Genomic DNA, 72,089 nt, shown 5'->3' on the forward strand with positions numbered 1-72,089 from the left:
AGGGAAACAAACACAAAAGCAAACTATTGGGACTTCAATAAGATAAAAACCTTCTGCACTGCAAAGGAAACAACAAAACTAAAAGGCAACCTTCACAATGGGAGAAGATATTTATAAATGATGTATCTGATAAAGGGTTAGTATTCAAAATATATAGAGAACTTATGAAGCTCAACACCCAAAAAACAAATAATCCAGTTTTTTTTAAAAAATGGGCGGAGGATATGAGTAGCCTTTTTTTTTTTTACAAAGAAGGCATACAAATGGCTGACAGACCCATGAAAACATGCTTGACATCATTGATCATCAGGGAAATACAAATCAAAACTTCAATGAGATATCACCTGACACCTGTCAGAATGGCTAAAATTAACAACACAGGTAACAACAGACATTGGCGAGGATGTGGAGGAGGGGAAACCTCTTACACTGTTGGTGGGAATGCAAACTGGTGCACTCTGGAAAACATAGAAGTTCCTTGAAAAGTTAAAAATAGAACTACCCTATGATCTAGCAATTGCACTATTAGGTATTCACCAAAAGGATACAAAAATACGAATTTGAAGGGATATGTGCACCCTGATGTTTATAGGTGCATTGTCAACAATACCACGTTATGGAAAGAGCCAAAATGTCCATCAAGTGTTGAATGGATAAAGAAAGGTGAGACACACACACACACACACACACACACACACACACACAATGGAATATTACTCAGCCATCAAAAAGAATGAACTCTCGCTATTTGCAACAACATGGATGGAACTAGAATGTGTTATTCTAAGTGAAATAAGTCAGTCAGAGAAAGATAAATACCATATGATTTCAGTTATATGTGGAATTTAAGAAACAAAGCAGATAAACATAGGGGTAAAAAAAGAGAGGCAAACCAGAAAACAGACTCTTAACTATGAAGAACAAACTGAGAGTTGCAGGAATGGAGGGTGGAGGGGTGGGTTAAATGGGTGTTATTAAATGGGGGTATTAACGAGGGCACTTGCTGAGTGAGATGAGCACTGAGTGTTGTACATAAGTGATGAGTTACTAAATTCTACATCTGAAACTAAAATAATATTAATATTAACAATAATAATGATTCCAAGTTTTTAATGTGTATTGTTATCTTTTAAGCTTAGAGAAATCTTTTAGACTATAATACCCCAGCAATTTCTCTTCTTTTAAACTCAAATTTAAATTTGATATTTTTTTGGACTATAATGTCATTAAAAATTACTTCCACAAAAAAATTTTAAAAATTGCTGAGAGTGGACATCCTTGTCTTGTTTCTGACCTTGGGGGAAAAGCTCTCAGTTTTTCCCTATTGAGAATGATGCTACCCGTGGGTTTTTCATATATGGCTTTTATTACATGGAGGTAGTTCCCTGTGACCATACCTTGTTGTGGGCTTTTATCTCATATGGATGTTGCACTTTGTGGAATGCTTTTACTGCATCTATTGAAATGATCATTTTTATCCATTATCTTCTTGATACAATCTATCATATGATTGATTTGCAAGTATTAAAACACTATTCCATCCCAGGAAAAAATCCCATTAATTGTGGTGAATAATTTTTTTAATATATTGTTGGATTCAGCTTGCTGATATTTTGTTGAGGATTTTTGCATCTGTGTTCATCAGAGATATTGGTCTGTAGTCTCTTTTTTTGTAGTGTCTTTATCTGTTTTTGTATCAGGGTAATGCAGGCCTCATAGAATCAACTTGGAAGTTTTCCTTCCCCCTCTATTTTTTTGGGATAATTTGAGGAGAATAAGTATTAACTCTTCTTTAAATATTTGGTAGAAATCACCTGTGGAGCCATCCAGTCCAGGACTTTTGTTTGTTGGGATTTTGTTCATTAGTGATTCAGTATTATTACTGGTAATTGTTCTGTTCAAATTTTCTATTTCTTTCTGATTCAGTTTTGGGAAGTTATATGTTCCTAGGAATTTATCCATTTCTTCTAGATTGTCCAAATTATGGCATATAGTTTGTCTTAATATTCTCTTACAATCCTTTTTATTCCTGCGGTGTTGGTTGTTATTTCTCCTCTTTCATTTTTGAATTTGTTTATTTGAATTCTCTATCTCTTTATGTCTCTGGCTAGAGGTTTATTGATTTTGTTAATCTTTTCAAGGAACCAGTCCCTGATTTCATTAATTTGTTGTTTTTGTTTGTTTGTTTTCTTGGTTTTTCTAAATATTTCTATATCATTTATTTCTACTCTAATCTTGATTAATTTCTTCCTTCTACTGGTTTGGGGTTTTGTTTGTTCTTCTTTTTCTAGCTCAGTTAGGTGTAGGTTAGGTAATTTATTTGAGATTTTTCTTGTCTTGAGGTAGGCCCATATTGCTATAAGCTTCCCTCTCAGGACCATTTTTTTCTGCATTCCAATGTTTTTTGGACCGCTGTGTTTTCATTTTCATTTGTCTCCATGTATTTTTTTTAAAGATTTTACTTTTAAGTAATGTCTACACCCAACATGGGGCTCAAGCCCACAACCCTGAGATCCAGAATCACATGCTCTACTGAATGACCCAGCCAGGTGACCCATGTCTCCACATATTTTTTTATTTCCTTTCTTACTTCTTGGTTGACCCATTTATTGTTTAGTAGCATGATATTTAACATCCATATATGTGGTCTTCCCAGATTTTTTTCCTTGGTTGATTTCTAATTTCATACTATCATGGTCAGAAAAGATGCCTGGTATGACTTCAATCTTTTTTAATTTGTTGAGACTAGTTTGTGGCTTAATATGTGATCTATTCTGGAGAATGTTCCATATACACTTGAAAAGGATGTGTATTCTGCTGTTTGAGGATAGAATGTTCTGAATATGTCTGTTAAGTCCATTTAGTCTAATTCAAAGCCACATTTCCACATTGATTTTCTGTTTAGATGATCTGTCCATTGAGTTAAGTGGGGTGCTAATGTCCCCTACTATTATTGTATTACTATGGATTTGTTCCTTTATGTGGTTTATTAACTGTTTTATGTATTTGGTTACTCCCACGTTGGGAGCATAAATATTTTCAATTGTTATATCTTCATGTAGGGTTGTTCATTTTATGATTCTTGTGTCCTTCTTTGTCTCTAGTTACAGTATTTGTTTAAAGTTTCTTTTGTCTGATATAAGTATCACGGCCCTGGTTTTCTTTCCACATCCACTTGCTTGATAAATGTTTTATAGCCTATTTTGTCTGATATAATTATTTTTATAATTATATTTATAAATAAATATATTTATTTATCATTTTTCACATCCATTTGCATGATAAATGCTTCTCCATCCCATCACTTTCAATCTGTCTGTGTCTTTCAGTCTAAAATGAGTCTGTTATAGACAGCATATAGATGGGTCTTGCTTTTTTATCTGTTCTGTCAAACTATGTCTTTTGATCAGAGCATTTAGTCCATTTACGTTCAAAGTAATTTTTGATAGAGATGTATTTATTGCTATTTTGTTACTTATTTTATGTTTGTTTAGTTCTTCTCTATTCCTTTCTTCCTTTGCTCCTTTCTCTTGTGATTAGTTGGCTTTCTTTAGTGATAAACTTGAATTCTTTTATCTTTTTTTTTGCATATCTATTACAGGTATTTGATTTTTGTTTGCTGTTAGCTTAGTATATAACATCTTGTGTATATAGCAGTGAATGTTAAGTTGATGCTTGCTTAAATTTGAACACATTCTTTACTCCTCTCCCCCACATATTTTAGGTATATGGTATCATATTTACATTCTTTTATTTTGTGAGTCCCTGGGCTGATTTTTATAGATACACTTATTTTTCTGCTTTTGTGCTTCCTACTATTCATACTCTTACATTTGGTCTTTCCTTTCCACTCATAGAGTCCTCTTTAGCATTTCTTGTAGGGTTGGATTAGTGGTCATGAATTCCTTTAACCTTTGTTTGTCTAGGAAACTCTCTTTCCTTCTACTTTGAATCATAGCCTTACTAGATAGAGTATTCTTGGATGCAGATTTTTCCCTTTCATCACTTTGAGTATATCATGCCACTCCCTTGTGGCCTACAGAGTTTCTCCTTAAAAAAATGTGCTGCTAGTCTTATTGGGTTTCCCTTGTGTATAAGTATTTTCTTTTCTCTTGTTGCTTTTAAACTTTTGTCTTCCTTACTACTTTTTTCCATTTTAATTCCTGTGTGTCTTGGTGTGGACCTACTTTGTTTGATTTTGTGGGGGATCTCTATGCCTCCTGGATGTGGGTTTCTTTTTCCTTTCCCAGGTTCAAGAAGTTTTCAGGCTATTATTTCTTCAAATAAGTTTTTTTTAGTTTCTTTTTTTAATAATTTTTATTTTGTTATATTAGTCACCATACAGTACATCCCCAGTTTTTGATGCAATGTTCCATGATTCATTAGTTGCGTATAACACCCAGTCCACCATGCAACATTTGCCCTCCTTACTACCCATCACCAGCCTATCCCAGTCCCCCACCCCCCTCCCCTCTGAAGCCCTCAGTTTGTTTCCCAGAGTCTTCAAATAAATTTTCTCCCCTCCCCCTTTCTCTCTCTTGTCCTTCTGCAATCCCTATAAGGTAAGTTATATTATGCTCAATGGTGTTGCTGGGCTTCCTAAATCTATTCTTATTTTGCATTATTTTTTTCTTTCATGTGCTCAGCTGGTTTACTTATCATTACTCTGTTTTTCAGGTTACTGTCTCATTTTCCTGCTTTTCTGCTTACTCTAGTCTACTATTTATTCCAGCTAGTGTATTTTTAATTTCAATTATTGTGTTTTTTATCTCTGATTGGTTCTTTTTGTCTCTTTGTAAAGGGTCTCACTGATGTCCTGCATACTTTTTTCAAGTCTAGTGAGTATCTTTATGATCATTACTTTAAATTCTCTATCAGACATATTACTTTTCTCCATTCTGCTTAGATCTTTGGCTGTAATTTTGTCCTGTTCTTTCATTTGAGACATATTCCTCTGGCTACCCATTTTGTCTAACTCTCTGTGTCTCTTTCTTGTGTTAGGAAAGTCAGCTACCTGTCCTGCTCTTGTAAGTAGTGGCCTTATGAAGAGGTCCTGTACTGCCCTGCAGTACAGTGCTCATCTGGTGCTTCAGGGGTGTCTACTATGTGTTTTGCATGTGCCCTGCTATTGTGGCTGAGCTACTTTTTCCTCAGTCCAAGTGTTTGCAATGACTCTCTTTGCCTGTTGTGGGCTGTGTTTGGTCCCTGTGTTGTTAGTGGACCAGTTTGGGGCTGCCTTGGACTTGATTTGAGTTTGACCAAGGATTTTTCAGAGATGCAGTAGCACCAAACTGCAGGGCCCTTTCCCTGTGTTGCCCCCTGGGAAGCTTTTTTTGCCGGGCAGAGCCTGAAGTCAGACCATCTGTTTACCCCCAGCCCACTGTTGGAGCCACAGTCTTCCTGGCGTGTGTGGTTGTCTTTCCTTCTCCCTGGGGCAGGAGTCACTTTGGAGTAGTATTTGTCCCTGTCAGGGCTGCTTGCACATTTCCAGACTTGTGGCATTGCTTTGGATGTGCCCTGATCACAAGTTTATTGGAGGGGGCAAAATTCCAATGTTTGCAAGGTTGGAAGTTGCAGCATTAGCAAGGATTGGGTGTCAGTCCTCTGTGAGGGGGACCTGCCACCGTTGCAACCAAGGCTGGTTGAGTTAGAGGGGTTGGATCCACAAAGCTCATGAAGGTAGGAGGTGTGATGTTAACAAGGTTTGCCCAGTCTTCTGGGGGGGGGGAGGACCTGCAGTGCCAGTACTGAGTCAGGTCTGCCTGGAGAGGGTGGATTCGCTGAAAGGGGAGCAGGATGTGTGGTGCTAGCAAGTTAGTGAGTATTGGTACCATGCTGGTTCCTGTAGGTGGCCATGTGTTTATGCTAGAGGTTGGGTGAGAGAAATAGCACCTGCCAGGTCCTTTGTTCCTGGAAGTCTCTCAAAGATCTCTGTCCCTCCAGGACATGATCTGAGATTAGTAAACAACTCTCTCTCCTGTATGACCTAGGTGTTTTTCAAATTGCTGCTTCTGTGCTGTATCTCTGGGGGGGCTCTTGGCTGTGCTGTCTTTTTAAGTGTGGGGACTCAGTTTCCTCCTGCATTACCAGCTCTCCCAGAACCAAGTTGGCTGATTTTTTTAAATTCCAGGTTTAAAGAACTGCTCATTGTAGGAACAATTCAGCCCCTCTGGTTTTCAAAGCCAAATGTTATGGGGATTCTTTTTCCCCATGTGGGCTCCCCAGTGTGATAGTCTATTTCTCTTCCATTTCTGCCCCTGTAGGTTCCTGCCTCTCACAGACAATCCAGTAAGTCTGTTTAGCTCCACATCCCATGTGCACCCTTCCTACCTTCTTCAATGTGACCTCTTTACTACATTAGGTTGTGGAGTTTGTTCTGCCAATCTTCAGGTTATTTTCTGGGCTATTTATACTTATGTGAATGTTATCTAGTCATGTCCATGGGATAAGGTGAGGGTAGGGTCCTCCTACTCTGTCTTCTTCCCGGCAATCTTCCCCAACATATAATTTTAATTTTAAAAAATTTTAGCTTTTTCCCACCAACATGTGCTGTGTGACTGGTGAGGGGGTGGCCCCACTTCCTGAGCTACATTCATTCAGGGGAGAGCAGCTTTCTGCACCAGATCCTGTCCTGGTGCACTGTGAGGTACACTGAGCAACATTGGAGGTGGAGCGTCTAGCTATCTGAGGCCAACCTAAGCTGTTAACACTGCCATATAATGCCTCCTGGGTGGTATTCTAACTTAGAAGCATTCAGTCATAATCCCACAAATGGTAGTTTTGCCCCACTGGCTCCTCGATCAAGCACATACAACATGAAAATTTTTTAATTATTTGTTTTTATGTTTTCATTTTTTAAGAAACCTTTGTATGGAGAGGGGTGACTTTCAATAGATCACAGCAAGAAAAATGCTCTGTAGGTGACCTAGAAAACACCAAAAAAAAATTAATGAAAAGAAACTCAAATAGAGAGAAAAGAGAGAGGTTGTATTTGGTGTCATAGGAAAAAAATAATTGTTAAATAAAAATAACAGGTTGAAGGAGTCCATTGTTAGACAAACAGATAAGGAAGATATGGTATACATACACAATGTAATGTTCTGTAGCCATAAAAAAGATGATATCATGACATTTGCAAAAACATGGAAGGACCTAGAAGGTATTACGCTAAGTGAAATGTCAGAGAAAGACAAATATCATATGATTTCACTCATATGTGGAACCTAAAAAACAAAACAAATAAATAAGCAAACAAACAAAAAGCAGAATCAGACATGTAAATACAGAGAACAATGTTGACAGTTGCCAGAGAAGAGGAGGTTAGGGCAAAATAGGTGAAAGTGAGTGGGAGATACAGGTTTCCAGTTATGGAATGAGTAAGTCATGGGAATAAAAGGCATACCATAGGGAATATAGTCAATGATACTGTAATAGCATTGTATGACGACCCATGGTAGCTACACCTGGGGAGCATAGCATAATGTATAGAGAAGATGAATTACTATGCTGTACACCTGAAACTAATGCAACATTGCGTGTCAACTATACTCAAATAAAAAAATTTAAAGAAATCAGTAACTGAAAGAAACAGGTTGATAAACAATATGTATAATGTAATCCTATTTTGATTAATGTATCTGTGTGTATACATAAAGAAAAAAGCATAAAAGGGTATAACACGTAAATATTAAGAGTGGGTTAATTTGGAAGGGTGAGATCATGGATGATTTCCTTAATTGGCTTTTTATTTTTGTTTAGTGATATTTGTAATTTCATATAACTAAAATAAAATAGTCACTTCAGAAAAAAAGAACAATTTCTATTTCTTTACACTGAAATGTTAGCAGCAATTTCTCCGATCCACTTTCCTTCAAACCTTTGGAACTCAGCATAAGAAGAGAAGCACTGTATGCCTAGAAAGCTAAAGAGATAAAAAAGGGAAAGGGGGGAGAGTATTAAAAGGTACAAACTTTCAGTTATAAAATAAAAAATTCACAGGGAAGAAAAATACAACATATGGAATACAGTTAATCATATTGTAATAACCTTACATGATGACAGATAGTAACCACATTTGTGGTGAACATTTAAGAATGTAGAAGACTGTTAAATCAATATGTTGTATACCTGAAACTAATAGAATACTGTATGTCAACTATACTTCAGTAAAAATTTAAAATCTAAAAAGAGAAAAGTGATCTTTAAATAAAAAAAGAAGTCAAGAAGTGCTCACTTCATTTATTTCCTAATTTTCCTCAGGGCTAATCCTTTTGGACTAAAAACTTCTGGGTCAATTTCATATGTGTGATAGACAAACCATGCCCCCAAGAAAAATGCAGTGTGAAGAGATTTTTAGGTTTCTAGCCCCTTTCTCCTTTGTTTAAAATGTTCTTCTGACTTGCTGTTCTAAGTACCCAATAAGTACAGCAAAACTATCTGATACACTCTTAAAAGTCTGAAAGGAGGCAACAGTTACGCAACATGGAGTGCTTATTTATATATAATGCTATCAGCACTTCCTGCTTAAAACAGGAAGGAAGAGAAGGACTGACAGTTATAAAACCAAAATGAGCAAAATGATGAGTCTTCTTTATCTCAGGAACAAAAACACAGAGCCTTACAGGTACCATTTTTACTACTTCTGATTACTGCTTGTTTGTTTGTTTGTTTGTTTAAACGATATTGTATTCAAGACAGCCTGGAGACTGAATAGTCATCAGATACAAAAACAAAAAACAGAATCAGACATGTAAATACAGAGAACCAAATGATGGTTACCAGAGGGAAGGGCTACCAGAGGGGATGGGCAAAATGGGTAAAGAAGAGTAGAATAAACAGGTTTTCAGTTAGGAATGAATAAGCCACAAGAATAAAAGGCACATCACAGGGAATATGGTCAGTGATATTATAATAGCATTATGTGCTGACAGATGGTAGCTACACTTGTGGTGAGCATAGCATAACATAGAAAATTCAAATCACTATATTCTACACTTGAAACTAAAGCAACATTGTGTGTCAACCATACTCAAATTTTAAAAATTAAGGTTTTATTTAGTTAACACAGAAAGAGAGCACAAGCAAAGGGAGCAGCAGGCCGACCGAGAAGCACACTCCATGCTGAGCAGGGAGCCCAACACGGGGCTCAATCCCAGGACCCTGGACCCTGGGATCATGACTTGAGCTGAAGGCAGACACTTAAATGACTGAGCCACCCAGGCACCACAAATAATTTTCTTTTTAATTTTAAAAAGAAGTCAATAATTCTTTAATCTATTTGCAAATTGAATTTGACCTCAATATAGTTATCATCTGATTGTGTTGTGCATGTAGAAATTTTATTGACAATAAGAATAAGCAAACAATATTCATGAAAAGTCCAAAGAGAAAAAAAAAGTGCTTCATTTAGAAATCAAGGGGGCACGAGAACCATTTCAGAGGAGGGAAGACACTGATAATATCTTTATGCAAATGAGAAAGTTCAACATTCTCTAACAAGAGCATTTCTCCTCCAACACTAAGCTAATAACAAAAAAAGGATCTCAGAATTTGACGATGAATTCCTATTTTTAAAGTGCTTTCACAAACTTCATTTGATCAACAGTAAGAAACTGAAAAACAACAGTTCAAACACTATGTTAAGAGATGTAACAAAAGTAATCAGTTTATGTCCCTGAGCACCAGATAAACATTTACTCCTCATCCTATTAAGTGTATTTTCCTTCTGTACAAAAAATGTTCAACCAACAAGAAACCACACATTTGTCCCCTTTCCTTTCCCACAATTTTTCTTTATGGGTGAAAAATTAATTGTTATGTACAGTTTCATGGAACCAAAGGCAACCTGTAAACTGACAAAGTAAATTTGAGGTTGATCCATAAAAGTATGTTCCAAATCAAAAATCATGAAATTAAACAAACTAATCCTTTTGTTCCATAGCCATATCTATTATACTTCCAGGGATTCAGCTTAACCCCATGAGACAAATACTATCTTTTGTGTTCTTTTAAGAACAGGAAAAAAAATATTCATTTTTGTTATTTTGTTTTAGTCAAGGTCAAAGCTTTGACTAGCCAATCTAGGTACCAACTATTCAGTAGTGAGGAGCCTTCTGGACTAAACTGGGATGTACATATTTATTAGGATATAATCAATATCAAGTAAAGCACTTTTGATCACCTGAAAGCAACAGAAAAAAAAAAAATTACAGGGGCACCTGGGTGGCTCGGTCAGTTAAGCATCTGCCTTCAGGTCAGGTCATGATCCTGAGGTCCTGGAATCGAGCCCCACGTTGGGCTCCCTGCTCAGTGGGGAGCCTACTTCTCCCTCTTCCTTTTCCCCTCCCCCCTGCTCATGCACTCTCTCTCCCTCACTCACTCTCTCTCTCAAATAAATAAATAAAATCCTAAAAAAAAAATTACAAAAAATTGTAAATTGGAAAAGCTGTGGAAATATCACTGAAAAAAAATCAAGATTTTATTTTGTATTCAAATTTGTTCCTAGTATTTACTTAGGTTTGGCTCACTTGTACAAACCACCAAAACACCAAACCAGCAAGCTAAGATGTGGGAAAGTTCTTAACATTCCAAACCAGAAGTCATTCTTTAGGACAGTGTCTACTTCCTGGTGGGTAAGTTTAAAATATAATAACTCGAGTGAGCAAAAAACCCATACTTTGAATAAAAATAAAGCTATATTTATTGGAAACATTATTTGTGTCAGGCACGTTTGCACTTAAGCCTTGTAACAACCCCATGAGGTAGTGTAATTATTGGCCCCATTTTACAGACCAGGAATCTAAGGAGCATAGAGGTTGGATAATTTATCCAAGATCACAAAAAATAAATGATGGGACCAACACTCAGCCCAGATCTGTCTCCAAAGTCTACACTATTAACTACTAGTGCACGCAACCTCTCAGAATATAGTTACTTCTGCTACCCACCACATCCTCCAAAGGAGGGGTTCTGAAAGGGATAAGAGGAATCACTAAAAATATGATTTACCTGCTTCAAAATTTTCCCTGGTCTAGTTCTGTTTGAATTTTTTGAAAGTGAAGGTGTCCTAGTAACAGAGGTGAAGCTAGGTTAAGGCCTAGACCCTCAAGTCAAATGTTTAAGTCACTTGCTTTTCTTGGCTAGAGAATTGATTGGTCCCTGCTGAAATAAAGGAAATATACCAAAGGCAGCTTCTAAGCATGTCCCTGGAGGATTTCCCCTGAAACTTGGAAATAACAATGAGGTTGTGTGTATGGCTATTTATTCACAAGTGCTTTCACATGCATTAGCTCTCTCTGATTCCCAGTGAAGTGACATAGTGGCAATTATTAATCCTTTATTGTTGTTAGTTATGAACGGGAAGACTGAGGCTCAGAAAATTCAAATGACTTGCTCTCTTCCAGGTCACACCACAAGTGATGTAGCTACAATAAGCCCAGGGCTTGGGACTCCATTTTCAAGTCAAATGACTGTTTTCACTTCACCTTCAGAGATCTCCAGTAACTTAGTTTTACAAATAATACTTCATTGGCCCATACACACAGCAAACACACACAAATATGACTGGCAGATAGTGTCATTGTGGCAAACTTACCTCCAGATATAAAAGTGGGCTTTTGCAACTTGATCCTCAATGGCACTAATTCCCTGCCCTTGGATTATAACACCCTACAGTGGTCCAAAATAATGCCAAAGTTACCCAAATTTCTCAAAAAATTTTTCATTTATGAGAACTCATGCAATATTTCAGGTGAGAAATAGCACTGTGCAGAAGATGAAGGAGAAATAGTTAATGGAATAATTTTATCTGCATATTACCTTATAGTTTATAAAGCCTTTATATGGCCTTCATTTTAAATTTTGTCTTCCAAATTATTTAAATTCTTATTAGTTAACATATAGTGTAATACTGGTTTCAGAAATAGAATTAAGTGATTCATCACTTACATATAATACCCAGTGGTCACCATAACAAGTGCCCTCTTTAATACCCAACGCCCATTTAGCCCATCCCCCACCCACCTCCCCTCCATCAACCCTCACTTTGTTCTCTACCATTGAGTCTCTTATGGTTTGCTTCCCTCCCTCTCTCTCTCTTTTCCCCTTCACATATGCTCATCTGTTTTGTTTCCTAAATTCTACATATGAGTAAAATTATATGGCATCTGTCTTTCTCTGAATGATTAATTTTGCTTAACATAATACACTCTAGCTCCATTCATGTCTTGAAAATGGCAAGATTTCATTCTTTTTGATGACAGTGTAATATTACATTATATATATATAATATAAATGGCATCAATTCATATATATATATATATATATATATATATATATATATATATATATATATATATAATCACCTCTCCTTTATCTGTTCATCAGTCGATGGACACAGACTCTTTCCATAGTTTGGCTATTGTTGATAATGCTGTTATAAACATCAGGGTGCATGTACCCCTTTGAATCAGTATTTTTGTATCCTTTGGGTAAATACCTAGTTGTGCAATTGCTGGATCATAAGGTGCTTCTATTATCAACTTTTTGAGGAACATCCATATTCTTTTCAAGAGTGGCTGCACCAGGTTGCATTCTCACCAACAGCGTAAGAGAGTTCCCCTTTCTCTGTATCACCCCAACATCTATTGTTTCCTTGTTATTAATTTTAGCCATGTCAGGGCGCCTGGGTGGCACAGCGGTTAGGCGTCTGCCTTCGGCTCAGGGCGTGATCCCAGCGTTCTGGGATCGAGCCCCACATCAGGCTCCTCTGCTAGGAGCCTGCTTCTTCCTTTCCCACTCCCCCTGCTTGTGTTCCCTCTCTCGCTGGCTGTCTCTATCTCTGTCGAATAAAATAAAAAAAAATAAAATCTTTAATTTTAGCCATGTCAACAGGTGTGAGGTGGTATCTTATCATGGTTTTGATTTGTGTTTCCCTGATGATGAGTGATGTTGAGCATCTTTTCATATGTCTGTTAGCCATCTGTATATCTTCTTCGGAAAAATGTCTATTCATATCTCCTGCCCATTTTTAAATGGATTATTCAGTTTGGGGACATAGAGTTTGATAAATTCTTCATAGATTTTGGACCCTTTATCATCAGATGTGTCATTTGCAAATATCTTCTCCTATTCCATAGGCTGTCTTTTAGTTTTGTTGATGGTTTCCATCATTGTGCAGAAGCTTTTATTTTGATGAAATTCCAATAGTTTGTTTTTGCATTTGTTTCCCTTGCCTCGGGAGACCTACCTACTAAGATGTTCCTACAACCAATGTCAAAGAGGTTGCTGCCTTTGTTCTCTATGATTTTAATGGTTTCCTGTCTCATAGTTGGGTCTCTTATCCATTTTGAATTTATTTTTGTGCATGGTGTAAGAAAGTGGTCCAGTTTCATTCTTCTGCATGGTGCTTTCCAGTTTCTCCAATACCATATGTTGAAGAGACTGTCTTTTTTCCATTGGATATTCTTTGCTGCTTTGTCAAAGATTAGTTGACAATATAGTTGTGGATCCATTTCTGGGTTTTCTGTTCTGTTCCATTGACCTGTGTGTCTGTTTTTGTGCCAGTACCATACTGTCTTGATCACTACAGCTTTGTAAAATAACTTAAAGTCCAGAATCATGATGCTTCCAGCTTTGCTTTTCTTTTTCAGGATTGTTTTGGCTATTTGGGGTCTTTCGTGGTTCCATACAAACTTAAGGATTGTTTGTTTGTTCTAGCTCTGTGAAAAATGCTAATGGTATTTTGATGGGGATTGCATTAAATGTGTAGATTGCTTTGGGTAGTATGGACACTTTAACAATATTTGTTCTTCCAATCCATGAGCATGAAATGTTTTTCCACTTCTTTGTGTCTTCCTCAATTTCTCTCATAACTGTTCTATAGTTTTCAGAGTACAAATATTTTACCTCCTCGGTTAGATTTATTCCTAGGTATCTCATAGGTTTTGGTGCAATAGTAAATGGGATCGATTCCTTGATTTCTTTTTCTGCTGTTTCATTAATTGTGTATAGAAATGCAACAGATTTTTGTACATTGATTTTATATCCTCTAACTTTACTGAATTCATTTATTAGTTCCAGCAATTTTTTGTTGGAGTCTTTCAGGTTTTCTACATAGAGTATCATGTCATCTGCAAATAGTCCAAGTGTGACTTCTTCCTTGCTGATTTGGATACATTTTATTGTTTTTGTTGTCTGATTACTGTGGCTAGGACTTCCAGTACATCTTAAATAGTAATGGTGAAAGTGGATGTCCCTGTCCTGTTTCTGATCTTAGGGGGAAAGCTCTCAGTTTTTCCCCATTAAGGATGATATTAGCTGTGGGTCTTTCATATATGGCTTTTATGATGTTGAGCTGTGTTCCATCTATACTGCTTTGTTGAGGACTTTTATCAAGAATGGATGCTGTATTTTGCCAAATACTTTTTCTGCATCCATTGAGAGGATCATGATTCTTACCCTTTCTTTTATTAATGTGGTGTATCACATTGACTGATTTGAGAATATTGAACCATCCTTGCAGCCCAGTAATAAATCCCACTTGATCACAGTGAATGACTTTTTAAAAATACTGCTGAATTTGATTTGCCAGTATCTTATTGAGAATGTTTGCATCCACGTTCATCAGGGATATTGGCCTGTAATTCTCCTTTTTAGTGTGGTCTTTGTCAGGTTTGGGGATCAAGGTAATGCTGGCCTCATAGGAGATTGGAAATCTTCCTTCCATTTCTGTTTTTTTTTGAAACAGTTTGAGAAGTATAGGCATTAACTCTTCTTCAAATGTCTGGTAGAATTCCCCTGGGAAACCATCAGGTCCTGGACTTTTGTTTCTTTGGAGATTCTTGATTCTTGATTCAATTTCTTTCCTGGTTATGCAGCTGTTCAAATTTTCTATTTCTTCCTGTTTCAGTTTTGGTAGTTTGTATGTTTCTAGTAGTAATTTGTTCATTTCTCCCAGACTGTCTGGTTTGTTGGCATATAATTTTTATAATATTATTTTCTGATTATTTGTATTTCTGTGCTGTTGGTTGTGTTCCCTCTCTTTCATTCATGATTTTATTTATTTGGGTTCTTTCTCTTTTCTTTTTGACAAGTCTGGCTAGAGGTTTATCAAGTTTGTTAATTCTTTCAAAGAACAAGCTCTTAGTTTCATTTATCTGTTCTACTGTTTTTCTGTTGTTGTTTCTATATCATTTATTTCTGCTCTAATCTTTATCATTTCCATTATGCTCCTGTCTTTAGGCTTTATTTGCTGTTCCCTTTCTAGCTCCTTTAGATGTAAGCTTAAGTTGTGTATTTGAGACTTTTCTTGCTTCTTGAGGTAGGGCTGTATTGGAATATATTTCCCCTCTTAGGACTGCCTTTGCTGCAGTATAAGGGTTTGAGACTGTCATGTTTTCATTTTCATTTGCTTCCATGCATTTTTTTATTTCTTCTTTAATTTCCTGGTTAACCCATTCATTCTTTAGTAGGATGTTCTTTCACGTGCGTGTATTTGTGGTCCTTCCTGATTTTTTCTTGTGGTGTACTTCAAGGATCATAGTGCTGTGGTCTGAAAATATGCATGGCATGACCTCAATCTTTTTGTACTTGTCGAGGCCTAAATTGTGATCTGTTCTGGAGCATGTTCCATGTGCACTCAAAAAGAATGTGTATTACTCTGCTTTAGGATAAACTGTTCTGAATATATCTGTTACGTCCATCTGGCCCACTGTGTCATTCAAAGCCATTTTTTCCTTGTTGATATTCTGCTTAGATGATCTATCCATTGCTCTAAGTGTGGTGTTAATATCCCCTACTATTATTGTATTATTAACAATGAGTTTCTATATATTTATTATTAATTGATGTATATATTTGGGTGCTCCCAAGTTGAGGGCATAAGTACTACAATTGTTAGATCTTCTTGATGTATAGACCCTTTCTTTATGATAATGCCATTCCTCATCCCTTGTTACAGTCTTTGGTTTAAAATTTAGTTTGTATGTCTCTCATTTTACTTAATTTTTAAATTCTATAAAATAGAGAGAGCTAATATTATTATCATTTTTTTGGACTCTGGCCATGGGTATTTATTTTATTTTATTTTAATTTTTTTAATAATTTTTATTTTGTTACATTAGTCACCATACAGTACATCCCCAGTTTTTGATGCAATGTTCCATGATTCATTATTTGCGTATAACACCCAGTGCACCATGCAAGATGTGCCCTCCTTAATAACCATCACTGGCCTATCCCAATCCCCCACCCCTCTCCCCTCTGAAGCCCTCAGTTTGTTTCTCAGAGTCCACAGTCTCTCATGGTTCATTCCCCCTTCTGTTTACCCCCCTTCATTCTTCCCTTCCTTCTCCTACCGAACTTCCTATTTCCTATGTTCCATAAATGAGTGAAACCATATGATAATTGTCTTTCTCTGCTTGACTTATTTCACTTAGCATGATCTCCTCCATTATTTCTTTTTCTTGTCTGATTGCTGTGGCTAGGACTTCCGGTACTATGTTGAATAAAAGTGGTGAGAGTGGACATCCTTATCTTGTTCCTGACTTTATGGGAGAAGCTCCCAGTTTTTCACCATTGATTATGATTAAAATCTATTTTAAAGCCATGCTGTTCGATGCAATAGCCACTAACCACATATGGCTATGAGTATCTGGAAGTTGGCTAGTGTGATTGAAGGACAGAATTTTGTATTTTATTATATTAATTTATAGTTTGGTTTAAATAACCACATGTGGCTAGTGGCTACCATATTGGACAGCACAGAATAATGTAGGGATATTGACTTCAGTGATCTGTACAATCTGTCCTAGGTGGTCCATGTTATTCTTTTCAATAGGTTTCATTCAAACTCATCTGAAATTCTGTTACTGTACCCTGACCTCTCCAGAAATGATAATCCAGGATTGTTTTAAACTCATGGGCCGGGCGCTGAGGCAGTAAAAGGGAAAGTGTTCAAAGCCAGGTCATTCTCAGTGTGACAGAAAAAAAAATTACCTTTAATCTAGTGGAGGTAATGTCTGTTGTGGGGATTTCATGAAATGAAACTCAAACTAAGACAATCATTTTCCAAAACATAAGGCACCAAAAATAAAAAAGCTCTTTAGAGTGTGGATAGAGGCACAAGTATAATAAAGGAAAGAGAGGCAGAAAGAAAGAGAGAAAGGGGGAGAGGGAAGCAGGGAGAGAGAGATGAAATTTATCTTGCCTAAAACCAGATTCCACATAATGGCAGTTAGATTAGCATATGCTGGCAAGATTATCTTTCTCTGCCTAAAAATACTCTAACCACCACCCCCAAGTCATAAAAATTAGAGAGAACTAAGCTGGACAGAGTATACTCCTTCCTGCTTCCCATCTCAGAGCAGCTACAAGATTTCCTGAGAATTCTGTTGCTGGAGCGAGGCATAAAAGCTTATTTATATACATAACAACTTGCAAGTCTCCAGTTTCTAGCCTTCTTCCTTCCCTCTGCCTTCCCCTCCCCGACTTTTGCACCAGAGAAGCCAAATTTAGGCGTGCTTTACAGTTTGAGGACTAATCTGAAAGAGGAAGAAGAGTCTGTATACATTGGCTAACATATGTGCCCTGCCCTCTTTCTTCTTGAAAATCGCAGCAACCCATCTTTTCAAAGAAGCTTGTCTAAAGAACAGACGCCCCGTCAGTGGAGTGTGCTTTCAGGACCCTTCAGGGTATTCAGATTCACTGTGCAGCTCACCAAGAAGGTTAGCTCTCCAAGGGACGAGTCGATTGGGTTTAATGAAGACTTGGAGCTTGCTTCTGAGGATAAATGCAAAATGACCCCAAACTGTCAATCTTGAAGGTAGAAGGTAAGATTTGATATTTCAATGCTATGACTAAAACAGCCTGTAGTAAAATTCTGCTGTTGGCAGATTTTTGCAAATTCCCAGGAGTTTGGGGATAACTAATCCGCCTTGCCTGCTTTAAATTAAGCTGCTACTATAAATTCTTTCTGCTTTATTTATTGGCCAGATATCTGATAACTAATCAGTCTGTCAACAAGTATTGCTCAGTGCTTCTGCTAACAGCTCAATGTGGCAAAATAGAGAGGGGTTACTACCCAATCCTCCAGCACCTTTGCAATTAAGTTAGAAATAGAAGACACAGTTTAGAATCCTATTTTAAGGGCTCAGCAGGGTTTCTCTAATCTGTAGTGGCAGTTTCTTTCATTATGGAAAGAAAATAGTGACTGACAAAAGTCAAACCAATACTGAAGAATGACCTGGTATATTTACAAAGTAGTTTCATATTCATTATCCCACTTGAACCTCTCAACATCCTGCACTTTAGACAGGCTGAGTGTTACTGTCCCTGTTTTGCAAACAAGGAAACAGACTCAGAGGCATTAACAAATTTTCTAACGAACACCATACAACTAGAAATTTACAAGTTCCAACTAGCCACTGCAAATAGAAAGGTCTAACAACTATAAATGAATATAAGGAAGTTGCGTGATCTATTTAGTAACTTAGACATATCTGACATAGACCAGGTTTACACAGAGCCAACCCACTTCATACATTTCAATCAAAATCTTTGGCCAGGAGCATAATTCTATTTAGCAGCAAAGAAGCTGTTTTCAAGGATAAACAAATAAAAGAAAAAAAAAACCCTTAAATTTAATGATTCTGCCTTTCAGGGCTCTGATTGTTTTGAAGGCTAGAAAGAGGCCATGACATCATAAATTTATCAGCTGATTATTCTAAAACAAAATGTAAGTAAAGCAGGACTTAGGACTGCAGTGTGTTTCAAATATATTAGTGAAATATGCTTCTAGACAATTTTAAGTTTACGGTATCTATTGCAATCATTCAAAAATATTTTCTATTGTTGTTTTACTATTAATTGCCCAGTTAGAACTAAAAGTGATCTCTGTTTACATAGCATATAAATGACCTCAGGTACCACATTTATATCTTTAATACCCCTTAATAAAAACTGCTCCCCAGGTCCCCATAATATTTAAATGACTGCACTAGCTAATCAGTCCCTGCAAATTACATAAATCACCCTGGGAGTCAGTGAACCCAAACGGAAGAGGTTAAAGAAAGTTTTCAGATTGAGTCCAGTCCAAATTCAGAATTTTGGTGTCTTCCTAGCCCAGAGTCATCAATTTCATTTTTTACTACTTTTTCTCTCTTATCATTAATCAAACTTTTGATGTGCTTAGGAAGTACTTATCTGGGGTAAAATCAAGATTCTTCTATGGTGCAGAAAATAATAAAGTTGCCTTTGCAGGATCACTGATAATAAGGGATTAAAGGGATGGCACTGATCCTTAAAAACCATATCTAATCTTGAGGATTTGATGCCGTGAAAGCTAACTATCATAATCTCTTAAATAACATAGCTCTGCATGGACCTCTACTTTGATCCATTTTGTTATTTCTTATGTTCTTGTTAAAATATCTCAAATCTGTTGTCATCCAGTTAAACAAGTGTCAGTTAAGCTCAATATGTTGTGTGGCACAAAGGTAAGATATAGTTTCTGCCCTTGGGGAGTTTACAATTTTGGTGGGTATACAAGACCTATAGAACATAAAAATATGAGCCAATAAACCAATGTTAGGTGGGGTTTGGGGGTTTTTTTGTTTGTTCGTTTTATTTTAAAGATTTTATTTATTTATTTGTCAGAGAGAGAGAGAGAGCACAAGCAGGGGGAGTGGCATGCAGAGGGAGAAATAGGCTCCCCACTGAGCAAGGAGCCTGATGCGGGGCTCCATCCCAGGACCCCGGGATCATGACCGAGCCTAAGGCAGACGCTTAACTGACAGACACACAGGCATCCCACAACGTTATGCTTTTAATGATAAAGGAGTTTATGGAAGTAAGAGAGCAGTGGGCTGGGCTGAATGGAGAAGGCTTCATAGAGGAGGTAAAATGAGATAGCCCTAAAAGAATATCTAGGATATGGGACCATGCTAAGCAGACTTTCTGTGCACAAAGTAAGTGGTCAATATATGTTGTTTGAATTCAATTCTAGTCACAGAAATATCAGAAATATATTGTATCAAGAATGAATTTGGCACCTGGGGTGATTTTGACACCTACAAGCTACACCAAAGAGCCTAATCTGGATAGGGTGAGGGGATTGAGTTGAGGAGTAACAGAAAATAAATTTGGATAGAAATGTAAGACCAGATTATCAGACATTGAATTCCAGGCACTTTTTAACAGGAGATCATATCAACAAACTTTGAATAAATGAGAATATGATGGAAAAGTGTTTTTAGTAGATGAATCTGGCAGAGTTTCATAGGCCTGACTACATTTGATAAAACTGGAGCTGGAAAAGCTCACTTAAAGAGTAGAAATTAATGCAGCTATAGGCTAGGTTGGTGGCAGTGGAAATGGAATGGAGAAAAACTCAAGGAGACATTTAAGAGGAATAATAGATGGAAGTTGGTGAGTGATTAGATATAGACAGCATAGAAAATTCAGAGCTATCCCTGAAATTTTGAACCTGTGGGATCTGGGCAGGGGTGCTACTACTATTCATAGAATTAGGTAACTTGGAGATGGAAGTGGGGAGTGTAGGACATGATGAGCTCTGTTTTTGACCTATTGAGTTTAAGGAGATGGCAAAATTTCCAAGAAATGATGTCTTATGATGTTGTAGACAATGGCCCTGAATATGAGTGATGAGTAAGTGGTAGAGGCCAAAGTTAAATCTGGGGAGTGCGACAGCCAAGGCCATAAGATTGGCTCATCTTAGAGAAAGCAAATCTGAGATGACCGAAGACTGAAACTTGTGCAGTTCATATAGTTTTGGTCAAGTGAAAGAAGAGAGTCCTGATAAATAAGAGCCATCGAAATAAAATTCTTCTCCTCCAAATATACCAAGAGTCTTCAGAGAAGGTATCAGGTTATTTATTCTTTTAAACTTCCTCTTCCCAACAATAACCAGCATAGTTCCTCATACATACCATGAGCACCCAATAAATATTAAGTCATTCTAATATAAATAAGCATGGAGATAGTTTGCTTCAAGTTATCTTTCAAATTGGACTCTGTCATAAACTCTGCAACATAATAGTGGCATTTTTAAACTACCTTGCTGTGTGGATTTCAATGGGAAGGAAACTGGGCCAGCATAACTGGGAGTTCATCCTGGATTTGCCTTTTAATCAGCTGTGTGTTCTCTAGCAAGTTATTGAATAGAGTATTTCTTGGTTTCCTCATGTATCCAATGTAATAACGAGCTTATAGAGATATTTTTCAGATCTGCTAAAATGATAAATATGAAAGCAACTTGAAAATACAAACCACCATCTAAAAGTATTTTGTTTAAATTCCATCCCAGGAGAATAAGACACATAACAAAATTGATTCCATGTGGAGGGAGTAGGGCCGGTTACTTTCTGCTTCCAATACTACACTTCTAAACAGTGACCTCATGCTAAGTGAGCATCGGCAATCTCATCCTACTTGTAGGACGTCAGTAGGAGCCAACTCTCTGGTTACCACTACTTCTACCATACCTGTGCAAACTTCAATGTGAAGGCCAATTTGCTGATTTGCATTGAGGAAATACAACTGCTAAGAAGTCTAATGTACTCATAGCAGGTGGTGGTGTATCCTCATCCTTACAGAAAAGGCAACAGAGCAAGCCATTTACCCTGATTTGATAAATCCAGACGTCTTTGGTCCATTAATTCATGTTACAAATTCGGTGCTAATTAGAATTACTTTTGCTTTCTACTGGTAACTCTTCGTAGGTTGGTAGAAAAGACCACTGTTTAAACAAGTTGTGCACTACAAAACTCATCTATCCTGCTTCCTCATTCTGTCCCATTCCACTCCCTCCCATCGTAATTCCTCTTTTCTTTATGTCCCACCAGTTTTTCTTCAGTATTTAGGAGAGAAAATATAAAGAAAAATCTTTAAATGTTAGTTAGAGAGGGGCCCTGGAAGAAATAGGGGGAAAGAGACAAAACAGAAAAGTGAACATAGACCCTTGAGCACTTAAACAGAGTTGATTTTCCTTTTGATGAACAGAATGTCATTACCACATTTGCAGAGTTTGTAGAATCAATACATCCCAGACATTTGAGTGTCTACTTAAATGTAGCTAATGGAAAAGGAAAAGGAGCTGAGAACTAGACTTAGAATCCCCTGGAACAGTCAGGCTTTCTTCTATTTTCTATCAATCCCTCTTTTAAAAAGGAAAGAAAAATCCAGTTTGGACTCACATTTTGAGATATCTAACTTACTGAGATTTCTCATCTATTTCAGATTAACAGTCTTTGTTTTTACATACAGTTGTCCTTGTGTTGTCATGGATTTAACATAAGTGGAATTAAGCTAACAGTAACAACACTCGGACATCTTTGATACCTCTATGTACTCATTGCAAAGTTCCTAGGAAGTTCAGGCCTCAGTAAATGTAAAAAGCTTCTTTTCATTTCAAATTGGTTACCTATTATGTTTAATCTGAATTTGGATTTTGATTTAAGACAAAGTCTTTCAATAAAAAGCAGCCTCCTAGAGAACAAAGATCCTGCTTCTAAAATCCAGGCATCTAAATTCCAAGAAGTTAGAAGCAGGCCTCAGAGTCAGCCGTGAGCAATGGCCTCAGAACTTAGGGGGATTCCAAGTTGCTGGTAATTAAGCAGAGACTCAACAGGTATGCCTGTAAGAAAGTAGGCCCTCTAGTTAGTGCTTTACAAAAAGTTCAAAAGCATGTAAGCTGTCTGTAACATATTTCTACCACCCAGACTAGGGGTAGAACTATCTTCCCATTGTGCAGTCCCTCCAACCCCATGCATTCCTCAATACCTCTATTGCTATTTTGTAACTTGCATTTTCCTTCAGGTCTATTCTTATGCATCACTTTATTCTGATTATACAGGATAAACATTTGTGTTACAGTATTATGTAAAGGGACATACTATGTCATTAGCTCTGAATGCCACAGTCCAGGTTCTTTCTGGGCTTAACACTGTCCTTGGTTTGGAATCCAGCAGTCTGGCAACAGTGGCCCAATTTGATTGGTGCAATATTCTCCCCTTAAGGATAAACTAGCTATCTAAGAAAAAACATCTTAGAGGTGTCAACAATGCAGTATTGACTCCCCTGTAGTTTCTATTACCAGTGAGAATGTTGCTAAGCATTTTCATGGAAATGCCAAGTTAAAAAGCTACTTACTGTGACAGTAAGGCTATTGTGGTGACAGGCAAGTCTTTCTACTACCCTCCCCAAAACTGTTTATCGCCATGGAAGAAAGCCTCTGGAATCATTAGTACAAGCCTGGTTGTTTATAGATTAAAACCCCATAAAGGATATGTATCTTTGCTCCAATTAATGACCAATCACTCAATAAACATTTATTGCACATTTTCTATGTGCAAAACATTATGGTAGGCTAGGTTTTGGGATCACAGAACTTAAGAAAAAAAAAGCTGGACTTTTTTTCTCTCACCCTATAGAAGTTTACAATGTACCTAGGGAGACAAGATCCCTACACATTACAAGCTACAGTAGAATACTGACTGGTACAGGCAATAACCATAATACAAATCGAAAGAAGAGAGATATGAGTGTAGAATGGAGTGGTCAAAGTAGGTGTCAGGAAGTGGAACCTGAGCTGAGCCTAGTACGAGTAGGAAAGAGAGTCATGAAAATTTACATTTGTATAGTGCTTTACAGTTTATAAAACACATATATTTGCTGATTCTCCTATTTATTATGCATCCATTCAACAAACACTTGCTGTACCAGAAGATTAACAACACATTGTCCCAGTTTACTAACTTGATGGGGAGAATCTCTTCACAATGTGTATGTGTGTGTGTATGTGTGTGTGTGTATACATATACGTACATATGTGTGTGTGTGTGTGTATATACATATTTACATATAGTCACCACGTTGTACATTTTAAATATCTTATGATTTTATTTCTCAATTATACCTCAATAAAGCTGGGGAAAAATTGTCTCTCACCTCCTTGAGCTTACCTTTATAGGATAAACAGCACAACTAACTTTTTCCATTTGACAATACTAGGATACATGGAGAATAGCAAAAAGGGCACTGGGGAATTGGCCAAAAAAAAGTAGGGCCCCGCTGAGCTGTACTTTCATGAAAATTAAGCTTCCTGCATCTTGCCACTGCTCAGCAGAAGTATCTGCCTCAGAAGACTGAGCCCCAAGTCCCAACCTCCCCCACTTCCTCTTTGGCTTTGGCCCCGCCCTCATCACCCCATCCTTGTTGGCAGTCCTCCAACGCATGCAGACCATCCGGTGCATGCTAGCATTTACTAGAAAGGTAAAGGAAGTCTTGGGGGAGGCATCAAGCTTAATACAATCATAAAACTACATCCAAATACTGATTTAATCTTTCAGTCTCTCCTGTTGGCTGAATTCAAAAAACACTCATCATCAGTTTCACCCAAACCTTATAGTCAGACACATCCTTGAATCTTTGGGTTCTCATCAGTCTCTGACCTAGACCATTTTTGAACTCTCCTTTAGCCCTAACAAACTATGTTTGCTTTTTTAAAATTTAAATTCAATTATCTAACATATAGTACATCATTAGTTTTTGATATAAGGTTTTGGTTTTTTTTGTTTTAAGCTCTTTGCCTTCTGCCCCTTCCTAAATGTGTGGATTCATCTGCCCCATCCCCTTCACTTTCTTCTCCAGTGATTTGTAGTGTTCATCCACAGGTCATGGTCCCCTATACTCTTTTTGATTTTCTCTTTTTGATTTTTCAGGTTTCTTTTTAAAAGACTTCACACTGCTAGTGAAGTCCATATTTCACTTCTACTTTATGTCATTATCTAGATTCCTGCATAACAGAGCCTGTGTTTCCACACCAAAAACTTACTTCTCCCTTCACCTCCCCAGACACACACTTTGGGGAATTAAGGCACTGTATTACTCAAAGGCACCCAATACCACACAGTTATTCTTCCAAAGTCGCTCAATTATGAGGGGAAGAGAGCAAAACTGAGTGAAGCAGACTCGCTGTCATTAATAAAGCCACTGTGTTAATGGATATGACAGACAAGTAATCAAAAAGAGTGATTACAGCACTGTAATAAATGAGATAATAGAACCACAAACTAGGGAACATTTGTAAAGAATAACAACTTCAACCTGAATCTTGAAGTATAAGTAGAAATTTACCAAGCTTACCTCTTCGACTATGTAAGGGTGAAAGAAGATACATAGTTTATCTTCAGGTAGACAAGGCATGACGAGATAAGGACCCTGACCTGTTGGTGGGAGAAGGCCAGGAGATACTGCAAAATAAGAATCAACAGAACTTTGGGTTCACACATGAGGAATGAGGTCAGGCAAGATCAAATATGACTACCTTGATCATATTTGCCAAAGTAACTGGAAGACGTTTAATGTCAATGAAAAAAAAAAAGAAACAGAGAAGTCAGTTGAAACAGTTGATTTGGGAGGGAACATGATATACTTGTCTTTAAGCATGTTAAAATTCAGGGAAAAGCATAAGATCCAAGAAGAGCAATCTTACAGGCAGTTAAGAGACTATGAAGAAGTTTTAACATATTGGGAGAAAAGGGAGTGACCAAGGGACTGGAAGATTTACTGAAATTTAAAAGTGGTGTAGTGGCAATAAGGGTGTTAGAGAACTGAAAGTCTCGGAGTCTGTGTTCAGAGTGTGGTACACTGGAGTTTAAGATTTCAGTTGTGTGATAATAAATGAGGCTCCAAGTGTGGCCATGGAATGAGTAGGCAAGGTGGAATGTGAATGGATGCTCTAGATACGGAAGTCAAGAAATTTGAAGTCAGTTTACTAAGTTGGTTGTTTACATGGAAGATGTATTGTACTTCCTCCCCCCTAATTCTTCTTTCCACTTCTAACCTTTCTACTAACCCTTTCCTCACTGTGTCCTCTAGAACCTCTTTTTTCATTGTAAGTTCCCCTCTATCCTACATCTCTTCAAATAATTCTCCCACCATTTCATTGCCTTATGTGAAACTCGATCCTCCCCATCAAAAGAAAGCTACTTATTTTTCTACATCCTATCTACCGCGAGACCTAGAGAGACTGTTGGATGTCTCCTGGCTTCCTGGTACCACGTTAAACCATTACTCTTCTACCATAACACAAAAGCCATTCACCTATGCCACCCTTTAATCTTCCTTATTAATATCACCATCTATTGACCTTCTGGTTATTTTTCCCTAGCTCACTGAATAACTCTGCATTTGGCTTGTGGTCTCTCTCTACCCCCAAATCCTTCTATCATCTTTGTAACTTCATCTTCCTTATTGCCACTACACCACTTCTTAAATTTCAGTAAATCTTCTTCTTCATAGTTTCACTGTTAACCACTCTTTTAGTAGCATCACTCAACTTCCTTACCCTATTGTCCGTCCATAAATTTGCTCTATTACTCCAATCTTATATCACTATAAGCATTTATATATTTTTTTCTCTCTTAAACCCAGGCTGGGATAAATCACAGAATTGTGCAGACTGGGGTCATTAAAAACCCACAGTCTCTAATTTCTCCTGGGCCTTCAGTCTCTTCACAGTCATAGTTCTCTCCCATTTCCCAGAGCTACCATTCAAACCTTCTCCAACTTTCAGAAGACCTGAACCCAAGTGAAGCCCTCTTTTTCTCACCAGACGATATTATTTTTTTTATTTTACCAAGAAAATTAAACCTCTCAGGATGACCAACCTTTGTCTTTTTTGCTCCACTTCCCCTTTCCTTTACAGGTCAGTATTTTTTCTCACTCTGCACCCTCTAATAGCTCCCTATTCCCTAGAAGATAAATTCGAATTCTCTAGAATAGTATGCAATATATTTAATGATCTAGTTTCTGCATTTCTTTCCAACTTGTTTTCTCACTTTTAAACCCCATAGTCCAATAACGTACAGATACATACACCCAAACATGCACACCTGCACACACCTTTATCTTATATTTCATCCCTATCACACTTATTTTTCCCTACACATGTCAGGTTATTTCTTATCTCCAAGCCTTTGCTAATTCTACTTTCTTCCCCTGCCTAAAATGCTCTCCCTACGTGCCATACTCTTCTATATTTTATGAAGCCTTTACTAACATACATGCACCATTTATATTCCCATTCTGTGTCCTTTATATACTTCTATTACTGCAGCTGTGATGGTGCGGTGAATTAATTTGTTAACACATCTGTGTCTCCCTCTAGTGGAGTGTAAACCTTTAATGGGCAGGACTTGTATCTTTTTTTTTTTTTTTAAGATTTTATTTATTTGTTTGACAGAGAGAGACAGCCAGCGAGAGAGGAACACAAGCAGGGGGAGTGGGAGAGAAAGAAGCAGGCTCCCAGCAGGGAAGCCTGATGCGGGGCTCGATCCCAGAATGCCAGGATCACGCCCTGAGCCGAAGGCAGACGCTTAACAACTGCACCACCCAGGTGCCCCTGTATCTTATTTTCTAAAGGTCTAGCACAGAATTGGCATATAGTAAGCAGTGAATACAACCCTTTTAATATGACTAACATATCACAGTAGTACAGAGGATCAGGAAATTTTTTTAAGGGTGAGATGATGTAAGAGATGGTCTTAAAAATGGTTAGAATTACATCCGATAGCAATGAGGAAAAAGAGCATATCAGAAGACAAAATAGCCTAAGCAACGGAAAAGAGACCAAATAAGGGATGAAGCTGGTCATAAGTTCACATTTATATGATATACATATAATAAACAATGGAGAGTGATGCTATAAGGTTAAGATAGACTATTATTGTGGTCTTAAATGGTGCATCAAGCTTAACTTAATAAGTCACTGGAGACCTTTGAAAGGGAAGTGATATGACTAGAACTGTGTTTTAAGATGCATAATCTGGCATAAGTGATAAGGACAGACTGAACAGAAGAGAAACAAGAAAATCAGAAAGAGAGTTGTAACTTCTAATACTCACTAAAAAGTAGTCCTATATTATAACCAAAGAGAGGACCAAGATGGATCAATCCTTGGCTTTTGTGCAGTTTTCTGCACAACAGCAGTTTGTTCAACTGTCTTGATTTGTACCAGTATGTGAGTTTGTCTTATATCAGTGTTTAGTGATAGATCTTGTATTATCTGAAACTCAACAGTGCTGTGTATTGAAAATAGCAATGGACTGTGAGTCAGGCATCCTGACTTTGCCACTGATTCTGTGTGTTACTTTTGGCAATCATTTTATCTTTCTGGGTCATACAGGGACTGGGGTTGGATTAGATGCCTTCTAAATGCTATTCCACCTCTAACATTCTATAAAACTAAGTCATTCAATCACAAACAGAGATTTTAATGCCAATTCTGGAAGCTTCAGTCAATGGAGTACCTCTGTTTAGGGGCGCCTGGGTGGCACAGCGGTTAAGCGTCTGCCTTCAGCTCAGGGCGTGATCCTGGTGATCTGGGATCGAGCCCCACATCAGGCTCTTCTGCTATGGGCCTGCTTCTTCCTCTCCCACTCCCCCTGCTTGTGTTCCCTCTCTCGCTGGCTGTCTCTATCTCTGTCAAATAAATAAATAAAATCTTTAAAAAAAATAAAAAATAAAAAAAATAAAAACTGTTTTCGGTATCATGACACGTACTTCCTTTTTTATTGACTTGATTACAGTGACCTGGTTTCACCTAACATTGTGTGAGAACGTAGCTATTGTCCCTTCTCATATGGCTCACCCTGTGATCATGTCTGGTCTCAAATCCTCATGAAAGCCCGAACACTAGGACACTGCTAAGTTACTTTTTGTCCTATCATTTCATATTGTAAAAAGTGCCAGGTATCACTGGTAGAATTTTTCAAATAATTAAATACACCTTAGAAAAGCAAGTTTGATATTATGCTAACAGATTTACAGTAATAGAAGAGACTTTAAGAAGCAGTTTAGTACAGACTAGTGGGAAGAAATTTATATTTGCTCCTATAGGCAATCAGGAGATTCTGAGGGGCGCCTGGGTGGCTCAGTCGGTTAAGCATCTGCCTTCAGCTCAGGTCATGATCCTGGGGTTCTGGGATCAAGTCCCAAGTTGGGGTCCCTGTTTAGTGGGGAGCCTACTTCTCCTTCTCCCCCCTTCTCATGTCTCTCTCTCTCCCTCAAATAAATAAATAAAATCTTTTTTAAAAAGGAGATTCTGAGGAAGGAGAATGTACGACCAAGATGATGTTAGTGAGAGCTACTTCCTCATTGCTCATTTATGAACAAATTAAAGCTTGCTTTCCACACATATACCTAGTCCGTTCATCCATCCTTCTTTCCTTCCTACCTTCCTTCCTTCCCTTCTTTCTTTTTAGCCCGAATTTCAATAAAACAGTACATTTCCTGACTCATATTTAAGAAACTACACAAACTTAGGGGCAAGAGCTAAGATGGTGGAGGAGCAGGAGGACACTAGTCTTGCCTCATCCCTTGAACACAACTGGATAAATATCAAATCATTCTGAACACCCAAGAAATCAATCTGAGGACTGACAAAGAAAACTGCAAAACTAGAGGGAGAGAAGAGGCCACATTGTGGAAGGTAGGAGGTGCAGAGACGTGATTTGGGGAAGAAATGGATCACAGGTGCTATAGAGGGGAAGGAGCCCTGGTCACAGAGAGAGGGGGAGAGAGAGAGAAAGAGAGGGGGGTGGATCGCACAAGGAAAACAATTCCCTAAAGCCATTAACTGGGAATACAACAGGGGCTGAATTTCGTGAGTTTTTACAACCAGTAAGGTTCAAGGACTAGAGTTTTAGAGGTCCATCACACAGCTCATGTGGAGCCCCAAGGGCACAGCACTGCTCCTGTGGAGAAGGAGGGCAGATAGACCATAGCAGATGACATGATCTGAGAATCCCCTGGAACACACTGAAAGAGACAGTTCCCCCTTCTTGCAGTGCATCTGGGAGAGGTGGCATTGCCTTTCCGGGGACAAGAGAGCCAGCAGGAGACACTATCTTCCTCTGCCTCTTAGCATAGGTGCAGAGACACCTACTGAGGGCAGTTAACCTGGACACTGGCTCTTCACTGTGCTTTATTCCAAATTCCGGGCCCCTGCACTTTGGTGTCACTGCCCTTCTGGGACAAATGTGCATCACTCCCAGCATGGTGACACCCTCCCCCAGTGGACCAGTGTGGGTCCCCGTGATGTTAAGTCCCTAAAGCTTGGAGTTTTAAAACTCAGCCTGCCCACCTGGGATAAAACACATGTGCAGGCAGACAGCCCAGACACAGACAGGGTGAAGGCATGGATCTGAGGGATGCCTGGGATACATGAGGGAAGAAGACTGTACACTCATCTGGGAGAGCTTCCCAGACGTTGGCAAGTGTGAACACCCCTCTCCAGAATGAGGGAGGGGCTCATGCCATTTCTCTCCTCTGCCCCTCAGCATAAACTAACTTCAGTACACAGCATAGTGCCAACAGTAGTGGCCAAAACCACTTGCATCAAGCCCTAATTCCCTGAACGTTGCAGGTACTACTTTGCTAGGCAAGTGCACCTGTGAACCAGAGCAGTGGACCACTCCATCAGAAGACCACCACAAACCCCTTGAATGCAGCATGTCTACTGACCATAGAGTTCTGCAAAGCTTCAGCTCTAGTGGAAATAAAATCAGGTATCTTTTAACAAGTAGAGCAGAGCACACCTACTTAAAACTCACCACACTCTGGCCAAGGTCCAAACACAAAGAATTTCAAGGAGAAATTCTTCAGATGACTGACCTGAGGGAAAGAGCAGCCAAAATACAGCAGCAGAGTGTACACGCCATACACCAGAGATATTTCCTGAAGTGCCAGCCCTGGGACAGTATAAGATGTCTTCTTTTCAAAGCCATTACGCTCAGGAGGAGGAAACATAACAGGTTTTCCCAGCACAGAGAGGAAGACAGAGACCTAGACAAAATGCCAAGATGGAGGAATTCATCCCAAAAGAAAGAACACAAATAGGTCATGGCAAGGAATCAAATCAAAACAGATATAAGTAATACACCTGATCCAGAATTTAAAGTGACAATCATAAGGATACTAGCTGGGCTTGAGAAAAGCGTAGAAGACACCAGGGAGTCCCTTACCACAGAGATAAAAGACCTAAAACTTAGGCAGAAATAAAAATTCCTATATCTGAGATATAAAACTGACTGGATGTAATAAGCATAAGGATGGAAGAAGCAGAGGAGTGAAAAAGTGATATAGAAGATAAAATTATGGAAAATAATGAAGCTGAAAAGAAGAGGGAAAGAAAAATAATTGGATCATGAATGTAGACATAGGGAACTCAGTGAATCCATCAAACACAATAACATTCATATCATAGGAGTCCGACAAGAAGAAAACAGGAAAAAGGGGGCAAAAGTTTTATTTGAGGAAATTAGAGCTGAAAACTTCTCTAATCTAGGGAAGTAAACAGACATCCAACTCCAGGAGGCACAGAGAATTCCCCTCAAAATCAACAAAAGCAGGCCAAACCAAGATATATTGCAGTTAAATTTGTAAAATATAGAGATAAAAAACCCTAACACCAGCAAGACAAATGTAGTCCCTAACTTACAAGGGAAAACAAGTAAGGTTAGCAGCAGATTTCTCAACAGAAACCGACCAGGCCAGAAGAGAAGGGAATGATATATTCAATGTGCTGAATGCGAAAAATATGCAGCCAAGAATACTCTATTCAGCAAGGCTATCAAGCAGAATACAAAGAAGATAGTTTCCCAGACAAAAACAAACAAGCAACAACAACAACAACAACAACAAAAACTAAAGGAGTTCAAGACCACTAACCCAGCCCTACAAGAAATACTAAAGGGGATTCTTTGAATGGGAAAGAAAGACCAAAAACAAAGAAGACTCTAAAAGAAAAGAGAAAATCTCCAGAAACAACAAAACAAGCAATAAAATGGCACTAAATCCATATCTCTCAGTAATCACTCTGAATGAAAATGGACTAAATGCTCCAATCAAAAGGCATAGAGTGTTAAAATGGATTTGGAGTATTGCATGGTGCACTGGGTGTTATACACAACTAATGAATCATCGAGCCTTACATCGGAAACCGGGGATGTACTGTATGGTGACTAACATAATATAATAAAAAATCATTAAAAAAAAAAAAGAAAGTAAAAAAAAATGGATTTGGAAAAAAAAAAACACAAGACCCTTTTATATGCTGCCTACAAGAGACTCATTTTAGACCTAAAGACACTTGCAGGTGGTAAGGGGATGGAGAAACATTTATCTTGCAAATGGACACCAAAAGAAAACCAGAGTAGCAATACTTATCTGACAAAATACATTTTAATCAAAACTATAATAAGAGATGAAGAGGGAGCTATAACAAAATGAAGGGGTCCATCCAATAAGATCTTACAATTGTAAGTATTTATGCCCTCAACTTGGGAGAACCCAAATATGTAAAACAATTAATAACAAACATAAAGGAATTTACTGATAACAAAACAATAAGAGTAGGGGACTTGAACACTCCACTTACAGCAATACAGATTATCTAGCAGAAAATCAACAAGGAAACAATGACTTTGAGTGACACACTGGACCAGATGGATTTAACAGATACTCATCCTAAAGTAGCAGAACACATTCTTTTTAAGTGCACACGGGACATTCTTCGGAAGAGATCACATACTGGGTCACAAATCAGGCCTCAACAAGTAAAAAAGATTGAGATTATACAATGCATATTTTCCAACCACAGTGCTATGAAACTTGAAGTCAACCACAATAAAATATTTGGAAAGACCACAGATACATGGAGACTAAGGAACATCCTACTAAAGAATGAATGGGTCAACTAGAATATTAAAGAACAAATTAAAAAAATACATGGAAAAAATGAAAACACGATGGTACAAAGCCTTTGAGATGCAGCTAAAGCATTCCTAAGAGGGAAATATATAGCTATACAGACCTACCTCAAGAAGCAAGAAAAATCTCAAATAGACAACCTAACTATACACCTAAAAGACCTGGAAAAAGAATAAAAAATATGAAAAGAACTAAAAAAGAAGCCTAAAACCAACAGAAGAAGGGAATAACAAAGATTAGAGCAGAAATAAATTATATAGAAACAAACAAACAAACAATAAACGGTAGAACACAACAATGAAACCAGAAGCTGGTGGTTCTTCCTAAGGATTAATAAAATTGATAAACCCCTAGCCAGGCTTATCAAAAAGAAAAGAGAAATGACCTAAATAAATAAAATCATGAATAAGAGAGGAGAGATCACAACCAACACCAAGGAAATACAAACAATTATAAGAGAATATTATGAAAAAATATATGCCAACAGAATGGGCAATGAGGAAGAAATGAATAAATTCCTAGAAACATTAACTACCAACACTGAAACACGAAGAAATAGGAAATTTGAACATACCAATAACCAACAAAGAAATTGAATCAGTAATCAAAACTCTCCCAAAAAACAAAAGTCCAGAGCCAGATGGTTTCCCAGGGAAATTCTACCAAATATTTAAAGAAGAGTTAATACCTATTCTCAAACTGTTCCAAAAAATAGAAAAGGAAAACTTCCAATCTCCTATGAGGCCAGCATTACCTTGATTTCAAAACCAAAGACCCACTAAAAAGGAGAATTACAGGTCAGTATCGTGATGAACATGGATGCAAAAATTCTCAACAAAATACTAGCAAATTGAATCCAACAGTACATTAAAAGAATTATTCACCACAATCAAGTGGGCTTTATTCCTGGGCTGCCAGCATGGTTCAATATCTGCAAATCAATCCATGTGATACACCACATTAATAAAAGAAAGGATAAGAAACATATGATCCTCTCAATAGATACAGAAAAAGCATTAGACAAAGTACAGCGTTCATTCTTGATAGAATTCCTCAATAAAGTAGGGCTAGAGGGAACATACATCAACATTATAAAGGCCATATATGAAAGACCCACAGCTAATTACCATCCTTAATGGGGAAAAAACTGAGATCTTTTACTCTATAGTCAGGAACAAGACATGGATGTCCACTCCCACCTTTATTAGTTAACATAGTACTGGAAGACCTAGCCTCAGCAGTCAGACAACAAAAAGAAATAAAAGGCATCCAAATTGACAAGGAAGGAGGCAAACTTTCATTATTCTCAGATGACATGATACTCTATGTAGAAAATCTGAAAGACTCCACCAAAAAATTGTTACAACTGATAACAAATTCAGCAAAGTCATAGGATACAAAATCAACATACAGAAAACTCTTGCATTTCTACACAGCAATAACGAAGTGACAGAAAGAGAAATCAAGGAATCAATCCCATTTACAATTGCAACAAAAACTATAAGATATCTAGGAATAAATCTAACCAAAGAGGTAAAAGACCTGTACCTGAAAACTCTAGAACACTATGAAAGTTCCATTTTTTGTGTGTTTATCTTCAACTTCTTTCATAACACAAAGAAATGGAAAAACAACCCATGCTCATGGATTGGAAGAACAAATATTGTTTAAATGTCTATACAATTCAAAGCAATCTACACATTTAATGAAATCTCTTACAAAATACCACCATCATTTTTACAGAGCTGGAACAATTCTTAATTTCTATGGAACCACAAAAGACCCTGAATAGCCAAAGCAATCTTGAAAAAGAAAAGCAAAGCTGGAGGTATGACAATTCCAGACTTCATGTTATATTACAAAGCTGCAGTCATCAAGACAGTATGGTACTGGCACAAAAACAGACACATAGATCCATGGAACAGAATAGAGAACCCAGAAATGGACCTTCAACTCTATGGTAAAGTAATCTTTGACAAAGCAGGAAAGAACTTCCAATGGAAAAAAAGACAGTCTCTTCAACAAACAATGTTGGGAAAAATGACAGCAACATGCAAAAGAATGAAATTGGACCACTTTCTTACACCATACACACAAATAAATTCAAAATGGATGAAAGACCTAAATGTGAGATAGGACACCACCAAAATCTTAAGAGGAGAACATAGGCAGTAACCTCTTTGACATCAGCTGTAGCAACTTTTTACTAGATATTTCTCCTGAAGCAAGGGAAACAAAGGCAAAAATGAACTATTCAGACTTCATCAAGATAAAAAGCTTCTGCACAGCAAAGGGAACCATCAACAAAACTAAAAGTCAACCTTTGGAATGGGAGAAGATATTTGCAAATGACATATCTGATAAAAGGTTAGTATCCAAAATCTATAAGGTTCTTATCAAACACCCAAAAAACAATCCAGTTAAGAAATGGGCAGAAGACATGAATAGACATTTTTCTGAAGAAGATTTAGATGGCCATCAGACACATGAAAAGATGCTCAACATCACTCATCATCAGGGAAATACAAATCAAAACTACAATGAGATACCACTTAACACCTGTCAGAATGGCTAAAAATGACAACACAGGAAACAACAGATGTTAGCAAGGATACAGAGACAGGTGAACCCTCCTACACTGTTGTTTGGAATGCAAACTGTTTCAGCCAGTGTGAAGAAGAGTGTGGAGGTTCCTCATAAAGTCAAAACGAGAACTACCCTATGATCCAGCAATTGCGCTTCTAGGTATTTACCCAAAGGATACAAAATACTGATTAGAAAGGACCTCACTGTTTATAGCACCATTATCAACAATAGCCAAATTATGGAAAGAGCCCAAGTATCCAACAACTGGTGAATGGATAAACAACTCTTGGGGATATATATATATATATATATATATATATATATATATATATATATATATATATATATATGGAATATATATATATGGAATATATATATATGGAATATATTACTCAGCCATAAAAAAGAATGAAATTTTGCCATTTGAAACATCATGGATGGAGCTAAAGAGTGTATTATGCTAAGTGAAATATGCTAAGTGAAATAAGACAAATACCATATGATTTCACTCATATATGGAATTTAAGAAATGAAACAGATGAACATAGAAAAAAAATAAGAGAGAGGCAAGCCATAAAACAGACTCTCAACTATAGAGAACAAACTGGGGGGGGTACTGGAGGGGAGGTGGGCACGGAGGTATGAGTTAAATGGGTGGTGGGTATTAAGGAGGACACTTGTTGTGATGAGCACTGGATGTTATATGTAAGTGATGAATCACTAAATTCTACTTCACTTCTGAAATTAATATACACTATATGTTAACTAACCTGAATTAAAAAAAAAAAAACTTGAAAGAAAAAAGGAAAGAAAGAAAGAAAGAAAGAAAGAAAGAAAGAAAGAGAGAAAGAGAGAGAAAGAGAAAGAGAAGAAAGCTACACAAACTTACTAGGCATTCACCTTAGTTACATCTTCTAACACATAAATGTTATATTTTTTTATATATTTTTATATATAATATATATATATAAATATATATTTATATATTTTTATATATTTTTCAAAGTAATTCAAAATTCTAACTCCTACCTATGAATTGGTAACATCTGCATAAAATAATGATTATGTTTCCTTGCCTATTATTGAGGATATCAGTAACAGTGGTGGGCCAATGCCAAACCTGTGAAATATGGCTTATATTAGTCTCAGAACAACACAGATCAAATATCATTCTCAAACATATTCCTGCCAATTCAATACTAATCATTAACACCTTTGAGGGCTTACCATGTCCAAGGTCTGGACTAAGCTTGCTGAGAAAACAAAGATGAGAAAGTCATATTACCTGCCCTAAAAGCTTCAGGTGAGAAGAGCTGAGCCAAGTACATAAATAGAAATAATAGAGGTATAGAATATATTTTTAATAAATTGAATATAGTATTAGGCATAAAGTAGTAAGTTCTATAGATATACCACATTTTTCTGCTTTATTATTATGTTATGAAGGATAGAATTTAAAGTTTTAAATCAGTCTAGTGGGTTCTTCTCTTTAGAAAGTCAGTTTAATTTCCTCTTAATACGCCTAGCACTTACTATATTTTCTTATTTAATTTTTTTAAGTTATTAACATACAGTGTAATATTAGTTCCAAGTATACAATACAGTGATTCAATACCCCCACACATCTGGTGACATCACAAGTGCATTCCTTAATCTCCCTCACGTATTTAACCCATCCCCCCACCAAACTCCCCTCTGGTAACCATTAGTTTGTTCTCTATAGTTAAGAGTCTGTTTCTTGGTTTGCCTCTCACTTTTTTCCCTTTGCTCATTTGTTTAGTTTCTTAAATTCCACACATGAGTGAAATCATATGGTATTTGTCTTTCTCTGACTTATTTCACTTAGCATAATACTCTCTAGCTCTATCATGTACTTGCAAATGTCAAGATTTCATTTTTTATGGCTGAATAATAGTCCATTGATTATAGATACCTCATCTTTCTTATCCATTCATCGATCAATAGACACTTGGGCTGTTTCCACAAATTTTTTGTTTACATAATTTGGCTATTGTAGATAATGCTGCTATAAACATCAAGGTTCATGTTTCCCTTTGAATTAGTATTTTTGCATCCTTTGGGTAAATACCTTTTAGTGAGATTACTGGATCATAGAGTATTTCTATTTTTCACTTTTTGAGGAACCTCCTCACTATTTTCTACAGTGGCTGAAATAGTTTGCATTCCCACTGACAGAGCAAGAAGGTTCTCCATTCTCCACATCCTCACCAACATCTGTTGTTCCTTGTGTTCTTGATTTTAGCCATTCTGACAAGTGTGAAGTGACATCTCGTTGTAACGTAATTTGATTTGCATTTTCCTGTTGATAAGTGATGTTCAGCATTTTTTCATGTACCTGTTGGACATGTGTATGTCTTCTTTGGAAAAACGTCTATTCATATCTTCTGCCCACTTGTTAATTGGATTATTCATTCTGGAGGTGTTGAGTTTTACTATCAGATATGTCATTTGCAAATATCTTCTCCCATTCCACACATTGCCTTTTAGTTTTTTTGATTATTTCCTTTGCTGTACAGAAGATTTTTATTTTGATGTAGTCCCAATAGTTTATTTATGATTTTGTTTCCATTGCCTGAGGAGACATATATACAAAGAGGGTACTATGACCAATGTGAAAGAAGTTACTGCTTCTGTTATCTTCTAAGATTTTTATGGTTTCAGGTCTCACAGTTAGGTTTTTCATCCATTTTGAATTTATCTGTGTGTATGGTATAATAAAGTGGTCCAGTTGCATTCTTTTGCATGTTGCTGTCCATTTTCCCCAACACCATTTGTTGAAGAGACTGTCTTTTCTCCATTGGATATTCTTTGCTGCTTTCTCCAAGATTAATTGACCATATAATTGTGGGTTTCCTTCTGGGTTTTCCATTCTGTTCTATTGGCCTCTTTGTCTATTTTTGTGCCAGTACCATTCTGTTTTGATTACTACAGCTTTGTAATATAACTTGAAGTCTGGAATTGTCATGCTTCTGGCTTTGCTTTTCTTTTTCAAGGTTGCTTTGGCTATTCGGGGTTTTTTGTGGTTCCATACAAATTGTTTGTTCTAGTTCTAGTTCTGTAAAAAATGCTACTGGCATTTTTTTTAAGATTTATTTATTTATTTTAGAAAGAGAGAGCATGAGCCGGGGGAGAGGGAGGGGGAGAGAATCTCAAGCAAACTCCCCACTGAATGTGGAGCCCAATTCTGCACTCGATCCCACAACCCTGAGATCACGACCAGAGCCTAAATCAAGAGTCAGGCGCTTAACCAACTGAGCCACCCAGGCATCCCAGAAATGCTGTTGGTATTTTGATAGGGATTAGTTTAAATGTGTAGATTGCTTTGAGTAGTATAGACATTTGAATAGTATTTCTTTTCTCATCCATGAGCATGAAATGTCTTCCATTTCCTTGTGTCATCTTCAATTTCTTTCATCAGTGTTTTGCAGTTTTCAGAGTACAGATCTTTCACCTCTTTGGTTAGATTTATTCTTAGGTATCTTATAGTTTTCAGTGCAATCATAAATGAAATTGATTCCTTAATTTCTCTTTTAGCTGCTTCATTATTGCTGTATAGAAATGAAACAGATTTCTGTACATTGATTTTGTATCCTGTGACTTTACTGAATTCATTTATGAGATCTAGCAGTTTCTTTGTTGAGTCTTTCAAGTTTTCCATATAGAGTATCATGTCATCCACAAATAGTGAAAGATTTACTTCTTCCTTGCCAATTGCAATGCCTTTTATTTCTTTTTGTTTTCTGATTGCTATGGCTAGGACTTCCATTACTATGTTGAATTTAAGTGGTGAGAGGGGATATCTCTGTCTTGTTCCTGAGCTTAGAGGAAAAGCTCTCAGTTGTTCCCCACTGAAGACGGTATTAGCTGAGGGTTTTTCATATATGGCCTTTATTATGCTGAGGTATGTTCTTAATGTGAGGTATCATGTTGATAGATATGGAAATATTAAACCACCCTTACAACCCAGGAATAAATCCCACTTGATCATGGTGAATTATTTTTTTAATGTATTCTTGGATTTAGTTTGCTAGTATTTCATTGAGGATTTTTGTGCCTATGTTCATCATTTTCATTCTCATCATTTAGTTCTCTTTTCAGTGGTGTCATTATCTGGTTTTGGTATCAGGGTAATGCTGGCTTCATAGAATGAATTTGGTGGTTCTCTTTTATTCTCCATTTTTTGAAATAGTTTGAGAAGAATAGGTATTCACTCTTCTTTACATGTTTGGTAGAATTCACCTGTGAAGCCATCTGCTCCTGGAGTTTTGTTTCTTGGGAGTTATTACTGATTCAATTTCTTTGCTGATTTTCAGTCTCTAAGTTTTTCTATTTTTCCTGTTTCAGTTTTGGTAATTTTTTTGTTTCTAGGAATTTATTTATTTCTTCCAGGTTATCTCATTTGTTGGCATATAGTTTTCATAACATTCTGATTGTATTTCTGTCTTGTTGATTGTTATTTCTCCTCCCATTCTGATTTTATTTGAATCCTTTCTCTTTTTTTCTTGAGAAGTCTGGGTAGAAGTTCATCAATTTTATTGTTTCAAAGAACCAGCTCCTGTTTCATTAATCTGTTCTATTGTTCCTTTAGTTTCCATATCATTTATTTCTGCTCTAGTCTTTATTATTTCCTTCCTTGTACTGGTTTTAGGCTTTGTGTGTTGTTCTTTTTCTAGCTCCTTTAGGTGTAAGGCTGATTGTTTATTTGAGATTTTTCTTGCTTCTGTAGGTAGGCCTATATTGCTACAAACTTCCCACTTAGAACTGCTTTTGCTGCATCCAAAAAGTTTTGGATCATTGTGCTCTTCATTTTCATTTGTTTCCATGTACTTTTAATTTCTTCTTTGATTTCCTGGTTGATCCATTCATTGTTTAGTAGCATGTTGTTTAACCTACATGTAGTTGTGGTCTTTCCACACTTTTTCTTGTGGTCAACTTCTAGTTTCATAGCATTCTTGTCAGAAAAGATGTATGGTATGAGTTTGATATTTTTTAATTTGTTGAGGCTTGTGTTTTGGGCTAATATGTGATGTATTATGGGGAATGTTCTGTGTGTACTTGAAAAGAATGTGTATTCTGCACTTTTAGGATGGAATGTTTTGGATATATCTATTTAGTCCATCAGGTCCAATGTGTCATTTAAAGCCATTGTTTTCTTGTTGATTTTCTGCTTACATGACCTGCCTATTGATGTAAGTGGGGTGTTAGGGTCCTATACTATTATTATATTATTATCAATGAGTTCCTTAATGTTTGTTATTGTTTTATATGTTCAGATGTTCCCATACTGGGTGCATAAGTATTTACAATTGTTGTATCTTCTTGTTGGATTGTCCCTTTGATTATTATATAGTGCCCTTCATTGTCTCGTTACAGTCTTTGTTTTGAAATCTATTTTGTCTGATATAAGTATTGCTACTCCTGCTTTCTTTTGACATCCATTTGCACGACAGTTTCTCAATTCCCTTTCAGTCTGCAAGTGTCTTTAGGTCTAAAATGAGTCTTTTGTTGGCAGCATACACTTGGGTCTTATTTTTTATCCATTCTGACACCCTATGTCTTTTGATTGGCATGTTTAGCCCATTTACATCAAAGTAATTACTGATAGATAGGTATTTACTGCCATTTTATTTTTTTATTCTTGTTTCTAGAGATTTTCTATGATCATTTCTTGTCTTTCTCTCTTTCATGTTTCCTGATTTTCTTTAGTGATAAATTTGGATTTCTTTCTCTTTATTCTTTGCATATTTTTTAGTGGTTTTTGATATATGCTTACCATTATAGGTGTATATAACCTCTTATGCACATAGCAGTCCATATTAAGTTGATGGTCATTCAAGTTTGAACCCATTCTTTTTTCTTCTCCTTGTCACATTTTTGGTGTATGTTATTATATTTCATATCCTTTTTCTGTGAATTTCTTGACTGATTTTTATAGAAATATTCATTTTTACTGCTTTTGAGTTTCCTGCCTTTATACCATCACTTTTTGTCTCTCCTTTCCACCAAAGAGCCCCCTTTAATATTTCTTGCTGGGCTGGTTTAGTGCTCAAAAACTTCTTTAGGTTTTGTTTGCCTGGGAAACTCTTTATCTCTCCTTCTGTTCTGAATGATAGACTTGTTGGACAGAGGAGTCCTGGCTGCAGATTTTTCCCATTCAGTACTTTGAATATATCATGCCACTTTCTTCTGGCTTGCCAAGTTTCTGTTGATAGATCTCCAGCTAGCCTTATGGGTCTTTCCTTGTAAGTTAAGGAATTCTTTTGTCTTGCTGCTTTTAAGATTTTTTCCTTATCACTTTTCAAATTTAACTACAGTATGTCTTGGTGTTAACTTACTTTGTTGACTCTGATGGGAGTTCTCTTTGTCTCTTGGATCTGGATGTCTCTTTCCTTCCCCAGATTAGGACAGTTTTTCAGTTGCTATTTCTTCAAATAAATTTTCTGCCCCCTTTTCTCTTTCTTCTTCTGGGATTCCTATAATACAAATGTTATTATATTTGACAGAGTCACTGAATTCCCTAAGCTTATTTTCATTTTGCATAATTCTTCTTTTTCCTTTGTTCAGCTTCATTTCTTTCCATTACTTTGTCTATGTCATTAATTGTTTCTCTGCCTATTCTAGCCTGCTGTTCATTCCATGAAGCTTGTTTCCAATCTCATTTGTTGTACTCTTCATCAGTTTGATTTTTTTTAACTCCCTTATCTCTATGGTAAAGGTCTCCCTGATGTCTTCTAGTCTTTTCTCAAGCCCAATGAGTATCCTTATGATCATTGCTTTAAGTTCTCCATCAGACATGTTACTTATATTTGTTTCACTTAGATCTCTGGCAGTGGCCTTATCTCGTTTTTTTCTTTTGGGACAAATTCTTCTGTCTTCACATTTCGTCCCAGTCTCTGTTTTCTTCTCTATGTTAGAAAAACCAGTTATATCTCTTGTTCCTTAAAGTAATGGCCTTATGAAGAAGAGATCATGTAGGGCCCAGGGCCTGGTGCTTCAGGAAATGCCTCCAGTGTCTGTTGCGTGTTCTCTGCTGTTCTGTTCTGGCTTCTCTATCCTTTGAGACTGTCATCTGCAGGTTTTTCTTGACTGCTGTGGGCAGTGTTTGGTCCCTGGCCTTTGTGGAAAATTTTAGCTAGGTGTGCTCCGGTCTGCTTGTGAAATGAGACTTGTCACCACCTGTACTGGAACTGAAGTCTTACAAAACTCTCTGGTCTGGAAAATGGTGTGCACAGGGATTAGTGCTGATCTTCTAGTGGAGGGGTCTGCCACACTAGGACTGAGGAAAGCATGACGAAGAAGGGCAGTTCCACCAGAGCACAGGGGAGTGGGGTTGGTATAAGCAATTTAGGCAGCCAGTGTCAATGCTGTGCTATTTCCTGTAGGTGCCATTGTGTTTATGCTGAGGGGTGGGGGAGGGAAATGTTGCCAGCCAGCTCCTTTTTCCCTGAGATACATCACCATGAATGCTGCCTCTCAGTGATGTGCTCTGAGAAGAGCAAATAATCTCCCCACTGTGTGCCCCAAGTACTCTTTATGCTCTTTAGATTGCTGTTTCCACCCTGTCTGCCTGCCCCCCACCCCAGGTTTTTTGCCTGTCTTCTCTCCTGGAACAGTGCAGTGCCTTCTGGGTTCTATCCCAGCCAAGCCTGCTGACCTTTTAAATTCTAGGCTTTAAGCAAACCTACTGGTTGTAAGAACTCATGAAATTCAGCCCCTCTTGTTTTCCACACCAATGACTTTGGGGAAACATTTTCCTCATGCATTTCCTTGTGTGCTCCTCTCTCTTGCCCTTCTCCAAGGACCATGGCTCCTTCTCTTCCACAACACCTGCAATCTGTTTCTTCCCTAAATCACGTCTCAGCACTTCCTGCCTTCTTCAATTCGGTTTCCTCTCCCTTTTTTTTGTGAGTTTTTTTCTGTCCATCTTCAGGTCAATTTCTGTAGTATTTAGGATGATTTGAGAGCTATCTAGTTGTGTTTGTGGGCCTCTTACTCTGCTGTCATATTCCTGCTCCTCTTTTAGTATTTACTACAAACTGATCTTGTATTTTTACTGATCTTTGTAGATATAGAAGTTAAACTTAGAGATTCAGTTTCTAGCCCTATCCTTCAAAAATTTCTGTTTAACCTCAGTAAGTTTAGCTGAATATTTAATAGTTTGAGGTAATTTAGACACGACTCAGCAGACAATTCATTTTTTTCTATTCATGACAAACAATAAGCCATTAATCAAATAATTAAAACAGGAAGAGTTTTGTTCAATTAAATTAAATTTAGTTAACTTTTAATCTGCCATGTACTTACATAGTCATAGACCACTTCCAATTCACTCTATTCACTAAGAGTTGATACCTGGGGATGTACTTGCCAAAGTCTCAAAAATGTATATATTCCTGAGAAGAATGTAACTGCATTACTGTTCTGTAATATTTATGGAAATAATGTATAGTTTTTTCCTCCACACTAAAGGCTACCCAATATTGAGCAACTGGATGATCTATTTCCCCATTGAATACTTATTTAATGGCATTTCGTGCCTTTCTATAAGAGCTTCTTTCCATACTGAAAACTCTTGCCTTTATCTGGAAACCTTCAGTTAGCTTTTCCTATAAGTTAGTCAGGGGACTTCACCTGGACTCTAGGCAAAGATTTCTGATCATCTTTTTCTGTTAGACCATTTATATGCGGACTACTAGTGTTTCACTCCCACCATGCCAGGAAAAAAAAATTGTCTGAGATGAAATGAGCACCCACTTAAAGAACTTTAACCAATTATCCTTGCATTTCTATGTATAAATCCACACTTCTATGGCTACCACTCTTTTGCAGATTTTTCTAGCTTGCCTTTGGGCCACACTTTCCTCCCTAGAAATTCCCTCCAGACATTTCTTCTTTGGTAGGTGGAAGTCAAAGATGGCTCCAGGATTCTTCCTTCCTTGTGAACAAACCCTATATAATCACCTCCCTTGAGTGTGGATGGGACTATGAATATGAGAAATTTCATTCATGTGTTAGTGTACCAATCAGTTGGTTTTCAGTTAACCAAACAAGAAGTTATCCTGGGTACCACTACTTAATCAGGGAAGCCCTTCAAAAGAAGACCAGCTCCCCAACCCATAAAAGGCCTAAAGTTCATGGAAAGAATTCAGAAAGATTTGAAGAGAGCGATGACTCTCCTGATATCCTGGAAGAAAGCAAATCAAATAACCATGTTGTAAATGAAGGGGATTATGTGTCATGGGCCTGAGGGTGAACTCTAGGAGCTGAGAGTGGTTCCTGGACAACAGTCAGCAAGAAAACAGGGCCTCAATCATACAGTAACAAGAAATGAATTCCGCCAACAACCAATGATCTTGGAAAAGGATCCTTAGCTTCCAGTGAGGTCAGAATTCTGGCTAACAACTTGATTGCAGCTGTGTGAGACCCTAAGCAGAGGACCCAGATAACTTATACCTGAACTCCCGAACCATGGTAACTAAGAGAAAATAAGTGGGTGTTGTTTTAAGTTTATGATAATTTGTTATACAACAACAGAAAACTAATATATCTTCTTTCGTCCTTTTTCACTTTTTATTGATAATGATTATCTAAATAGAGACCAAAAAGTCTCATTAAAAGTTTTAACTCTTGTATTTTTGTTCTAAACTTAATATTCTATTGTAAATGTATTCTCTAAGGTCACCACTGGCCTCCTAATTACCAAATCCAGTCACCATTTTATGAACTTTCTCTTTCATCTTTTGGAAACATTTAAAATCAATGACCACATTCTTCCTTAAGATTATTCTTAAATATAAATATTTTCTATTTGGACATTTTTTCAAATTGTAAACTTTATTTTTTTTAGATTTTATTTATTTATTTGACACAAAGAGAGAGCACAAGCAGGGGGAGTGGCAGGCAGAGGGAGAGGGAGAAGCAGGCTGCCTGCTGAGCAAGGAGCCCAATGCGGGGCTTGATCACAGGATCCTGGGATCATGACTTGAGCTACCCAGGCACCCCTCAAATTCTAAACTTTAAAATAAAGTGAGTTTATAACCTCACTGTGGAGTTTTGGGTATTTTAAACAACCGTAGTCCTCTTGCTTCTCCCTGATATAAACTGAAGAACCCCTCAACACCAAAACTCATATCTACTTTTCTCAAAAACATACATTTTTTAAAACCAACTTATCTTAAGATCAACCATGTTCTTTTTCCTCTAATTTTGAATTATTTCACTGTCTTCCTATATTTTGGAAAACAAAGTAGGCTCAGTGTAAATTTCCACATTATCTTCTTGTTCCTTATAGAATGTATATCTTTCTCCTAATGCAGACTATTTTGGTTCCTTGGGCACTTAATAACCCAAATAAGTGAGTCCTTTTCCCAAGTAAAAAGATTTGTATTTGGGGCACCTGGGTGTCTCAGTCGTTAAGCACCTGCCTTTGGCTCAGGTCATGATCCCGGGGTCCTGGGATCGAGCCCCGCATTGGGCTTTCTGCTCAGCAGGAAGCCTGCTTCTCCCTCTCCCACTCCCCCTGCTTGTGTTCCCTCTCTTGCTGTCTCTCTCTGTCAAATAAAATCTTTTAAAAAAATCTGTATTTTGCTTTATTCCAACAAAATGCAATCAATAGTGTAAAATCCCCCAAATTTAGATTAATACAGCTATTCTTGTTTGCGTGTTTTCAAAAATTTTCTCACAGTCTTTTGGGAGCCAAATTTCAGAATTAAGGTCATCTCCTAAGATCATTTTAGAGTCCAAATGCCAGAACACAAACAAACTCCCACTTGTCATTCTGTTGATCAAAGTTGGCCCTGGTTTCTCCCTGATTAGGGTTATTAGAAACATCAAGTATACTTGACTACCTCTCAAGATATTACTTATAAGGAAAAAATCTTTATGATTTATTTAGATTTGCTAAATAACAAGGTCAAAATAGAGGTTTCATTGCTCAAAAGATGGTTCAAGTAGGGCAGGGCTGATGGTGGGCCTTGGGGAAGGAGTTGGGTAAAAACCATGGATACTTGTAAATGATGACAGGATAACATTAAGAACAAGTTAAACCTTGGTACCATAATGCATTTTTCTCAGGGAGAAAAAAATCACTTGGTACCATAAGGCATTTTTCTCAGGGAGAAAAAATCAGTGACCTGAAGAGCAAGAATATTGGCTTACTTTGGTGGGTCCCTATACTACACTCAAGGACTATGCCTGTCAAAACAATCAGAATTTTAAACTAGCATGTCAGGGTAACCTTGTCCCTGACCCAAGTTTTGCCAAGAGTCACTATTCCAATAATTAAGCTGTCACTTTCATTCTACAGCATATCTTAGTTTGAGAAAACCGTACATCCAAAAAGATGCCACAGATTATTTCAGAGCTCTCCTTCTGGGAGCCCCAGACTCTCCTTAGTACTTACTAGTGGATTTTTTCTTTCACCAACTAGTAATACTTCTTTGGCTTCTGTCATTGTTACCTTTCTCTGTAAGACAGAAGGTTGGATAGGAAACTAAAGTTAGATTGTGAAGGAGGTTGCCTGAAATATAGGGTTGGGATTTTATTATAGTCATTGTAGTCTCTTGAGCAGCCAAAAAAACGAGTGCAACAGAAGGTTAAAGAATGACCAGTGTGAAAAATAATTTAAAATTTTTTTAAAGAAAGAATGACCAGTGTAGTAGTGTGTAAGATGATTTTGAGACAAAGGAGCCTGAAATTAATGGGGTATGAGAAACATGTCCAGAAATTACAAACAGTTCAGCATGGCTAAAATACAAGGTGCATGTAAAAAGCAGGTAATTATGTCATCTATGTATGAGGTAATGAGAGCCACAAATGGAGAGGTAGTAGCAGTAATGAAAAGAAATAAAGAGGAAAAAGAGGAAAATTCAGTATCAGATAAAGTCACTTTAACAGAAATTAAGGCTTTTAGATACTTTGCAGGATAGATTTCATGTATTAGCCAAGATATGGATGGATATATTGTTGGTCCTGGAACCCTAACACCGTATGATCAGGCATGATGGGCATCTCATACAAAAGATGACAAAAAGGAAACAACAAAGATGACTTTAAAAGTTTCTCTGTTAGAAGACCTAAAGAATGTTGATAATACTGCCAGAACAAGAGATGTTGTAACTTGTTATTGTATAACAAAAGGGGTAAGGCCAGTGAGAAAGATGCCCTAGAAAGTGGGACGACTTCACATCATAAGATTAGCACTTAGTTTAGAAGCCACCATCAAAGCTAGAACTTCTGTGTTGCCTTTAGAGGGCCTGACCAAATCCTGAGAAGTTAATATGATCAAAGAGGAATTGAGTATTTCTCTCAGATATTCACCTAAAATGCAGGGAACACCTACTAGACTTAAATCAAGCTTGCAAACATTATTTGCATTATTAATAACATTATTAAAAAATCAAGTCCTCTTCACTAAAGTCATAGATCTCTCATCCTACTTGCTCTTTTGTTGTTGTTGTTGGTTTGTTCTAAGATTAAACTAAACCAAGGAAAATGATACCCTGCCCTTAACAGATTTACAGAATGGCAAACTGAAAGGAAATTCAGAGATATCTAATATAAACCTATTGAATTGCAGATAAGTGAAGAGATCACAGGGAGGAAGTAATTTACTCAAGATCGCACAATTAATCATCCACCATAGCCTGAGGTATGATCCAGGTCTTGTGTCTATCAGTCTTACAAACTTTCCACCATGTTCATTGTTTTGCTCCATGCAAGGATTCCCTCTGATTTTGATAAGACATTACTGAAAGTATATAGAAAATTGATTAATTCAAATCAACCAATATTTAAAACACATTAAACTGTCTACAACATGAAATATAGGAAGAATAAGACTTGGTTATTGCTCTTTAAGTCCTGTGGAATTGGGGTGGGAATAGTGAAGAAGTCTACATTGAAAAACCAGAGAGATGACTATGACTCAAAACAATAAATGAAAATTGTCAAGCAAAATACAAACAAAACACTGCAGGACTTCAACGGAGATATGTACTAAATTGGATTGAAAGGAACAGGAATGGCTTTTTGTTTGACTAGAAATAAAAGAAGAAGCACTATTACCATCTTCATTTAGTAGAAGACACCAGCCTGGGTAAGCAGATCACCAGCTCTACCCAGACCACACTTAGGGAGCACAAAATGTATAAGTCATTCTTACTCATAGGTAGTTCTAATGCAGCAACAATAAAGAGCATGGTATAGGAATTGGGACTTTGTATTCTCAGATTATCTCTGAGTCTCTTATTTCCCTCATTCACTGGAGCTTGACCAGGTTATAGGTTCAATGGAGGCTACACACACACACACACACACACTCATGGACTTAAGGTGATCCAAATAAAAGATCTGAGTAAATCCTGAATCAAATAATTAAAATCAAAAATCACATATCCACACTTTTACTTTTTTGCCTGATGTCTACCCACGCAATCACCCGATAAGAATGGTGGAATCCAATTTTGGCAGAAGCTGCTGTCAGAGACAAGAGTCCTCTAGGAAACTGGAAAAAAAGGAAGGCAAAGAGTGAAAGTATGGAGTGCCTGTTATATGCAAAGCTCAGAATTTCTAAAAAAAAATAATAATAATAATAATAGAAGATACCTCAGAATCCCAAACTTGAGGAAACACTGCTGCCCAGACAATGTGACATGTAATCACTTGGGCATGTACAGTGAACTAAACTATAATTGTACAGCTACCATGGATATGGATAACTAGTACATTAGCCTGGTAATATTACACTTCTCATAGATTGGTCTTAGAAATTCACAAACTTTCTTTCTCTTTCAACACAAGGAAAAAATATAAGCTTTGTCTAAACATAAAATTGTGACAGAGCAAAGTTAATTTTCTCCATAGATGAATGAAATCATATAATTTTAGGTTCAGAGATTTTTTTCAGTCAATAGTCAGTATACCTTTATTGATTACAGAGACCTAGGACAAGCTAAAAAAAAAACAAAAAAAAGTTTATTGACTGACTAAAAAGATATAAAAGCCAACTCAGTTTGACTAGTTCCCCACCTGCAGCTCATACTTCACCCAGACTAGTAGTAAGTTACCTGTATCAATTCCCTACCGGAAGAAGGAGGAAAATTCAGAAAGGGAAAATAAATTGGAGAAGATCTAAAAAATGATTATCTGAATACAGAGTGGACTCAAACAGCAATATTAAAGCTGTAGGTTCGTTTTCCTACTTTTAAAACTTGCCTATGTTTCATATTTTTAATTTCCTTTATTTTCCTTTTGGTTTCCTTTTTTTTTTCTTTTTTTCTTGTTTTCAGCAGAGTTCCTTTAGAAAGGTCTGGTGTGTTTATACTTGCTAAGAATAAACTGGAAGGTATTTATTTGTAGGTACTTAGGCCACAGATAAATGGGAAGTGGCCAGCCTGTGTGGTCCCTGCAGACAGGGATGAAAATTGCCATAGGGGAATACAAACTTGGAGGCGGGGGGGGGGGGTGTTCAGTTTGCTACCATTTCACAAAAGCCCTTCTTTATTCGTTTCTTGGAGATTCGTTACACTTTGTTAAATTTTCTGATATAGTTTAATTGAAGAGAAGAAGCATATACTCATGAAAAGTTAATAATATAAACTACAAAATAGTTGATTTCTGAAGGTATATAATATATAACATATCAGTGATAAAAACAATAACTGATATTATGAAATTTTAGGAAGAAGGGTCCAAGGTCTTCTAATTCATCATTCCTTCAAGGAAAACTGTCCCCAAGCCATTCCAGACAGATATATTTGATATTTTTAATGTTCTAACTCTTCTTCCTATCAAGTTAGATCCTTGGATATGAACTTCCAAATTATTTCCTCTTTGAACTTAATAACAAACTGTTTAGAAGAGAAAATAGGGGAAATATCATGGTTTCATAAAGAGAGAGGTATTTTTATAATATTGGATTCATCTTTAGATACAGAAGCTTCCTGCACACAGCAACAAAAATCTGTGATCAGCCCTGGTCCGCATTGCAAGTTCCACCCCTATCCCCCGGGGATGTAGAAATGAATGTAGGAGAAAGAAGGAAGCATAGAATCCAATAACTAGCCCTAAATCTCTCAGTAAAGCTGTGATGTCCCATGACACACCCTGGATCTGTACTTAAGGCCAGTAAGTTCCCATGACCCTTCTGGACTGCTTCTAAGGTCATTGACTTCCTTTTCAATCTTGTGATTTCATCTTAGGCTTCATCTGAAATTACATCATAAGAAGCACTGACCACTAACTAGGAGCATTCTTGAAAGGCACTGCAGTGTCAGAAAGAGGTATGGTTCCATTTTCTAAATCAGTCTTATTTCTTCAACTTGCAAATTATCTTAACAAAGTAAATTCCTTTGTCATCTGCACAAAAAGTTAATTTTATGCATGTTTATTGCTTGTTTATATTAACCAATTAATAGCCCATTTGCTTTGTTCTAAGATAGTTCTTACCATACTGTATCATAATCTTTCCATACTTCTGACTTATCACTCCTCTCCCCCACCAGACTATAAGCCGCTTGAAGGTAGGGATAGGACTTTAGGTATCTCTGAATCCATATGGTGTGGGTCTTATTATTTGGGGATCACAGTAAATTCTATAAAAATAAATTAAATGCTGTTTAAGACAAGCAAAGCTGTAGTTTGTGAAATGAGTGGCTTAGACTAAATGATCTCTACCCCTCTAAGATTCATTACTTTTTGAAAGTTTTACAATTTTCTTTTTATGACCTAATATAAGTCATTGACTTGATTTAGTTATAAATAAACCATTGAACCTAAATACCAACATTACTAGCAAAGCTTATTTTGACTGTAAGGACTGAAAAGTTTATTCGTGGGACTAATGACCATCTGTTGTGCATTAATTTATTTATCAGTTTTACTTGGCACCGTTCATTCAAAGATCTGGGAATGTCAAATTTATAATATTTAACAGAAAAACAAATAATTATTATTCTGTGTCAAGATATGTATGTTTTTTAATCTTACAGTTAGCATTATGATTTAGCTACTTCCTTAATACCTTAGGAAGCAATTTTACTTTAGGTTCTGAGGTTGAAAAGATTTTAAATGATACTGGAATGCAAAGATAACTGTAAGTGGTTTTGAATGATAAATAATACTTTAAAATGACAAACTTGTTCATCATTCATTTATTCATTCACTCAATTAGCATTTATTGAGCACTTATGGTCTAAGTATATATGTCTTAGCCCTGTGTGACATGCCTTCTTATATATCAACCAGATGGTCTGGAAGGGAAGATAACATATGAATACAAATCATTGATCTGAAAGAGAAATTTAGAGTTCCCTAGAAGGGGAAATGATAGAAATTACTTTGGAAGGGGGATGAGGAAAGTCTGAAAGTCTTTACACCCAAAAAGAGTGTAATTTGAGCTAAAGGGTGGGTAGTTTTTGCATATACCTAGATGGAGGAAAGAGTATTTCAGGAAAAAGAAACAGCATGAAAAAAGACAGTCAGGTGAGAAAACATGTAGTACATATCCCTAGCATAGTAAAATAGTTGTTTCATTGACTATAGGGTGTGCAAAGGAAAAAAGTGAGAGAGAAGCTAGGAAAATTTAGTTGCAACTATACTATAGAGAGCCTTAAATTATCAGGCCAAGAAGTTTGGATTTTATTCTGAAAGTCCTCAGGGACCATTGAAGGTTTTAGAACAGAATCTGATAGAATTGGAAGAAGCTCCAATATATGGAAAATTTTTCTAGAGTTTTTTTAGAAGGATGTAATGAGGATTGATGGTGGTAAGAAAGACAGATGGTAATTGTCTAATACCTTTCAAGTGTAGTTCGTTTTTTTTTTTTAAGATTTATTTATTTATTTATTTATTTGACAGAGATAGAGACAGCCAGCGAGAGAGGGAACACAAGCAGGGGGAGTGGGAGAGGAAGAAGCAGGCACTGATGTGGGGCTCGATCCCATAACACCAGGATCACGCCCTGAGCTTAACCACTGTGCCACCCAGGTGCCCCCCCTCAAGTGTAGTTCTTAAAACAAAGGTTAGAATCAAAAATCTCCACAGCGCCATCTAGTGCCTCATCATAACTCTGACCAATTTGGAAAACCTAGTATCAGGCCTAACAGAAAAAGACTTCATTTAGTTTAGGCAGTTTCCCTCCTTTCCACAATTGCACCTAAGTTCGGGGAACCAATGGTGAAAGAGGCAAGTAACTGGAAAGCAAACTGAGAAATAATGCAGAAGTTGGGAAGAGTCAACTCATTTTTCTCTTTGATCTTAGATATCCACCCTCAGAATGATTCATCCTCAATTTTTTGTCATATACCAACAGTTCTTGGTGAAAAATCATGACATTTTTTAATTAAAGGAAAAAATGAAACAACTAGCCAAGTTGTTATCAGTAGTAAACCTGGAAGTTATATCCCACCTACAAGCACCACCATAGCTGTTTGTTCCATTGCTGGGAGTTCTTGCATGTCCAAGTAGTTTTCCACCTTACAAACCCAACTCTATCTTTTACTGGGGAGAAAGAGCTGTGTAAAAGGCCAAGAAATCAGACTTCAAGCAAAGATTATCCACACACAAAAAATTATCCACCATATTCTATATTGATGAGTTGCTCTCACTTTCTTAAAGAATAAAAAATCCTGGGGGAACACTAGAAATCATTATTTCCACATTGCCTCATCCCTAAATCTATCTGATCAGAGCTTGTTTACTGCCTTAATTAACTATCTTGATGTAGCTTAACTAAGCTAGACCAATAACAACCTCTTGGTATACAAGAAACGACCATGTATGGTTGAATAGTATGGCTTTGAGAGTGAGTCTAGGAAGAGAACAAGAATAAACAGCTACAATATCCTTACCCAGAAAGTATCTTTTAACTAGTTATGCTACATCTTTCCTCAGAGCCTTAACTTTGGTGCAGATTTTTTTAAAAATGTGTTTTACCTCTTCAGAATGTTTTTCCTTCATTAAAACAATTAGATGAGCATCAACCAGCAGATGTTATGTAGGAAGCCCTCTTCTTCAAGCAACCAAGTATTTTCACCTAGATTTTATTCTCCAAGAGAATTCAATGCTCTTCCAATAGATAGATGATGATGATGATGATAGATAGATGATAGATAGATAGATAGATAGATAGATAGATAGATAGATAGATGATAGATAGATAGATAGATGATAGACAGGTGGATATTTATATTTATGAAAAACGACTATCCTTAAAGCTTTTATCGAAAGAAAAACTCAATTAAAAGGAAGATTTACAGAATAGTACTAGAGTAATATGACTTAAAGAAAAAGCAGAGCTATTTTAGCTAGGTTTTGAAGATTAAGAGGAAGTCCATTAGGCAAACTTGGGTGGAAAAGGAGGGGAAAAGAGTTTTCTTGATGCCTGTAGGATGCAAACCTTTCTCCTGGAGGCAAGGTGCAGCTGAATCCCTCTTTATTGCCCCACCACTTGTGCTTCCTGCCATGGGCAAAAAGTATATATAATGACAATATAAAGTGAAATCTTAGTACTTCCTGTAATTTATTGTCTGATAAAAATTGACAAGAATTTATATATATATATATGTATATATATATTGTAGGCATCAAGCAGACATTCCTAAAGAAACATGGATGGAGTCGGGAATCTGACAGCATCTTCTGCCAATAATAACACGTGCAGTGACACTATTGATGACTTCCGCAATCAAGTGTATTCCACCTTGTACTCTATGATCTCCGTTGTGGGCTTCTTTGGCAATAGCTTTGTGCTCTATGTCCTCATAAAAACATATAATGAGAAGTCAGCTTTCCAAGTATACATGATTAATTTGGCAGTAGCAGATCTGCTCTGCGTGTGTACGCTGCCTCTCCGCGTAGTCTATTATGTTCACAAAGGCATTTGGCTTTTTGGTGACTTTTTGTGCCGCCTCAGCACCTATGCCTTGTATGTCAACCTCTATTGTAGTATCTTCTTTATGACAGCCATGAGCTTTTTCCGGTGTATTGCAATTGTTTTTCCAGTCCAGAACATTAATTTGGTCACACAGAAGAAAGCCAGGTTTGTGTGCGTTGGCATTTGGATTTTTGTGATTCTGGCCAGTTCTCCATTTTTAATGTCCACATCTTACAAAGATGAGAAAAATAATACCAAGTGCTTTGAGCCTCCACAGAACAATCAGGCTAAACATCATGTTTTGGTCTTGCATTATGTGTCATTGTTAGTCGGATTTATTATTCCTTTTGTTGTTATAATTGTCTGTTACACAATGATCATTTTAACCTTACTTAAAAATTCAATGAAGAAAAATCTATCAAGCCGTAAAAAAGCTATAGGAATGATCATAGTTGTGACAGCCGCCTTTTTGATCAGCTTCATGCCATATCATATTCAACGCACCATTCACCTTCATTTTTTACACAATGAAACTAAAGCCTGTGATTCTGTTCTTAGAATGCAAAAGTCAGTGGTCATAACCTTGTCTCTGGCTGCATCAAATTGTTGCTTTGACCCTCTCCTATATTTCTTTTCAGGGGGGAACTTTAGGAGAAGACTCTCTACATTTAGAAAGCATTCCTTGTCCAGTGTGACTTACGTACCCAAGAAAAAGGCCTCTTTGCCAGAAAAAGGAGAAGAAACATGTAAAGAATAATTTAAACCCATTGAAATCAATGAAAAGAGTTTTCCAAACAAGTATTACCTCAAATTGTCTACAATAAAAATGAGTATTTCCATTAATAATTTACAAATACTTAACTGAATGTATGCCTATAAACATATCTCATTTATGAATCCACGCTGCTACAGGTCCTGAAGATATTTTAAGTGTTAAAAATTCAGTCCACAACTATTAACTAAATCATAAGTGGTTTTTTGATCATTTACTGAAAGGTGAAGAATATTCTTGTCTTGGCATTGTAAAAAATGGATCTGAGACCAAAGTTTTTTCCCTCAAATAAAAGCTTCACAAAGGATAAGAACTAGCCTTTGAAGATACAAAATTAGCAATTAGTCCCCAGTCATCCTAACATATTCCTTTGCATGCATGCCATCAGATGAGAACTGGAATGACCCAGGAGCTACATAAAATGTCCTGTCACTCTCTTCCTTTGTAGTATTGACTGACTAGGCAAGGTAGGGCCATTTCTTCCAAAACAGAATATGCAAGTGCTAGAACACCCTAGTATCCATGCAACCCATGCAAAGACTCCATGCGATGTGCAGTCTGGAAACTAGAAATATGAACTTGGTCAAAAGGGAGTTTGCGTCCAATTATCTTCTGCTCCTGACCCAGGCCCTCAAAGATAATGGTGGCGTTTTTGTTGCTTAATGAAGTTCTTACAGGGCATTCTCTCCCTACATGACATACAATTCTTCCTTCAAAACCAGACAACTGGCACTCCCGTATATGAACAGAAGTAATTTAAAATTTATCTAAAGAAGAGGGAAAGGGTTCTACTTTTCTACATGCTTATTATTGGGATCAAAACAGGCTACAGTGGATTTCTGAAAAATTTGAATGTTGATATTACAAGCTGTTTTAAGAAGTACTTATATTTATATAACTATGTCAGAGATTTTGCTCTATGATATGCATTTATGAGTGGAAGTTAAATACAAGTTTTATTATTATTTTATACTTTTTCTTCTCTATTGGCATGTTGACAGGACTATCAAGGAGATGTTTACAGTGGGTTTTATGTTACAGTGGAAGCTTTGTTCTTAAAACACAACAACTTGTTTATGGCTGAAATATAATATTCATGGGCAAGCTTTTGCTGAAGTGTGGTCTGTTTCTTTATTCTGTGTTTCAAAAGGCAACTTACCTCAGAAGAAATAAATGATAATGGTGAAGAAAAAGCTATGAAAGGATTCTATCTAAATCTGCCATGTGCGTGTTATTTCTATTTTATCACTTCTAATGTTGTAACCCCTTAAGAAAACACTCAAAACAAAAAGAAAGAGGAACCTCCGAGGCATAGTATAACTAACTGGTGCCCATTTACTTTTTAACATACCTGAGACTTGGCAGTATCTACACTTTTATCGTTTACCATTTTTTCATTATTTGAGGTGAAGATCAAACATAGTATCTATCAAAACATTCAGTCCTCATTTCTCGCGTTCTAAGCTTTCTGCTATTCAGTAACTATAGCGTGAGAGAAGAGCACTAAATTAGAAGCTGGAAGACCTGGTTACTAATCTGGTCTCTCTTACTAGTGGTGTAACTTTCAGCAAGTGACGTAAATTCTGATCTTCAGCCTCCTCATTTGTAAAATGGTAATAATAATACTTGTCTTGCCTTTTTCACAAGGCATTTTTGAACCTCAAATGTGATCATAACACACAAACATATGTTAAAGTTTTACCTTTAAATAATTTTAAAGCTCTTATAGACAGTTTTGTTACTTAAATATACTGATTCATATTTACAACATGGATTCTAAATTTTGAAAGATTTTTTTTTACTTTTTTTTATTAATAATATTTTTATGATGTTAGTCACCATACAGTACATCCCCGGTTTCCGATGTAAGGCTTGATGATTCATTAGTTGTGTATAACACCCAGTGCACCATGCAATACGTGCCCTCCTTACTACCCATCACCAGCCTATCCCATTCCCCCACCCCCTCCCCTCTGAAGCCCTCAGTTTGTTTCTCATTGTCCATAGTCTCTCATGCTTCATTCCCCCTTCTGATTACCCCCCTTTCTTTATCCCTTTCTTCTCCTACTGATCTTCCTAGTTCTTATGTTCCATAGATGAGAGAAACCATATGATAATTGTCTTTCTCTGCTTGACTTATTTCACTTAGCATAATCTCTTCCAGTCCCATCCATGTTGCTGCAAATGGGTAATTGTTCTTTCTGATAGCTGAGTAATATTCCATTGTATATATGGACCACATCTTCTTAATTCAGTCATCTGTTGAAGGGCATCTCGGCTCCTTCCACGATTTAGTTATTGTGGACAATGCTGCTATGAACATTGGGGTGCATATGGCCCTTCTCTTCACTACATCTGTATCTTTGGGGTAAATTCCCAGTAGTGCAATTGCTGGATCATAGGGTAGCTCTATTTTTAAATTTTTAAGGGACCTCCACACTGTTTCCCAAAGTGGCTGTACCAACTTGCATTCCCACCAACAGTGTAAGAGGGATCCCCTTTCTCCACATCCTCTCCAACAACTGTTGTTTCTTTTCTTGTCAATTTTTGCCATTCTAACTGGCATAAGGTGGTATCTCAGTGTGGTTTTGATTTGAATTTCCCTGATGGCTAATGATTTTGAACATTTTTTCATGTGTCTGTTAGCCATTTGTATGTCTTCATTGGAAAAGTGTCTGTTCCTATCTTCTGCCCATGTTTTGATTTGATTATTTGTTTCTTGTGTATTGAGTTTGAGAAGTTCTTTGTAGATCTTAGATACCAGTCTTTTATCTGTAGTGTCATTTGCAAATATCTTCTCCCATTCCGTGGGCTGCCTCTCAGTTTTTTTGACTGTTTCCTTGGCTGTGCAGAAGATTTTTATCTTGATGAAGCCCCACAAGTTCATTTTATCTTTTGTTTCTCTTGCCTTTGGAGATGTGTCATGAAAAAAGTTGCTGTGGCCGATGTCAAAGAGGTTGCTGCCAATGTTCTCCTCTAGGATTTTGATGGAAAGATTTAGAACAAAATATGGGCATAGTTAAATTCTAATGCATATAAAAGAATCGTGTGTCTTACTTATTCCAACTTCTAGGTGTTTTCCTATGTTCTCACTTCTGCTAGCAGTCCCACTTTCTCCCGCACAGAAGCATACCTACAAGCTAACCACAAATTTGTTGTTATTCTTTACATCATTTATGTTTATATCTTATATGTAACTGTTCAAAACTTAATTATTTTCCATTTTTTTCATACGTGTAAGTATTTTCTCCCAAAGTGAAATCATCACTTTATGGAATTATCAATTCCTTGAGGTTGAAAACTATGCCTTTAAACCATGGTACCTCACAATTAATGAACTTTTATTCTGTTTTAAGTGCTTTATCTGTATCACCTCATTTAATGCTTATAATTGCCCTGTGATACCATTTTTATTCCTATTTTGCTGATTTAAAAACTGAGGCACAAAGAAATTAAGTAACTTGCCCATCGTCAGACAGCTAGTAAGGATCAGAACTAGGGTTCAAATCTAGGCAGTCTGACTCCAGAACTTAATTTCTTAATTTGTTATGCTATCCTGCTAAGACCATTTTCTACCTTCAAAATAAGGAGAAGTGAGGGGTTTGTTTCAATGATTTATTTATTTTATGAAACAGGTTTAAATAAACTATACGCTTAATGTTTTAAATACATGAATATAGGAACCATGAACTAAAGCCCATGATTTTATTTGGAAAAATGTCTTAAGAATACTGTATACTATCCTCGAATATTGACATTAGAAAGACTTAAATGTTTATAATTTCTAATGTTATATAATACTCTGTGGCGTTACCATGCCACAGTCTTCACATACATTCCTTTGGTTTCTAACAGTCCTTTGAAAACTCAGCTATTCAAGCTCATTTTCATTATACACTTGGCTTTTTTATTTTGTTCAGCCAATATAAGCTCAGTATCTCAAAAAATAATTTCAAATATTAAGGCAATGCTTTGTATTTTATTCTCCAGAATAAACATAAATGGTTTTGTATACTCGTCTCAGACTGTAAACTTTGATTTTCTTGGTTGTCAAAATCTCCTGGCTTTCACTCTAATAATATGATTTTTCTTTTTTTTTAAAGATATTATTTATTTATTTATTTGAAAGAGAGAGAGCACACAAGTAGGGACAAAGGGTAGAGGGAGAAACAGGCTCCCTGCCAAACAGGGAGCCCAATATGGAGCTCGATCCCAGGACCCTGGAATCACAACCTGAGCTGAAGGCAGATGCCCAACCAACTGAGCCACCCAAGTGCCCCTGATTTTTCATTTTTAATTGACTTTTAAGTGGTCTTTGGAGATAAATATATGTCTCAATATCTAACTTTACTAACCCTTTAGTAACTCCAATAGTGAAAAATTCAGAAGCTTGAAAGGTGAGATTGGATTTCAGAACAATGTAAAATTGTGGGCCCTTTTTAGTAAGCACCACTGCACTAGAGGTAGGAAAAGAAACTCACTTGTTCTATTCTTCTTCATGTGCACAACCTGGGTTAGATTGCCTTTGTCTGACACTAAAGGAGCAAAATGGGGGAGAGCTTGGGAAGATGGCAGAGTGGAAGGATCCTAAGTTCACCTCATCCCATGAATACAAGTAAATAACAGTCACATCAGTTCAGCTAACCCAAAAAATGACCCAAAACTGGCAGAACAGACTCCCCACAGCTAACTATAGAGAAAAGACTGCATCAAATATAGTAGGAGAGTCAGAGACCCAGTTGAGAACCAAACTTCTCATGAGACTAAACACAAATGGGAGGGATACCATAATTTCAAAGAAGGGAAAGGGACAGACCCCAAACCAGGCACCTGAGACATGAAGGACCTACAATGGGAAGACAAGTCCACATAACATTTGGCTTTGTAAACCAGTGAGACTTAACTTCATGAGTTGTTACAATCAGTGGGGCTTGACTTCAGGTACTTTAAAAATCAGCAGGCTCAGCTCTGGAAAAGCTGGAGAGTGATAGGAAAATGAATCCCTACTTTTAAAAAAACAATATAACAACTCTGGCAAGATACAGCATAGAAGCAGCAAGTTGAAAAACACCTGGGTATACAAAAAGGAGATTTCTTTACAAATCTGAGAACTCACACTGGGGGGACAAGGATCTTTAAGAAATTTATCCAAGAACAGAAAAGCTGGCAGGCACCATTTCTGTAACCCACACTCCAACCTAGATATCCAGATACTTGCAGGAATCAGTATAAACACTTGCCACAAAGCTTGCTAATACCAAGGTCACCACATCCATTGTCTCCTACAGACTTGCCCCATCCAACCCAACCCACTTGGCAGGAGTTCCTCCAAAGTGGCTGGCCAGTTCTCATTCTTTAAGTCCCAGTAGTAACTGTCACCACTCCAAAGTGATACTTGCCCACTCTGGAAAGAGGGGAAGATAACATCCCACACCAGTTCAACTGCAGCCCCAGTAGTAGTCTGGGAGCAGATATCTGAACTGACTGTTGGCCCTGCCCACAAACAAAAACCTCAGAGAAGGAAGCATAAAGAGAGAACCCTGTAGTTCGAGGTCACTGAAAACTCAGCAGGTGACTGGGGCAGACATCTGGTCTGACAGCAGGACCTACCCACCAAGAAAAGCCTCTCAGGAGACAATATAGCAATAGCAACCTGCAGTTTAATGCAACCCAAGCCTCAGCAAATGGGCTGAGGGCAGACTTCTGATCTGATGCAAATATAAGCCCAAGATGCCCCAGACTGCCCCAGACTGAACACAGGGAACAAACTGTTATTGCAACAGCAACAAGGGCCATTGCAGCTGACTGAACTGAAGGCAAACACAACTTAACCAAACAGTAGGGCACATGCAACACACATAGGAGACACCAGTGAAGCACCTGGTTCGGGTGCACAGGGGACATGGCACTACGGGGCACTATAAGACCTCTTCTTCCCAAGGCCAATAGTTTCAAGATCTGGAGACATGGCTGATTTTCCAAATACATAGAAACAAAAAAAGTTAGACAAAATGAGGAGATAGAAAAATATGTCCCAAATGAAAAAAAAGGGAAAAAAACACAGCCAAAAAGCTAAATGAAACAAAAACAATATACCTGACAGAGAATTCAAAATAGCGGTCATAAAGGACTTGAGAAAAGCATAGAGGATCTCAGTGAGACATTCAACAGAAATAGAAAATATAAAAAAGAAACAATCAGAGACAATAACAGAAATTAACAATATATTTGAGGGAATAAATAATAGACTAGAAAATGCACAAGAATGGATCAATGAGAAGGAAGACAGAATAATGAAAAGCAATCAAACTGAACAGCAAAAAATAATAATAATAAATTATAATAGGTTAAGGGAAGTCAGTGATATCAAGTATAATAACATTTGCATTATAGAGATACCAGAAAAGGAAGAGAGAAAAAAAGGAGCAGATAATTTATTTGAAGAAATGATAGCAGAATAATTCCTTAATCTGGGAGGGAAAACAGACATCCAGATGCAGGAGGCACAGAGAGACCCCAACAAAATCAATCCAAGGAGGACCACACGAAGATACATAGTAATTACATGGCAAAAAGTAGTGATAAAGAGAGAATTTTAAGAGCAGCAAGAGAAAACAGTTACATACAAAGGAATCCCCACAAGGCTATCAGCTGATTTTTTAGCAGAATATTTGCAGGCCAGAAGACAGTGGCATGATATAGTCAAAGCATTGAAAGGAAAAACCTGCAACCAAGAATGCTCTATCTAGCAAAGCTATCAAGCTATCATTCAGAATAGAGGACAGATAAAGAGTTTCCCAGACAAATAAAAGTTAGAGGAGTTTATCACCACTAAATTAGGCTTAAAAAAACTTTTAAAGATAATTCTTTCAGTGGAAAAAAAAAAGGCCATAATCAAGAGTAAGAAAATCGGAAAAGTAAAAATTTTCACAGTTACTTGCCAAAATACTAAGAATAGTAGATTAATCAATTATAAAACCAGAATAGACATTAAAGCACAAAAGCAGTAAAATAAATCATATCTATAAAAATAACTCAAGGGATTCACAATATAAAAAGATGTAAAGTACGACATCATATACATAAAACATGGTAGGGGCAGTAAAGAGATTTAGTGCTTTTAGAATGGGTTCAAACTTAATTGACCATCAAACTAATATAGACTGCTATATGCATAAGATGTTACATATAACCTAATGGTAACCACAAATCAAAAGCATGAATAGAAATGCAAAAAAAAATAAAATAAAGAAAAGGGAAAGAAATCATATCACTAAAGAAAGTCATTAAAGCACAAGGGAAGAGAGCAAGACAAGAGCAGAACAGAGAAGAACTACAACTCAATCATAAAACAAGTAACAAAATGGCAATAAGTACATACCTATCAATAATTACTTTGAATGTAAATGGCTTAAATGTTCCAATCAAAAGTCATAGGGTTACTAAATGGATAAAAGAAAACATAGGCAATAATCGCTTTGACATCAGCCATAGAAACATTTTTTCTAGATATGTCTCCTCTGTCAGGGGAAATGAATTCCAGATTAAACTATTGGGACTATACCAAAATAAAAAGCTTTTCCACAACAAAGGAAACCATTAAAACAAAAACACAATCTGCTGAATAGAAGATGATATATAAATGATGTATCTAATAACAGCTTACTATCGAAAATATAAAAAGAACTTACAGAACTCAACACCAAAAAGAAAAAAGAAAAAGAAAGAAAGAAAGAGAAAATAATCCAATTTAAAAATGGGCAGAAGAATTTGTAATGACATGGATGGAGCTAGAGTGTATTATGCCGAGCAAAACAAGCCAGTCAGAAAAAGACAAATAACATGATTTCACTCATATGTGGAATTTAAGAAACAAAACAGATGAACATAGGGGAAAGGGGGGAAAAAGAAAGGGAGGCAAACCATAAGAGACTCTTAACTATAGAGAAAAAACTGAAGGTTGATGGAGAGGAGGTGGGTGGGGGATGAGCTAAATAGGCGATGGGTATTAAGGAGGGCACTTTTGATGAGCACTGGGTGTTACATGTAAGTGATGAATCACTAAATTCTACTCCTGAAACCAATATTACACTATATGTTAACTAACTAGAATTTAAGTAAAACCTTGAAACAAAAAAAAAAAAAATAGAAGGCCCCTCCAGTACTTGTCTGAATTATACTTAGGCTGAATCTTGGAGAATGAAGAGAATTTTAAAAACTAAATAAATAATAAATAAATAAATAAATTTTAAATAAAGACCTTGATGTGAGACAGGAATCCATCAACATCATAGAGGAGAACATAGGCTGCAACCTCTTTGACATTGGCCACAGCAACTTTTTTCATGACACATCTCCAAAGGCAAGAGAAATAAAAGCAAAATGAACTTGTGGGACTTCATCAAGATAAAAACTTCTGCACAGCCAAGGAAACAGTCAAAAAAACTAAGAGGCAGTCCACGGAATGGGAGAAGATATTTGCAAATGACACTACAGATAAAAGACTGGTATCCAAGATCTACAAAGAACTTCTCAAACTCAATACACATGAAACAAATAATCAAACCAATAAATGGGCAGAAGATATGAACAGACACTTTTCCAATGATGACATACAAATGGCTAACAGACACATGAATAAATGATCCAAATCACTAGCCATCAGGTAAATTCAAATCATAACCACATTGAGATACCACCTGATGCCAGTTAGAATGGCAGAAAGTTACAAGGTAGGAAACAACAAATGTTGGAGATGATGTGAAGAAAGGGGATCCCTCTTACACTGTTAGTGGGAATGCAAGTTGGTACAGCCACTTTGGAAAACAGTGTGGAGGTCCCTTCAAAAGTTAAAAATTGAGCTACCTTATGATCCAGCAATTGCACTACTGGGTATTTACCCCAAAGATACAGACGTAGTGAAGAGAAGGGCCATATGCACCCCAATGTTCATAGCAGCATTGTCCACAATAGCTAAATTGTGGAAGGAGCTGAAATGCCCTTCAACAGATGACTGGATTAAGAAGATGTGGTCCATATATACAATGGAATATTACTCAGCCATCAGAAAGACTGATTACCCAACCTTTGCAACAACATGGATGGGACTGGAGGAGATTATGCTAAGTGAAATAAGTCAAGCAGAGAAAGAAAATTATCATATGGTTTCACTCATTTATGGAACATAAGAAATAGCAGGAAGATCGGTAGGAGAAGGAAGGGAGGAATGAAGGGGGGGTAAAGAGAAGGGGGAATGAACCATGAGAGACTGTGGACTCTGGGAAACAAACTGAGGGCTTCAGAGGGGAGGGGGAGATTGGGATAGCCAGTGATGGGTATTAAGGAGGGCACATATTGCATGGTTCACTGGGTGTTATATGCAAATAATGAATCATGGAACATTGCATCAAGAACTGAGGATGTACTGAATGATGACTAATATAACAAAATAAAAATTATTTTAAAAAATGAAGATAACAATATGTTATCTAACTAGAACTTAAAAAAGAATTTGAAGGAAAAAAATGGGAAAAAAGAAGAGATCATCTAAACAGAAAATTTACAAGGAAATAACAGCTTTGAATGATACACTGGAACAGATGGATTTAACAGATACATTAAAAACAATCCATCCCAAAAAGGCAGAATACACATTTATTTCAAGTGCACATGGAACATTCTCCAGAATGCACCACATAGTAGGCCACAAAATTATTCTGAACAAACTCAAGCAAATCAAAGTCATACCATACACTTTTTCAGACCATAATGCTATGAAACTAGAAGTCAATCACAGGGGAAAAAATCTGGAAAGACCAATAATACATGGAGATTAAATAACATGCTACTAAACAATGAAAGGGTCAACAGGATAAAAGAAGAAATTTAAAAATTATGTGGACACAAATGAAAATGAAAATAAAACCGTCCAAATCTATTGGAATAAAGCAAAAGCTGACCTATGAAGGAAGTTCATAATAATACAGGCCTAACTCCCAAAGCAAGAAAAGTCTAAAATAAACAACCTAACATTTCACCTAAAGGAGCTAGAAAAAGAACAACAAACAAAACGTATAACTAGCAAAAAGTCGGAAGTAATAAGGATTAAAGCAGAAATAATTGATACAGAAACTAAAAAACAATAGAACAGATCAATGAAACCAGGAGCTGGTTATTTGAAAAAAAATCAATAAAATCAATGAAACTTTAGCAAGAATTACCAAGAAAAAGAGAAAAGACTCAAATAAATAAAACCAAAAACATGAGAAATAACAACCAATACTGCAGAAATGCAAACAATTCTAAGAGAATATTATGTAAAATTATAGGTCAACAAATTGGACAACCAGGAAGAAATGGATAAATTCTGAAATACATATAAACTACCAAAACTGAAACAGGAAAAAATAGAAAACTTGAATAGACCAATAACCAGCAAAAAAATTAAAACAGTAAAATCCCAATAAATAAAAGCCCAGGGCCAGATGGCTTCACAGGTGAATTCTAACAAACATTTAAAGAGGAATTATTATCTATTCTTATAAAACTATTCCAAAAAATAGAACAGAAAGGAAAACTTTGGAAGTCGCTATATTAGGCCAGTATTACCCTGATACTGAAATCAGACAAAGGTTCCACTATAAAAGAAAACTACAGGTCAATATCCCTGATGAACATGGATGCAAAAATTCTCAATAAAATACTAGAAAAGCAGAACACAACTTCACATTAAAAAAGCATTCACCACAGGGGCACCTGGGTGGCACAGCGGTTGAGCGTCTGCCTTCGGCTCAGGGCGTGATCCCGGCGTTATGGGATCGAGCCCCACGTCAGGCTCCTCCGCTATGAGCCTGCTTCTTCCTCTCCCACTCCCCCTGCTTGTGTTCCCTCTCTCGCTGGCTGTCTCTATCTGTGTTAAATAAATAAATTAAAAAAAAATCTTGAAAAAATTTTTAAAAAAAGCATTCACCACAATCAAGTGGGATTTATTCCTGGGTTGCCAGGGTGTGTCCAATATTCGCAAATCAACCAACATGTTACATCACAAGAATAAGAGAAAGGATAAAAAACATATGATCATTTCAATGGGTGGACAAAAGGGATTTGACAAAGTACATCTATTCAAAATAAAAACTCTTAACAGTGTAGGTTGAGAGGGAACATACCTCAGCATAATAAAGGCCATATATAAAAACCCACAACTAATATCATCCATAATGGGGAAAACTGAGAGCTTTTCCTCTATGATCAGAAACAAGACAGGGATATCCACACTCACCACTGTTATTTAACATAGTGCCAGAAGATTGAAACTGAAGGGGTGGAGAAGCATTTATTATGCAAGTGGACATCAAAAGAAAGCTGGAGCAGCAATCATCATATCAAACTGGATTTTAAAACAAAGACTATAATAAGAGATGAAGGACACTATACCATAATAAAAGGGTCTGCCCAACAAGAAGATCTAACAATTGTAAATATTTATGCCCCTAACTTGGGAACAGTGAATTATATAAACCACTTAATAACAAAATTAAGGACTCACTGATAATAATACAATAATAGTACGCTACTTTAACACCCTACTCACAACAGTGCACAGATCATCTAAGCAGATCAACAAGAAAACAATGGCATTGAATGACACACTGGACCAGATGGACTTCACAGATATATTCAGAGGATTTCACCCTAAAGCAGCAGAATACACATTCTTCTCAAGTGCACATGGAACATTCTCCAGAATAGATCACATACTGGGTCACAAATCAGCCCTCAAGCAGTACAAAAAGTTTGATATTATTTCCTGCATATTTTCAGACCAAAATGCTTTAAAACTTGAAGTCAACTACAAGAAAAAATTTGGAAGGACCACAAATACACGAAGGTTAAAAAAAATCCTACTAATGAATAAGTGGGTCAATCAGGAAATTAAAGCATTTAACAAATACATGGAAGCAAATGAAAATAAAAATAGAAAAGTTCAGAACCTTTGGGATGCAGCAAATGCGGTCCTAAGAGGGAATTTTATAGCAGTACAAGCCTTTCTCAAGAAACAAGAAAAGTGTCAAATACACAACCTAACATTACACCTAAAGGAGCTGGAAAGGAACAGCAAATAAAGCCTAAATCCAGCAGGAGAAGAAAAATAATAAGTATTAGAGCAGAAACCAATGATCTAGAAATTTTTAAAAAACAGTAGAACAGATCAATGAAACTAGGAGCTGGTTCTTTGAAATAATTAATAAGCTTGATAAAGCCCTAACCAGACTGACCAAAAAGAAAAGAGAAACAACCCAAATAAATAAAATCATAAATGAAAAAGGAGAGATAAAATTCCACCACAAAAATACAAACAACCAATTTAAAAACAGGCAAAGGATTTGAATACACATTTCTCAAAAAAACGTGCAAATGACCAAAAAAAGTAAAATGTAAAATGCCCAATAAAATCAAATACAACTCAAAACCACAATGAGGCACAAGACACACCCACAAAGCTAGCTATAATAAAAATATTAAATACATTTTGGTAAGGATGAAGAGTAATTAAGACCTTCATACATTTCTGGTGGGAAGGTAAAATAGTGCGGCAGCTGTGAAAATTTTTTGTGGTTCCTCAAAAAGATAAACATAGAATGACGATGTGAGCCAGCTATTCCACCCTTAGGTATATACCCACAAGAACTCAAAACAGACATTCAAGCAATAAGTTGCATATAAATGTTCATAGAAGCACTATTCTTGTATGCTGAAAACTACAAAACATTGCTAAAAAAAATTAAAAACATCCCATGCCCATGGATTGGAAGACTTAATATTAAGGTGTCAATACTACACAAAGCAATCAGTAGGTTTAATGCAATCCTTATGAAAATGCCAATGGTGCTTTGTGCAGAAATAAAAAATAATTGTCTTAACATTCATATAGAATCTCAAAGACCCTAAATAACCAAACAATCTTGGAAAAGAGCAAAGTTGGAGTTTTCACATTTCTTTATTTCAAATCTTATTACAAAGCTAGAATAGTCAAAACAGAGCAGTAATATTGTAAACACAGATATATAGACCAGTGGACTAGAACAAAGAGCCCAGAAATGATCACATATATGGTCAAATGATTTTCAACAAGAGTACCAAAACCATTCAATGGGGAAAAAAGGTCTTTTCAACAAGTGGTGCTGGGAAAACTGCATATCCACATGCAGAAGAATGAAGATGAAACCTTAACTTACACCATATTTAAAAAATTAACTCAAAATAAATCAAAAACCTAAATGTCGGAGTCAGAAGTAAAAATTTCTTAGGAGGAAAAACAGAGGAAAACTTATTGACATTGAATTTGACAATGCTTTCTAGGATATAACACCAAAAACACAAGCAACAAAATTAAAAAAAAAAAAAAGACAGATTGGACATAAAAATTAACAAGGTCAACAAAATCAATGTACAGAATGAAAGAACCTATTTTGAAATCTTATATCTGTATATGGATTAATATCCAGAATATATAAGGAACTTCAGAGTTGTGAGGAAGATGGCAGCAGAGTAGGAAGACCCTAGACCCACCTTGTCCCATGAACACAACTGGATAATTATCAAATCATCTTAAATACCCCAGAAGTCAACCTGAAGACTGAAAGAACAAACGCTACAACTAAGGAAGAGAAGAGGCCACATGGAAGAAATAGAAAGTGTGGAGACATGGTTTACAGGAGAAAAAGAATGTGGGTGCTGGTAAGGGAAGGGAGCCATGGTCAGGGAGAAGGATGAGATTGAAAGGAACACACAGACGAATGCACAAGAACATTTCCCCACAGCCATTGGTATGGAAAATGAGAGGGGCTGAATTTCATCAGGTCTTGCAACCACTAGGGCTTAAAGCTTGGAGCGTTAAAGGTCAGTGAGCTTGGCTGGGATAGACCCCAGACGGCACAGTGCTGATACTGCATAGAAGGCAGACAAACAACCTGGGGGCAGAAAGCATGGAAACAGCAATCTGAAGAAGGCCTCCCCCAGAAAACCAACACAAACCCCTGCCCAAATGACTTCTCCCAAGAAGAGAGTTTCACAAAGCCTCAGTTCCAGTGGAGGTGCTGAAAGGTCCCATTTCACAAGAAGGCCACAACACACCTAGTAAAAAGTCACCATTCAGGCCAGAAACCAAACACTGCAACAGCATGCAAGAAGAGCCTCTGCAGACAACTGTCCTGAAAGATAGAGCAGCCAAAATAAAATAGCAGAGCACACTCAGCACACACCAGAGCCACTCCCTGATGCATCAGAACCTGGACACCACATGATCTCTTCTTCATAAGGCCATTACATTCAGAAGCAGGAGACATAACTGGATTTTCTAACACAGAGAAGAAGGCAGAAACATAGACAAAATGTTAAGAAGGAGGAATTTGTCCCAAATGAAAGAACAGGAGAAGGCCATGGCCAGAGATCTAAGTGAAACAGATATAAGTAACATGCCTCATGGAAAATTTAAAGCAACAATCATAAGGATACACACTGGGCTTGAGAAAAAGAATAGAAACCATTAGTGATGCCATTACCACAGAGTAAAAGAGTGGAAAAACTATCAATCAAAGATGAACAATGCAGGGGCGCCTGGGTGGCTCAGTCATTAAGCATCTGTCTTTGGCTCAGGGTGTGATCCCAGGGTCCTGGGATCGAGGCCCACATCAGGCTCCTCCTCTGGGAGCCTGCGTCTTCCTCTCCCACTCCCCCACTTGTGTTCCCTCTCTCACTGGATGTCTCTCTGTCAAATGAATAAATAAAATCTAAAAAAATAAAAGATGAACAATGCAAGAAAAGAGAATGGAAATATGCTTGATGCAAAGAACAGCAGGCTGGAAGAAGTAGAGGAATGAACTACTGATCCAGAAGACAAAGTAATGGAAAATAATAAATTTGAACAAAAGAGAGACAGAAGAATTATGCAACACAAGAATAGACTTAGGGAACTCAATGACTCCATCAAACATAATAAAATTTGTATTACAGAAGTCCCAGAAGAAGATACAGAAAAGAGGTAAAATATTTATTTGGGAAAATAATAGCTAAAAAGTTTCCCAATCTGAGGTAGGAAACACACCCAGATCCAGGAGGCACAGAGAATTCCCATAAAAATCAACAAAATCAAGCCAACACCAAGACACATTACAATTAAATTTGCAAAATATGATAAAGAAAAAAATCATAAAAGCTGCAAGAAAAAAAAGTCCTTAACTTACATGTGAAAACCCATAAATACTAGCTGGAGACATCTCAACAGAAACTTGGCAAGCCAGAAGAGAATGGCATGATATATTCAAAGGGCTGAATGGAAAAAATCAGCAGCCAAGAATCCTCTAAATAGCAAGGCTATCATTCAGAATACACAGAGAAATAAAGACTTTCCCAGAAAAAAAAAATTAAGGAGTCTATGACCATGAAACCAGCCTTGAAAGAAATATTAAAGGGGACACTTTGAGTGGAAAGGAGAAACCAAAAGTGACAAAGACAAGAAAGTATCAAAAAATTTACAGAAACAATGACAAAACAAGTAATAAAATGGAAATAAATACGTATCTATCAATAATCACTCTGAAAGTAAATGGACTAAATGTTCCAATCAAGAGACATAGGGTATCAGAATGGATAAAGTAACAAGGCCCATCTATATGATATCTAAGGAGACTCACTGTACACTAAATGACACCTACAGATAGTGAGGGAAAGAAATATTTATCATGCCAGTGATTGTCAAAAGTCAAGAGTAACAATACTTATATTGGGCAAAATAGACATTAAATCAAAGACTGAAAAACAGACAAATTAAGGCACTATATAATCATAAAGGGGGAAAATCCAACAAGAAGATCTAACAGTTGTAAATATTTATGCACCCAACATGGCAGCACCCAAATATATAAAACAATAAATAACAAATAAAAAGTAACTAACTTTTAATAACACAATAATAGTAGGGGACATTAACAGCCTTCATACATCAATGGACATCTCATCTAGACAGAAAATCAACAAGGAAACAATAGCTTTCAATGACACAATGGACCAGATTATTTTAACAGATATATTCAGAACATTCCATCCTAAAACAGCAGAATATACATTTTTTTTCAAGTGCACATGGAATATTCTACAGCATAGATGACACATCAGGCACGAAATAGGCCTTGACAAATACAAAAAGACTGAAGTCATACCATGCACCTTTTCTGAGCACAACATTATAAAACTAGAAGTCAACCACAAAAAAAAAAAATCTGGGGGGCATCTGGGTGGCTCAGTTGGTTAAGCATCTGCCTTCAGCTCAGGTCATGATCCCAGGGTCCTGGATTCGAGCCCTGCATCAGGTTCTCTGCTCAGCAGAGAGTCTGCTTCTCCCTCTCCCTCTCCCTCTGCCTGCTGCTCCCCCTGCTTGTGCTCTCTCTCTCTCTCCCTCTGTCTCTCTGTCAAATAAATAAATAAAATCTTTTAAAAAAATCTGGAAAGACCACAAATACGTGGAGGTTAAACAACATGCTACTAAACAATGAAAGGGTCAACTAGGAAATCAAAGAAAAAATTTTAAAAATACAAGGAAAAAATGCAAATGAAAACACAATGGTCAAAAACCTTTGGGATGCAGCAAAAGTGGTCATAAGAGGGAAGTATATAGCAATACAGGCCTACCTCAAGAAGTAAGAAAAATCTCAAATAAACAACCTAACTCTACACCTAAAAGAGCTCAAAAAAGAACAACCACCAAAGCCTAAAACCACCAGAACAGCCTTTTTTACTAGGGGAAGTGTGACTGAGAGCCAGAGCAACACCAGGACCCTCCTCCAAAAGACCAGCACAAAGCCCCCACATGCACCAAGTCTACTGATCATAGAAAGCTGCAAAGCATCAGCTTTAGTGGAAATACACCAGGCACAGGCATTCCCAACACAGAAAAGACAGAGACCTAAAAAAAATGACAAGACAGAGGAATTCACCCCAAAAGAAAGAACAAGAAGAGGTCATGGCCAGGCAGATAATAAAAAAAAAGAT

At 36.9% G+C, this 72,089-nt stretch overlaps 1 protein-coding gene across 2 annotated transcripts; it reads left to right on the forward strand.

Moving 5' to 3' along the window:
• The first annotated feature begins 17,401 nt into the window (after positions 1-17,401).
• Positions 17,402-56,222, forward strand: CYSLTR1 (cysteinyl leukotriene receptor 1). 2 transcript variants are annotated; one of them, XM_045804480.2, is made up of 4 exons: positions 17,402-17,828; positions 47,975-48,046; positions 50,598-50,678; positions 53,979-56,222. In XM_045804480.2, exon 4 carries the CDS (start codon positions 54,006-54,008, stop codon positions 55,026-55,028), a length of 1,023 nt encoding a protein of 340 aa, XP_045660436.2. In that variant the 5' UTR covers positions 17,402-17,828; positions 47,975-48,046; positions 50,598-50,678; positions 53,979-54,005; the 3' UTR covers positions 55,029-56,222. The 2 variants fall into 2 exon arrangements, with proteins under 2 accessions (XP_045660436.2, XP_045660435.2); XM_045804479.2 differs by lacking the exon at positions 47,975-48,046.
• Positions 56,223-72,089: the final 15,867 nt, after the last annotated feature.

The sequence above is a fragment of the Ursus americanus genome, chromosome X (assembly GCF_024610735.1).
Source record: "Ursus americanus isolate L20-20 chromosome X, mUrsAme1.1.p, whole genome shotgun sequence".
In the NCBI taxonomy this organism is placed as follows: Eukaryota; Metazoa; Chordata; class Mammalia; order Carnivora; family Ursidae; genus Ursus; species Ursus americanus.

Coding starts and splice junctions, on each gene's coding strand:
- CYSLTR1 (XM_045804480.2), top strand. CDS start 54,006: ATGGATGGAGTCGGGAATCTGACAGCATCTTCTGCCAATAATAACACG.